Genomic DNA, 72,089 nt, shown 5'->3' with positions numbered 1-72,089 from the left:
GAATAATTAATATTGATGTTAGTTTTCGAGCCAGTCTACCCGTTCTTACTATTTGGGAAAATTCAGAAATTAGTATTGTATCGATCAATTGAAATTTGGTATGCCGTTCAAAAGCTACCTAGTTGTAAATGATGACTGAATTGAGTTTCGACATTTTCTGTTAGCATATATTGTACCCTTTGCTGGTACAGTACATTGCACAATACTGAAGGTCAGTGGATCGGACCAGAAGCACAAAGTTAATAAATGTCATGCTTAGACAATTCTATATCATGCCATGTTTCCAACTTAATTCATCCCGTTTCTAAATGTTTATGAAACTCAGCGGGATTAACTACGGTGTCCTATCGCATGATATGGAATTTTTCTAAGCATAGCTTTTTTAACATTGCGTCTTGTGAAATCGGCCTCCTGTGCAAGTATCGAGTCGACCCATGGAATCGGTTCTCACTGATTACTTACTTGTTCATCACTCATTGTTTAACCAGTAATGACAAGTTAACATTACCCATGATGTTATCCTATTTATCGATAGAACTGTCTACGTATAAAGCGAATTTGTTACCAAATATGCGTTTGCGACGTCATTACTCTTTCTATAAAAACATCATTAGCATGAATATCTCCATTTAAGAGTGATTTAGTGTCATCGCTCATTTGCAAAATGCGATGATTGATTTCTCGATACTATCATTATTGGAACAAAACGATCCATTAATCCAAGATGTAAATGGAGTAAACTGGATTTTGTGTTCTTTTGATTCCAAGTCCCAGTTGCTAATCGAGTAGTCTGTATAGGCTAATTGGATGAAGGAAGTTCATTGTTGTAGCGATGGTATTTGATATCATATCAGTGTTGAATTTTTTTTATTATCAGTAGGCTGATACCCCTGGTATGAGTTCTAATTGATGTCTAAATTGTCTTGATCCACTATCGAGATCCATCATTGCACTATTGAAAGTGTGGAAATTGAATGATACTACTGCATGATCACGCATTAAGGAATTCATCCGACTTCAACTAGGGTTTGCAAGCCATCAGAATTTTAACTTTGTCCTTGATGAATCTTCAACAATGGGGGCCAATTTGGCCTCCATTGCAGTAGAAGGCCAAGTTGATCGCCGGTGTACTGTACTGTACTACATACTGTAGGCTAGACGACGATGCAAGCTATACCATAGCATACAAAAGGCTGTGTACCACTGAGTGACTAGCGTATGCTTCTTAGGCCCACTGGGGCCGCCAATTACGGTACAAATTTCCGCTTACTAACTGATTTTGACACGTGCAACTGAGAAGAGATGTAACGTTGTCCAATCTTCTTACATCCAGATTATTGTTGTCTACTGTATCGCCATTGACTGCAATTGGTCAACAAGTTGTTCAAGTTTGTCAAGCATGGAATTATTATTATTGAGATTTATATTTAGCGTGGAAGCTATTGTTTTAATCTCTTTGTCTTGATTGTCGATGAATGAGGGTCGCACTACTAACTTGTTAAAGTGACAAAGGAAAACAATCATAACCATCACAGCATTCGCTACACAATTGGTTAGCCAATAATGAAGCAGAATGGCTAGAAAGTTTCTAGGAAGTCTAGTGTACACACAGCACTAATGGATGATCACTTTCAGTCCCTATTTCTATCTGATTGCCTTGAAAAGTTATGGAGACGTGTTGATTAAAAGGGCAACGATTATAAGGGATATTTTATCTATTTGACTCATTTGTAGTACAGATTGAGTGAATTTTTCGTCATTTTGCATATTTGTTCTTTCCACCACATCGCCAACGTTTCTGTCCTTTTAAATGTTTCCAATGTTTTCAAATGTCATGATGAATGGAATGTGCACTTGCGCAGTTCAGTTCACGTGACGTTTCCCACAGTCATTTGAGAACAGCCGGATTGGAAGAGATGGTACTGTACAGTACTGTGCTGTACTGGGCTGTACTATACCAGATTGAAAAGCGTGTTTATTTACATACAAAAGTCAACATTTTATGTTGAAATTCACACACCGTAGAGTCTCCACTCTACAGTGTACAGTACAGTACAGCAGTCGTCACGTACTGTACACTGTACAGTATCCATCGTACCACGGATATAAATAGGTCAACGTATCCTACGCAGCCGTGCACTTGAGCAGGGTCACGCACACCAACAGTCAAACAACAGTAGAGTCAGATTGAAAGAGACGTGGAACGAGACTGAAATCAGTCATTACCTCCATTTCGGTACAGTACCATAGTGTACTGTACTGGTCAGTCGATCAAGACGAGTCGAAAAGCTGTATCGTCCAGTTTATCTCCAACTGCATACTGGAAACATGACGACTTGATACTGTAAGTACTCTACTGTCACAATTGCTGCTATTCTCCCATACAGTACACTGTCCTCCTGTTCGATCGCTTTGATGACACACTGGATCAAGATTGTGTGTCATTAATTTCTTTGGACAGTGTAAGTTCCCAAAGACTTTTCTCTCGCCATTTTTTCGTTTTTTCACAGTGTAATTGCAGTGGATTTTTCAATGGTGTTTTTCCTCTTTCTCTTCTCTCTTTACTACGTGTTGTCGTGTTATCATTTTTAGCCCTTTGATTGGTATTTTTTTTTGAAATTTTGGTATCCCTATCTTGACTTGTTTCAAAGACAAGTTGCCTTTTCCACTGGACTTGCATCAATGAATTTTCAATGCATTCTTTCAATCGTACTAATGTTATTTGAGTACAACATAGCAATGGAGTTGAAAAAATGAAAAGGATGAGTGAGAGAAAGAGGTGAAAAAAAAAAATTGTACATGTTATTGCCGTCAAGTGTTGCAAGCTTATTGAAGAGTCGTTTTTAGCCAGTCAGTTGAATAGACGCTGATTTGAACATGATGTTACTGTTGCCAATCATGATCCGGTTATGATTGTTATTTTGATTCACTGCTTGAGTTGATTATCTTGCCCACTGGACAATTTATATATAGTAGAAGACGACTGATTAAAGTAGGAGATTGTAGCAGATCGTGTCTTGCCAAGATGAAAATATCACTCAGTAAGACAAAGTGATAATCTCACTAGTCAACGAGTTGCAAAGCGTGAGAATGAAATCAACGTATTGTAGACGACAACATTTTCTATTTTTCAACTTTTTACTGTCACTTTGTAGACCCATTTTCATAGGTAATACAATACTAATCGTATATTCATTGACCATCGATGCCTATTTTCTTGACTTTGAATACCATTCTATTCATCATATATTGTATTAGGGCATTTATTCTTCCTCTGTTGATCTCAATCGTTTTGTCCATTTTATCGTTTGCTTTTACTATTTGCTTAACGTATTCAATGTTGTCTCAATCTCATCAAATTATCCTAGGTTGACGCCGTAGACAACATTGCATTGAGTGGATACAGAATCACTTTGCTAACCAATTTGCCATTCAACTTGATCGTTTATCTCTCTTGGATTCTACTGTAAAATTGTAGTAGCCTACTGCGATCACTATTCAGAAAGAAAAAATAAAAAAAGAAATCAAAGTTCCAAATTCAATTTCAAGTCGACAATAAATAGGTAAACAGTACAAATACTAGAGACGATCCAACTGCTCTACAGGACGATAACATGAAAGTACTGTATCATTTTTAGACTATCATCAGCATCATTATTTTTTTTTTATCCATTCTACGAATTTGGATACCGATAGACATCGATGTACCTAGTATACCGACTTGATGATGATAGGATCAAGCGGTATTGCCTTGATCGTTATGCATCGATGTCGATCGGCAATGATTGCAGTTTTGCTTTCGCGACTTTCACTGTTAGTAAACAACTGACACAGTATTAATTAGAATTTGATTGTCTGATCGAGCAGCGGTGTTATCGGGATTGAGTTCAGTTTTGTTTAATAAGAATCAAGTCAAGCCAAGAAAAAGTAGCTCCTAATTTTATTATATTATTTTATTTTTTTTTGAAACGGGGGGCAAGAGGGAAAAACAACGGTATGAGAATATATACAGTTGGTCATTGTTGAAGGAGAAAAGAGTTGGAGAGAGAACACTAGCAGTGAAAGATAGACAGTAGATAGTAATAGTGGAGTTATTGGAAAAGAACATTTCATCATTTGAAATAGCTGATTGTTTGTTTGGCAGTTATCGAGATTCCAGTCAGGTACAGTACGGTATAGGACAGTAGGATAGAGTACAACATTGCTCCACTTGATCCAACGATTTTCGGTATCCTGGACATTTTCTCTCTTACCTTGATATTACCTATTGTTATTATTATTATTATTATTATTATTACTAAGCTAAGTAATCGTTGAGATCGCGATTGCGATACAAAACTTTCTACTTGCAAGACTTCACTAAATCTGGATTCAATTCATGATTAACTAGGTTACAAACCTTTGTAGCGTAATGGCTGATGCTATGAAGCAAGAGCCTTCTTCGCCTGTGAATGGAATTGTTAACGAGACGACATGTATAGTCAAGACCGCCGAGAATACTATTCAAGAAAATACCTGCAAATCCAATCATGCTATCAATGGTTTTCGTATTAACAAACCGAGCGCAAGTAATGGCAAACTAGCTTGCCGTAGGGAAGATAGGGGCGAAGACGTCGATCATGTTCAATCCCATTTTAGGAATGAGAGAAAATTAACGGAAAGGAAAGGAGAAGATCGTCCATCCAAAAAGAATAGTAATGCCAAAGTTAATTCTTTAACCTATACTTCTGATGACGACGTTTATTACAAACCGGGAGGTAAGCAAAAAAAGTGTTTGCTAATCTCTTTTCATCGTGACTTCCCCTTCAAAGAGTAATGAACTATTAATAATCTTTTTTTTTTCCCCCTATTTTTGCCATTCACCAATCTTACGATCAATTTCATTTCTTTACTTAATTTTCTTTTTTTTTGTCCATATTTGTATCAATCAATTTCTGATTGAAAGTATGCGTATAATTTCTGCGGGTAGAAAGTCAATCAAGTATCTGTGATCAATCTTTCAATTGTATTACGTCAACAAGATTTCATTCTGAATAATCTTGTTTTATCTCCTTGCTTGTCGTCAAAAACCTTCCTTCCACTGACTTCTAGCCTACTTTTCCTTGCCGGTAGTACAAGATTGATTGCACTTTTGAGTATTTTGGATAATTATCCGCTGTAAATTATTTTTTTTTTTCACCTCTTATCATCTTTTCTCATTCAATTGAATTATCCTGACGTTACAGGGTAGAAAAATTGATGATAGAAAGTCTAGTATCTAGTCTACTATCCTGACTTCAATGATAGTCATTTACATTAATGTATTTTTTACACTTGGTGATCGGACTATCGTAGGCAATTATTATTGACTAGTAAACAGCAGGATGGAACGGCTAAGATACGTCTGTCGTTAATAAACGATCGCAGTGAGAATCTTAACAATCTGGATTTGGATAGAATGAGATCACAGCTTGTGGCCGTATTGGAAGTGCTTGCTAGTGGTAGCAATTATGTGTAATTAATACCTTTAGTCGATCTACTCTACGGTACTTTGTTTTCACATCTGTTGAAAAAGAGACTTTCTCAACGTACTGCTGTCTATTTAACTGTAAAGTTTTGAATTTTACCTATCGATTGGTAAAAGACTTGCCCCGACGTACATATTACTGTACTGTCCTGTCAACTACGAATTTCTGCATTTCATTCTTCGTCCATTCTACATTTGTGCAATGCCGTGTACCATAATGGATTAGTAATCATGATATCTATAGAGTTGATATCAGTTAACTTACTCAATGTACTGCAGTGCACATTATTTGTAACAATAATTTTGTACGATGTATCAAAGGATTAAATTCTCACTTTAAGGTACTTACAGTATACCAAATCAATATCGTCGGATTCACGACATTTTCAACTGTACATGATGATAAAATTGCGCTTGTGTAGTCACACGTATGCAATATTTTAGAATTATCAATCGCATAGTGTGTTGGTACGCTTTCGTACTTAGATGATTATAGAGCAAGAAAGAATTGAATTTTGGGAGGATAAAACGGCCTACAGTATATAGTCTTATGAGTATGGACGTAATCGAACGTTGATCTCGATCTTCATACTAACATAATATTGCATAGGAATTTAGTTTTGGTAATGTTAACAACGGAAATAATGGCCATATTGGTTGGCTACGTGATCTTAGATGAAATGAACTAAAAAAGTACGACTGGCAGTATTTACAGTTTTAAAAGTCTTAATATGAAGAGGCGCACATTTATTCAACACGAATGGATTAATTTGGCATTTAAGCCTAGACTTTTTTATATTAAGACTTACACATTGCAGTAATAAATTCGCTGCCTTTATGATATGGCATCTTTTCTCTAGTACTGCTTCCGATTGTCTTAGCATATTATGAAGCTGATAACTGGACGATAATTGATAATTTGATAAATGCAAAAAATATTTTTTCTCTTTCTGCAATAGCCTATATTCACAGTTGACTTGATTTTGTAATTTTTTGTCATGCTTTTTCTTTAAAATCGGGAATTTCAAGTTACCTACTATGCAATAGATCGTCAGTTATTGTTTACCAGACGTACCACTGTAAAGGTTTACTTTACGACGCACGGATAATTATGTGCACTACCGCATAACTATGAGTGCGGCCTTAACCCAAATTAACTACAATGACTAAACCGAACGCAATCAGTTTTGATTGTGCAAGGATAAAGCAAATTACCATTGGACTCCCTTTACTTTACATGAGTAAATACAGCCTTGGTAACGTTCAGGATACTACAGTCTAGGATGTTATGGGGTAGTTGAATTAAATTGAATTAATTAACAGATTGGTCTGTCCTACCGTAGATGATTGCAAATGGGTTAAAATTAGAGTCCGTGTGCAATGTAGAACACTTGAGATCGTAGTTTTAAACGCTTTTTGAACCATGATTATTTCCCCCCCCCCTTTACTTCCCATTAGGTTGTTTTATCCATTCGTATGCAATTGCTATTAATCTTATTCTACTTTGAATTAATTAAAGGTGATCATTCGATCCTAAAGTATGTTTATTGGTTGCTTGTGCTGTAACCGATGTTATATTATGCAGCGTAGGAATGATTGTCCCTACAGTATTGATTTTTACAAACAGTTTACATAACAGTTTTATCAATCATGTACTGTAGTGTATACTGTATAGTCCATATGCTAGACTTGATCCTAATTTTAATGAAGTGTATAATATCTAGGAATATATACTTTAGTACTTAGATTGGCTACGTGTTTAACTTTGGCCACTGCCAATGGAATATGACTTTAAAGTTGAATTTAACTGGACTTTGCAGTTTTATTCTATTCTATGCAGTCTCGAGTATTGTCGTATCTCTAGTGTACTTGGGTTATAATTTTTTCCATTAAATAGTTTGCTGGTGAATTTTGAAATAAATAATTCTATGACGTATGAGTGATGGAATCAAAAAGAAACAGTGAAAAGACGATCTGTCTGAAAGAGAATTTCCACAGCATTTTTGACACCCGTATACATGAACTCTATGCCATCGAGTTTGAACTTCTTTTTATGCTGCCTCATTTGACACTGACAATCACTCATACAGGAAACAGTTGATAAAGTTATTCTAAAATTGTCCTTATGCCAAAGCTATTACAGATGACTATATTAAGTTAATAGAAGAGAAATTCTTCTCTCTACATAACACACAAGTTCAATTTGTCATAACAGGAATAATAGTGTTATGAGACCATTTTACAATGATCATCTAGTAAATATATAAATGTGTTAAGATTTTAGTGTGAATTTTTCAAGTCGCTGACTTGTACCAAAAGCGATTTTATCATCCTTTAAACGTTGAATGATCAAATAGGCTATCATTGGGATACACGTAATCCCTCTCTACGCTACTGATTTATTGTACTGTATTTTATAGCAAAAGTTGTAATTTTGACTGGTTAATATTTATAACGAGCTAGAGGTACACTAGGGCAAACTTGTCAGCTTGACTGCTTTTACTTTCGCCGCCTTTCTTTAATGTCCTTAAATGACATCATCTACTGGCAACATTCTTCCGATAATCTTGATTAATAGACAGGTTATCTGTCTTTGTCACTATCTTGACGAAAATCGCCTACCCAAATACAATCCTATTGTAATCTTAATTATCAGACAGTGGAATAACCTTTAATTAAAAAATAGTAATATTACCGTCAAGTTGTAGAGTCTTTTATTAACTTTTCCGAAATATTATGCAAAACTTGAATGACTGATATGTTTTAAAAAGTATCTTAATCCAAAGTCGATCCCCAATTTACAACACACTGTAGTTCTATCATACGATACTTTCAATATAGGATTCAATAATATCATCGACTGGTATAGATCGTGTATTTTTTTCCATCATTTAGCATTATTGTTGATTTGGACTATGACTGTTGTTGGATGTTTGGGGTCAAATTTAAAAGCATTACTGTCTTAATTTCGAAAGCAATTGAATGCGGACGTTAGTTTTATCATACGGGAGAGTATGAGTTAGATAAGAAAGTGAAATAATAGAATTCATGAGTGTACGCTCTACGGTCCAGTAGAATCGATGAAATGTTATTAACTATTTCTAGGCTAAATGATGAGTTTAGTCTTTCTACTGTAGAATAAAATGTAAATAAAATATATAAAACTTGGTTGATGTTAACTATGATAATGTTTGCCAGTTGTTCAATGGCGTCAGATTTTGGCATCGAATCTGGTACATTGCTGTAGGATATGACTAAGTTTTTATCGTAATTTATGACGGAGATAGCTATTGTACAAGTGTAGGCTACAATTAATGTACAAGTTAATGAACTATGGTATATCATTAATCGACAAATGGTACTGTAAGATACGACGATCTGACGATACTTTAGCTTCCTTTTACGAATCAAAAAAACAGGACGTCCATTTCTTTTTTAATGATACTGTTTTAAATAAAATTACTATGCCTATGCTGATCTACTCTGGTATACGACAATGCCGTGCAGTCAAAAAAGTACTTAGTCGTATCTTATTCACAGACCAGTAGTGTAATAAGCTGATTAAAAATGGAACTCGTCGTCACCAGTGGAAGAAGTATAAACTGATCGTGTCAAATTGACAACATTAGCGCTTAAGGCTTTATATTCTTTTCAGTTTTTACGCCTGTTTCTTTATTTTCCTATGGGATATTACGCATGATGGTATTATTACTGTAAAATCTTAATTGCCTTTTCTGTTGTAATGTGCCGTAGAATCATATTGACTATTGCAATCGCATGCTCTCTTTGATGTTAAATGATTAGAAAAAAAAAATTGTCAAAATTCACCTGCCGTTCTCTTTAATTACCATATGCGCTAGATATTGAATTGTTAATACTCCAAGTGAATAATTATAACTATTTCGAACTTAACTCATTCCCTTAGACTACAACATAACAATTTTGATGATATAACATTCGACTACAGTATATTCCAGTGCAGACTTCTTGCAAAGAGCTTACTTTATTGAAGTACTTGGAATGGTACTGATTGCCTTTTGTTCGTGATGTTATAGGGAAGCATTGTTTAATCTCGGGCTTTTGACATAGAATTACAGAAGTTGATGAAGGATTTCTAATAAAATTGCATTATAATATTGAGAATGTTATTGATTACGTAATCAATTCACAAAGAACATTTAAAATGTATTTTAGAATTTATAAAATGGTCATTATCCAACTATTGACTATAAACAACTTTATTGAGGAAAGTCAATTGGAGTCGGTAATAACGTATTAAACTGTGATATCATGAAGATTAGTGTAATTTTCCAATGTCTTAAGTGCTGTCCATCGGCAATCTAGATCGTGGGTTACGATTTTTTCCAGATTGTTACTTTATGAGTAGATTTTACCATTTATGATGTTGTGCAATCTTGATTCAACTTATTCCATATTGTCCGAGCGCATAATAATACTGTCACTGTTTCATTGAGTTATATTGAAGGGTTTAATGAACAATTTCCTAAAAAACGTAATTCTGTTGTTAATTTCTTCTTTTGGAGGGGGGACATACTGTATAATTGATGACATAATCTTACTGTATTTCCTTGCTTCAATTCAACATGAATGATATTGTGAAATCAAACTTTTCTTCGAGCGTAAAGGAAAAGTGATTATCATAATAGACGGACGTCCTGCAGTTGAGCAGATTTTGTGTAAATTTGGTTCAATCTTTGTACCTACATCCAGTTACAATCATGAATTATATTATTGATTGCTAAATGAAATCAGTTACTATCTTACATGTACAATGGACGTTTCAAATTACTGCACCGTAAACTCTTGATACATTTTTTTCCGTTTGTATGCTTAATATAAGAAACATTGTGTAGTTCGTTGTAGTGCTTTGATACAGCTATAGTATGGTATATGAAGTATATCTACTGTACTTGCATTAGTAGTGAAAAGAGTTATCCTACCTTATTTTAAATCGCTTTAATATTAAAATATTAAGCTTTGTAATTCTTAGATCACGTCATCATCTCGATAATATTGGTACTGTGCAGTATTGGATCAATTATAGAGATAATTTTCAGTATTAACCAACTGAATATTTTGATTGAATATTTTGCAATTTTACAAGTTGATTTACATCAGTGGTTTTATGATTGAACGGGGGGGGGGTTATCTTTTAAAACTGTTCATATTCTACGCTGTTTATATTTACCTTATACTTTTCTAGTAGAATTCGCTTGACTGAGTTTTACCTTGATATTTAAAATTTTTATCATTCTGATCTCAAAATGATTAAATCGCCTAGATAAATGGTAATGCAAGAGGTTTTCAAAAACGAAATAGTCATGTATTCTTAATTGTATTTTCCATTTACAGATTGTGCTTACATCGAAAATCAACGCGTCGATCAGCCTTATTACATTTGTAGTATTAAAGAATTTCATATGGTATGTTGTAAAATATTTGGAATTTAACTTATTGCAATTAAATAATAACAATATTAATTATAATAAGAATTATTTTAGATTCGGTAATAACCCATACTGTACATTTAGGACGACTTAAGTTGTTTCTGTTAAAAATTAAGCAGATATTGGTACAATATATAAAAATTATAATAGTGAATTATGTTAGAGTTATTATTAATTGTTATGCTGTGCAGTACAAGTAATGTTACTTCTGTTAAAATGATGATGACAAATATCTTTATAAGCGCTGCTATAGTATCACCAATATTGATGCTTTTTGCTTGATTTATTAGTTCATACATACTAATGCCTATAACATTGTACCTGTAATTCAGTAGCGCGAATTGAGGCCTGTTTGCAATTGATTTCTCTTACATTGAAAAAACTATCATACTAAACGATATGAATATTACCGTCCGAGATAGTAGTTGTAATAAAGCGATTTGAGTGACAGTAGTCTTCAGTCAAGATTAATACCAAGATAAGAGTTGGAATACTTTGTCATATATTGTATTGTCATCGTAAAGTCTTATCGATAACGGAGATGGATTATCGTTGCATCATAGGACGATTAATAATGACTTCTTTCCTTTTTCTATTTTCCGTTTACTGTTTATGCTATTAATACTGTCTTTAGTCGTCTTAGACAAGGCGAAGTTAAACTCAATCAACGTTACTGTTGATACATAAACTATCAATACAATTAATTGAAAGTCAGGAGTTATTTCTGTTTTATTAGAAATATTTAATTTTCTTGATAGTAACTGATATTCTTAAAATGGAATAACAAGCAAATTGCGATTTAGTTTTTCTAATTATTGTATTATAATTTTTTACTATTGGATATACTTTTTTCTGTTAGCTACAATTTTTAGTACAGTACTATAAAGACTTAGATCGATAATTGATAGCCTTACGTGGTTAATAATCAAAGTTGTAAAGTTTTATATCAATTTTATGATATTAAATTATTGTGCCATTGTCTTACTTTATAGACAAAGCAATGCTTACAAGTAACAGTTCAATGGTACTACCGCTCTTCGGAAGTCCCCCACTCAGTTTATCACACGTTAAGGCAAGATCGTGATGCAGATAATGGAGGAACAGATGGTCTCCATCGTGTTCTAAATGAACTTTCTGTTAAGCAAAGGGAATTATTTTCTTCAAATACCAAGGATATGTTCCCTGCCTCGGCGTTAAGGTTGGTTGCAAGAGTTGATTAACACATTGCTATCATTGCATATCGAAATTTTAAATTCATACTTCGTATCTTTCCATTGCTATTGTAGAGGAAAATGTGATGTAGAACAAATGCCAGATGTAAATAGTCTTCGTGACATGGTATCCAAGCCAGATACATTTTTCTATATATATGGTTATAATCCAGAAACTAGGTTAGTAAATTTTATAGATAATTTATCGAATTTAATTTCCATGACTATTCCTAGTCGCATTGTTTGATAATATTGTGATATCTGGTTGATAGACGTTTAGCCAATACACAAGGGGAAATTCGTATAGGACCAAGCCATCAGGTAATTATAATCGTATTGATTGTTTCATCCTCCATAGGAGAACTTTCATCTGCATACAACTTAGAGTTAATGTGATGCTGAAAATATTTTCGCTGATTGTTAATGTTGTATTTCGCGGTTTAGGTTGCATTGCCAGAGTTAAGACCTATATCTTCGATTGATTCTTATGATGATAACACCTATGAGACTAAGGTTCGTTACTATTGAAGTACTATTTTATAAAGATTTTATTTAGCTATGAGTAATAGGAATATACACTGTTTGTTTATTTAGGTTTGGGCACCACCAGATGAAGAAGAAGATATCGATAGCTACCTAGAGGCTGCAAAGTAAATTTTGCAATAATACGTTCTTCATTGTTTGATTATACGATTTAACTGTATTTGTTATGTTTATGATAAATAGAAGCTTAGTTACTGGTTATGCAGGTTTAGCGCAGGGTAAAACCGAGGATAGCGATTATCTGGTAGGTTGTGCTTATTATCTGTTAGTTAATTAGTTGAATATACTGTATATTTTATATTACAGTAGTATTGTTATTAATGTTGCAAATATTCTACAATTTAATAGATATCGGACTGTGTCGTGCAATATAACGCATTAATGAAGGTAAGATTAATTATTTCCGTTCTGTATTATGTTACCGCAATATTTAAGTAATTAGACCATGGCAGTAATCAAGTATTGACTTATAAAAATAGCTCTATGAAAATCATTTCGATACTGACTCAGCTATGAAGAGTCTAACTGAAAGACCGCTCCCGAAATCTTTTCTTAAAGTTTGGAATGATGATGATACGGTAAATGCAATTAGAGTAAATTTTTATGATCGGCTTTTACTGTTTCAATAAATATCTTGTACTACATTATTAACCGTATGCATTCACTTTTGTTGTAAATTGGATAAATCTAGAAACGCTTCGTCAAAGGATTAAGACTATACGGCAAAAATTTTCATCGAATACGTAAAGAGCTGTTTTCTGAGAAAGACACGGTACGAGTTAACCGCAACTACGTAGTCTACCTAAAGATTGCAACGTATCCTATTGCAATTTGGACATTAAAGACCATTGTTCGATTGTATACATTTGTACTAACAAATCATCGGTTTGTTTATTCACTGTCATTCTACTTGATAATAGGGTGATTTGATAGAATTTTACTATCACTGGAAGAAAACAAAGGGCGCAACTAATGCCAAAGCCTATCGAAAACATCGTCGTAATATTAGACGTCAGCGAGCGCCGCGCGCTACAAAGATTAGAAATAATAAATCTGAACTTCGTAAGTGAAATAAATAATTTACTTCGCTTAGAATAACTTTTTCAACAATTTATTATGAATTGTTATTACTAAGGTGGTTTAAATTGATGTTTAGCTTTTATAATAATAATTATAGCTGATCTTGGTTCTGCTAGTGAAGATGGTTTGACTGGTGAAGAAGGCGATAGAGATCGTCGCTTGTATTGTTGTCGACATTGTTATTCTACTACATCACGCAGTTGGCACCATTCCGGTGTTGATAAGCAGTTACTTTGTGATGATTGTAGAATATACTTTAAAAAGTATGGAGAAATGAAATCAATTCCTGATTCTGTTGAGCCGCCGGCTCAATTACTAAAATTATACGAAAGAGAAAAGGAAAAAGAAAAAGAAAAAAGAAAGAAGGATGAGGTAACAATCAAGTGATCATTTAATATTGAAAGCGTCTCGCAAAGTTAATTTTTCGTTATATTACAACGTTTTAAAATGCCTCTAAACCCTTTCTACAGATGGAAGTAAAACGCAGAAGGCCGCGAAAAGTTGATAATGGGAATAATCGGCATAGTAGTCGCTTCACGCGTAATAGATCTTCACCAAGCAATAGTGATTCATCATCAGTTGATAATGGTGTACATCGCCAAGATGTTACTGGATCTAATGCTATTGCATGTAGCCCTTCCAGTAGTAATGGATCGCTCGTCGAACAAAAACCGAAGAGAAGAGGAAGAGTTCCAACTAAGACTACGAGCACCAAACGTGCTGCTAATAAGTCGATTGATAACAGACGACGTAAACGATCGAAAAAGAAGGTGCAAAGCCAGGTTAGTTCAAGAACTGCTTGGAATCTAAAAATAGATGTATTTAAGATAATTTAGAGTCATTTCTTGATTATTCTGCGCTGTATAGAAATCTGTTAGTAGCGATAGCGATACTGACGATAACTCAAGCACAAGCAGTACGAATACTACTGAAGAACCTATTAACGGAAACGCGCAAAGAACAAATAGAAACAGTAGTAAAGATCAAGAAAGCATTCATGTTAGTACATCAGCGCGATTTGTTAAGCGTCTTCATCATATGAAAGGAACAATAGGATCAGCTCGCACAGATTTATCTTTCACGCCATTGAAACAAATGGAAATAAAGGGGACAAGTGCAACATCGACACCGACTACATCAACCACTACGACTAGTGCAATAGCTGTAAAGCAAGATAAGAAGTCTAGGCCTGAAATGGTGAGCGTAATATTACAATTTAGCTAACTGTATTACTACAATAATGATGATTATTATTGATGACTCAGTTTATGAATAAAAAATACATTAAAAATTGAAGTTAACAGCTGATGTTTTATTGTTTAATTGCTGCTATTAGGAGAAAAGCGATGAAAAAAGAGTACCTGTATCTGAGGGATCGACTCCAACAAAATCTGCCTTCAAGCCGCAAGATGTTTCGGCTGATCGTGAAGAAAGTAATACCGTTCGCAATGCCATTCAGGAAAGAAATTTACCATCAGTACATAATGTTGCTGCTAATCGATTTACGCAGTACGGTAATGTAAATCCAACTAACAATTATTATATGCATGGTCATAATATGGCGGCGAATACTTTGCCATCATTGCCAAATATTCATAATGGAAATGGCTTACTTCAATTTCAAAATCCGCTAATGGCAAGCAATGAATGCCATTCCGGAATGCTCCACGGTAATCCTCTTCAACATCAGCATCATCATGTTGATCCGTCATCTCTAGCGATGCACCCTATTCATCAATATGGCATGCCCGCATTACATAGTCAACTTGGCCCAACTGGTATTCACCCGATTGAGAATAATTTCATGTCTCCGTTACTAAATGGTTCTTATATTCCACCTGAAGTATTATCAAATTTAGCAATGGGTAATATACCATCGAATGCTTTTAGTATGAACCCTGAATTGCAACGTATGATGCAATTTTACAGCCAAGAAGGTTTGCGTCAAACCTTATCACGCAACATGATTGACCAAGTGGCATACGAGTGGACACGATCAGGTAATGCTGCAGCGGCAGCAGCTTCGGCAGCGGCGTCAGGTCAACCACCAGTTCCGGCATGGTTTACCGCACCACCAATGCTATTTAATGATCATCATCAAGGTGTATTTCCACCAGGTGGATTTTAGTGTGATGTCTGATGTAGTTTTATTAATTGTCAATTATCAGAGGTTGCCATTGTATGAATATTATGAAAAAAATTAATGGATTTTTTTTAGGATACTGTAAAAGATTGTAAAACTCACATATTATACTGATTTCACATTGTAGATGTCAATACGAAATTGTAGTTATCTGGAGATTAACATTTGCTTACGCTATAAGTAATAGAATTAACTATATGATACATTTTAATAGAACCCATTATTCTTTTGACATTTTTCTGATGTGTAAAGGACCTTCCTAAATTACATGAATTGCCTTAATGATGACGATGACGTATTCACATTTCACCATATTCGTGATCCTTCCATCAGATTTGTGATACATTTTGAGATACGAACAAATTTTTTCTTGGACGTAAATTTATAGTACTGTATTCTTCTTATACTTCAATTGTATCGTGCAAAGAAGTAAACCGACCAATTATATGTGATATTAGTAAAACCAGTGATTGGCCTCTCGTATCGAGGTCATGCGAATTGTCATAAACCATTTAACTAATTGATAGTCTAGTATATTATCATTTTTTTCACCGCCGTTACTAAGTACGGTGTATTACGCTATTCCGATACAGGAAATTTATCATAATGTTGTAGATGAGGAATACGCTCTAATTCATATTGTTTATTCATGTCAAAATTCTATTATTGTTGTGTTACATGGCTAACAAACTAGATCTACTTTGTAAATTAGTTGGGAATTAACGATTTTAACCTATTAATATACAAATCTGTAAAGTGGACTACACATGTGCGATTGAATCATCTATAGCGAATATTTACTATTGGTACTATTGGCAATTTGGTCAATCTGTACTAATGAAACATCATTCTCCAATTGTTAAGATAGAACATTATGACTGAAACGCACTAAAAATACAAAACTATTTAGCTCAAGCATCAACAATTTGTTCACCGTTTATATTACATGACTCAGTTATGAGGCTGTCAATTAATCGCCTATTTAGCGCTATACGATTATTATAATTTGATAAGTTATCTGGAATACCAACATTTTCGGCTATAACATGTTCTATTTGTGATATAAGTCTGTTCTTTCCATCTATTAAAACATACGAGATATTGTATAAGAATTTGCCTGTGACTATGCTAATACATTTCGTTTTTTCTTTCTGTTATTAATAGTTATCGTCGCTATTCAACTTTAATGTACAGTTTTGGGTAATGTGGTCATATATGTTAAAAGGAATAAGCCAATAAAAATAGATATCGCTATCGATTGGTTAGAATTCATTTGTCAATACTGCTAGACAACGTCATATTTTTATTACGATATCTGCAGTCTTTTATTTCACTTAATAGCTAGTATTTTATTTATAGACCTATACTATATAATACAGCTACCGATAGTTCAGCTAGATATAACTCATAAAGGTTGTTCCTGAATTATTACTTACAGCATGTTAGCCTTACGGTGATATTCATGGTCGAGTAGTTTTATTCATATAACCAATTATTGCGCAGAAAACCGAAATCGTGCTTTATCATAGCCATAGACACTCAATCGATTATCTGGATATCACTGCAGTCGTTTATGACTAACTTATTAATTTTGATAGCCCAAGTTGAGGTCGAAGAGCTACGATATCTTTTAAAAAGCTGTTAAAATAACCTCATAGTACAGATTATAATTATTGGTGGGTGAAGTAAAATATTCCGTTTAGAAAGTAATTCTATCGGTTTTTCGGTATTCCTTTCAAATTATACCCCTGAACCGGCCGGAAAGTATCTCTTAATCTGTTAATTGCTCTCATGATTTCACTCTAGCAGCTATTCAAACACGAGGTATGGCGTACTTAGTGCAATTATTTCAATTCGTAAAGTTTAGATTGAGTCATTATGTGCTATAGACTACTAAAAGAAACCTAACATGCTATACAATAATTACATGACCGTTATCGGTTTAAGTTTTATATATCAGGTTCATGATAAGTAATACCATAGTAGTTTGGCCTTGTTTTTCAAATTACATGATCTAAGGCAACCTTAGCAATTAGTTGAAAGAAATCAATTCACTCATAGCAGCTGAGTCTGATTATGCACTTGTGCTTATCTTGAAATGCGATCTAGGCGATCTTGAACTAGATTTTGATCAATAACTGACACTATTTTCGAGTTTAAGGGATAGAATTGAAATTAGATAAGACTTTACGAACATATTCATGAATTATAAGTGTAGCAGATGTCTATAACTTATAATCATTCATTTTAACTAGCTGTGTGTCCGCTTATGGTTGCTGCAATCGATTGATTCAATCATAGTGGATACTATAGATAAGGCTAGCGATTTACTCAAATGAACTATCATTCCTAAGTTATTTAACTACCTTAGGGTAACGGCAATTTATTTGAACGTTTATAATAGATCTATTCAAGGACGCCAACGCTACGATTCATGATGTCGGCAAATAATAAAGTACTAGATTAAAGCTATATTATAAAATCTAAACAATAGAAAAGAATTCGTAAACTAGATGATAAATAACTAAACAATAAGATCAATAATTATTAATTGATAACTAATTCTTTTTAGATTCTAATGTCATTTGTTTATGTAAACAAAATGTAAAATCAAAATAAAACAATGGCATAAACTATTTCCTGCACTGATCAACCTGTCAGCGAGAACAGTTGCTAACTAGTACATTTCTGGATAGCCGTACAAAATAAAACGATCATCAGGATAAGAACTAATATCGATATTTTTACAAGCCCACTTTGATGATGTCCTGAGTATTATCATCGTTAAGTTTTAATTGTATCTAGCAGATTAGTATTAAGCTTGGGATATTTTGGGTAGTTAGATCATCATGGAAGATGAAATGATGTAAAAATAGATTATTACTTAGCTATGAAACATGTACGATGTTAAATTGATTAAATTATTTATTTAAATTGTGGTGGTCGATTTCTGATAAATCTTGATATATTGAAACTTCTAGTACTTTCATTATCCAGTCTAGATTGTGTTTAGAAAATTTTAATCGAATGGACTCCAAGAAGCTTTGTAAAATGAACAATTAAAAAAATTTATCCTAGAGTTTCATATCAGAGAGAATTATAGAAAATGATAACGTAGTGGGCCAAAATAGTTACTTCGTAGTATCTAAATTGTATCAATGGGATGCTACTAAAATTTCAATTTTTTATTTTATTGTAGTGTCGAATCGCATCTAGGGGGAATGCATAAAGCTATTATATCTCCTAAATAATATCTTCGCAGTGAATAAATTACATCGATAAGTTTGCAGTATATTTTGATAAACTATTTCATCTTCAAATTCAATCGTATCGAAGAAAAATCTAAAAATTAGTATATCAGAATGCCTAAATAGTACTTTCGTAGTGTGTAGTTAGATCAATTAGATTGAATTACCAGTTAAGAGGCTATTTCGCCCTAGTGTTAAATTACGTTGAAGGAAATTTTATAAAGCTATGGCATTGTACCGCCTGGATGGCTTTATTATCGTATCTGAATAATTTCAAATTAAATTTTGATAAACTTTGATGCACTGTCTAGTTAAATAATTATCTTATCGTATAAATAAAAGATATTAAAGTTAGATTTGGCCTCAAGTCCTTGCTATGATATTACGAGGTTTATCATCATTTGCTGCAAATCGCCACAAACTGGTTTTTAGTGACCTTAATTTCTAATTGAATGGTATCTTTATAAAGTTAGGATCATTTTGCACGAAATTTTTCTAAGCATTAACGTTATATTCTGTTGAATTGCTTTTTCGTTAACATTTAAATAATGTTGTAAGAAACATGTGCCTAGACAGCCAACATTGGCAAATTGAGTAATATCGTAGTTAATTTAGATTTTATTGAACAAATTTTCGCCTCATCCTTATTAAATATCGTTTTATAATAAACTGTAACATCACAATTTTGTTATGTAACGATCAAACTAAAATTAGATGCCCTCCATACTATTAGCAAGAATTGTTTGAAGTGATTTCGAACATGTGATGATTATTCATCAAATCAACTATTTTCAGCCAGTGATTGCCTATCAATTATAAATAATGCCTTTACGAACACGTACTGTATATAATTTATTTCAAATAAAAGATATAAAAGAAATAATTGAATTGAATAGGTTGCTAGTCAAAAAAGTTATTCATTATTATAGACGATCGTATTTTTATTTATTTATTTACAATGTCTCAATCCATATATCCTTATTCAACTCTATTGGCGATTGCCTTTCATGAATTTAATTGCAAAATTGGATTCTATTCTTTATGTTGTATTACCGTCTTCCTTATTCATCTCCCTAAATTTCGATATTTGTATTGGACTTGATGCATCTAAAGCATGTTTAAGAAATTAATTCTTGGAGTGAAGATCAGTTTAAAATTTGAATCACGCTATTGATAATAATACATACAATCGTATTTACTATCAAAGTTTAAAACATAACGTATTAATCATTTTATATTACCTTCGACAAACGATGAAAGCATAAGATTAAATTGATGGTATATTCTACGAGAAGAATGGTCATGATTTTTTTAAAATCTCTCGTCTACTAATCAAGATAAAACTTTGCAAGTTAGTTTCTGTGCTGATCATTAATAGGAAATGGATGGCGCAATAAAACAAAGTAAGCTTCTATTTTCATTTAAGTCAATTTCTTCTCGAATTAATAATTCACGATACATAATGTTAACGCTACTTTAAAGTCTATTTGAAAGTAAGACAGAGTATCCATTAATCTTTATCGACACTCTATCAGCATCCTACTATAATTATAGAGACATTAATCTTTATCGACACTCTATCAGAAGCTTACTATAATTATAGAGATGCATTTAAACGTTCGTCATAGCTACTAGGTATGCATAAGGCCAAACTTGTATTTCTTTGCTTATCTTTACTTTTCTAAGCTGATTATGAAGACGATAGCGATATAATTATTGCGAATAATTTTATTCGATGAAAGGTTTTAGTAACAATAATTAATTTTGGGATCATTCATCATTAAAGTTATCCTCGGTTTACATGCAAGATGGTGTGACATTATTAGATAAATAAATAAGGATAAAGAAGGGTGCTATTTTATTTACTTAGAATAGAAATAGCGTGCTTCGTTTATGTCAATTCCTTTAGGAGGTGTCTAACTGAGCTTGATCATCTGTTTAATGATTTTGAAAGAGAATGTTCGGATTATTAGTTCCTTCAACGTTGAAACCAATCAACTACGGCGTAATCCTATTTTATTGTAGATAGTAAAATTATATCGACTACTCTATGCATCTAGTATAGCATTTCTGCTACTTATGTGTAGGAAGGATATTAAATTCTACCTACAGTATGCTGTCAGCATTAAGTTTAAGAAGATCTGTAGCCAATTGAGTAAAGATTATGCCCGATCAAACTGTCTTTTAAATATATTAAGTCTACTATACTGGATCAACTACTCCTACTCAGAAGTCGTTAGCTTGATATAACGAGTCGTAATCGATATATGAATGTTTTGTTGCTCGGTATGTAATTTAAAATTTGCTTAGATGCTATAAAGTGCTTCAAAAGTTGTAACAAGAACTTGGGTTTTGGTTTCTTGTTCATTTCGCTTGCATTAGTTCGTTTTTTAAGGATTACCTGTAATATTCAGCTCTATTGATATACACATAAGTAACCCTCAGAATCTAACCTACAAACATGATCTATTTTGGGACTGCACTACATTACTATCAAGCGATTTATGAGCTTCTTTGTATCCTAATTTTAAGTTTTGTTTCTGCTCTAATTACTTCTTAATGAGCGATAAAATAATAGTAAAGTTATCTTGACAATAATTGACTATAATGAAATTACGATTTATTAGTGTAGATTTAGTCTAATTATCGTTCATATAATCATTACTACTATAAAGTAACTCGTTACATTGAAAGGAAAAATTGTCTGAGAACTAATTTACGCTTAAAGCGTGAAAAAACTCTCTTGCAAAGCAACTATAAATTGACCAGTCCAAGAGGATTTATTCAAAGCATTAATTTATGATATCATGATAGAACATTAAAAGGTATGTAGATTGTTCATAAAGAAATCAGACACGACATAAAGTTAGCAGGTACTCTAACCTGCTAATGCAAAAAAAGTACTGGTTAATCCTGAAAATTATCCAGGTTATGTTGTCATGTTTAGAATCGAATTAAATAACCAGAGATTGCAAGTTTTCGATGGTGTAGTAAAGTACATATTATCATCGTTTCAGAGAATATGGTACTATTAAAAGCCTAGTGAAATCTCAAAATGATATTTTTGACCTTATTAGGCTCTAAATTAAAGTTAAAATTTTTTTTAGGCAGAATACGAAAAGCCCAAGAAAGTGAGCTTCAGCTTTTCTAAATCTGTAAATTTTAACAGCTTACGATCATCGACCACAATGATTAAGATAATATATTTTTAATAGTTAAATGAAATTTACATTAAAATAGTTTCGGTAACTTAGATTAATATGGAGCATTCAATAAATTTAATAGCCTAATTCGAGCTAAAAGCAGTCACACTGTTACTTATACATTATCTTAAATCATTTTAAATGATAGTCATAAACGTAAAATCAGATAGGGTTTGATTCTATCGTTATTTTTTTCGACATAGTAAATCTCTATGTTAAATTAATGCAGTGTACAAACATTCGCAGGTAATTTAAGATTCCTAACCTTGATTAGATATGTACCATACGGTATAATTCAATGCCTCGAAATAAAGAGTTAGTAATTTGATTCAAATAGTTTCGTGGTGCAGAAGTAATAAAAGAAGACAACATGTCATGTAGACAGAGCTATACCCTTGCAGCGAATTAAATAGATTATCTTCATAGTATTGTTTAATTTTAAGGAAGCTGCTTTGGTTTTTAAATGTAGAGGATTAGTACATCTATTTAATAAGAATAGTTACGTTTCTTAATAAAAGTAACAAATGTACAAATAGCTTTTAAGAGCTCACACTTATAGCAATTTTTTAATCTTTGATAGGAATCGATTATCGATTCAGCTTAAAAAGGGGACGTAGAAAGAAATGGAGTAAAACCCATATGATATAAAACGTTTTAAATGGAATTTGCTACTATTATATTACTAAATACACAAAGAAACATAATTCTCATAGGAAACACAAAACTTTTTATAGAATTGGGTAGGGGATTGTTACAACTTCCAAATTTTGTAACAAGTACTAGATCTGCACTCAGCAAGGAGACCCAGTAATTAAGTTGAAGAACTAACTTTATTATTAAAATAAAGAGTTTATGTACTTTCTTTATTGTGACCTTTGATCTACTAACGTAGATCACAAGATCATCACTAACAGAAAGGTTTCCCTAGTTTAGACATTACAAAATAGACTATCATGCCAAGTATGGCAACATGAGAATACATATATAGATAACCTAAATATAGTACCATAACTACATCTATATACGCATGACGTGATAACATCGTGATATTTAACCATATATAGAAAGAAGGTAACATACTAATTATGTAACTATTACAGAACGTGACAGGGATTTTATGATTTGAATCTATAATATCTACCTTTAATACTTATACCGAATTCCTTCTAAACTCGTTCAAGATACACATACTGCAGTCGATTTTGCAAATTACGTTAGTTATAAGCTATGCATAGTTAATTACATTGATGCATTAATACAGAATACATAACACTTTCATAGAATCGAGTGGAGGGTTTTATGATATGAACCTATAATAACGTCTATAGCTATACACTATATATGATTCCTTCTAAATTCGTTCAAGATACACGTACTACTATCCACGGAAGTTTTTGTAAATTACTTTATTTCCGAGTTGTACACAGTAAATTATAGTGATCTATTATTCCATTGCTTATTTATCCATGCGACATCATTTGTATGGTTAGAGTTATGTAATATTAGGCAAGTGTATCAGAATTTGTAGATTTTATGGCATTGGTAGGGTAGATTATTCAACTCCTGAATGGCTGTAAACTTGCTAGCCTGAACAACTATGTAAATCGAATATTTTCATCATTAAATTAGCGAGACTTCCTTGACATATCACAAATTCACATTGACTCATTAAAATGGTTGCAAATAGTAATATATTTTTGGGTTGCTTCCTTATTCAATAGCTAGTGCTAGAAACATACCTAGTTGTACTTTTCACAGCTTCATATAAGTGACATAAAGCTAAAATTTAATTCCTAAATGTAGATTACATGTGATTAAAGATATTATCTTTAATTAACGCGTTACGATCGAAAATGTGAGAAAAACAAATGATATCATAATTTCCAGTTATGACAGGTAAAATGTACAAGAAGACGTTTTTATCGTTTACTTTGATTTACAAGCATGCTAATATCTTGAGTATAGGAGGAAATACATGGACATTATGGTACATATTTACCGAATTTATTTAAATTTAGTTTATAAACCTACAGTGGTAGAATCTAAAGTGCCAGTACCCAAGAATATATATCTAGAAGTTTAGTCTACACCGAGTATCATGACTAGCTTACGTGAACCTCTTTTGTAAACTGCAACAAAACCGATTTTATCTTCAGTTAGTTTGGCCCTCACTATATCATGAGGTATCTGAATAGAGTTAAGATATAGTTAACTTTGTATTAGAGAGATTATGGTATAAGTAACTCGTATATATAGTCCAATTGTAATATGTTCGCACGTAGTATAATGATCACTTTTTACACAATATTGAACGCTGATATGCTGATAATAATTGCTTCCTGCTTGATAATACTATACGTAGAGAGAAAGATATAATCAACCTTGTTATAGGAAGATCATGATATAAATAAAATGCATTTGTAGCCCAATTGCAACATGTTAACTCGTACGTACAATATTGATCAATTTTCACGCCAATTTCATGGCCGGAACATTGATTTTAATTGCTTTCTGCTTGACAAAAATATACATATAGATACGGTCAATCTTGCCATAGTAAGATCATGGTATGAGTATTTCGCATATAAAGTCTAATTATAATATGCTCGCCTGTAGCATATTGATCAATTTCTCCGCCAACTTGATAGGCTTTACACTGATTTTAATTTCTTTCTACTTAATAATTAATACACAGGAAGATATAGTCAACTTATTATAGGAACATTAAGGGATAAGCAACTCGAATACATAGTCTAGTTACCACACATATGCTCCCATATAGCATATTGATCAATTTTACGCTACTTGACGGCAGATACACTGATTTTAATTACTTTCTGCTTGATAATTAATATACAGAGGGATATTGTCAACTTGTTATAGGAACATTATAGTATAAGCAACTCCTATACATAGTTCAATTACAACGCGTATGCTAGCATGTGATATATTGATCAATTTTTTCGCAACTAGACGGCTAATGTACAGATTCTAATTGCTTTCAACCTGATAATTAACATACAGAGTAAATTGTGATGATGGTCTAACCGCAATTTCTATTAACTTTAAAATCCGAAACGATAGACGGCTGCTTCATAAAGCAAAACCCCTATGATATTAAGTTAGCCCATGTGTTATAGACTTAAAAACTGAAGGACGTAAAAGAATACTTATGTTAAACAACGTTTCATCATAAGATTAATCTTATTAAGGTGTATGGTAACTTATTTATTTTGGCAACAGAATATTTTATTTTATGTTAAAATAAGGGTGAAATTTAAATTCTAATAAGTCCATCACCGGCTCTGTGTAGAAGACATTAAGCTATTGTGACATGATTCATGAATTTAGATGTCGCGATTGTGGTTAAAATTATTTGCTTAATGACCATTACAGATAGCATGATACTTTCGTGAGTTAGGAGTAGTTATCATTAACTATAGTTATGATATTTGCTTAACTAAAGCATCTAAATTACCTAAATGAAGATCTACTATTATTAATTATTAGTGAATCCCTTATTACGAACTTAAAAATACCATCTGATAGTTGCAAACATGAATCAACCTGGATCAAAGGAAAAGTTTAATTTTTCAAATAGCTTACGTGACAGTATTTTCTAGGATAAAAAATATGGTTAATTCTACAAATGAGGCTATTTAACCATATACGCTCTTAACTAAGGTCAAAACAGAGCATAATAAATGAAATAAATTTTACCCCACAGCGGGTGTTCAGTCTCTTTATTCTTTTTAATAAACAGATGTCTGTGGATAGTTGTTAAGTCAATGATCTATTTGCATTCTGTCATTTTATGGAATCAATAGCTAGTTTAGCTGTTATTTATATATTACTCTTACTAAATCCATAACTTTAGCTATTGTTATCTGTCTTTTTCTCCGATATCTTGTGATTGTGAATTGCAAGTCGAACAGAGAAAATATTCTTAATTAATTGTATATGAATCGGGAGGCATTGAATCTATTCAGTACCTAGTCTCAATATCAATTTCTCATCACTTATGCCTAATCTATGTTAATACTGAAGAGAGAAATGTTAAAAGTTCGGTTTATTCGGTACTAAAAGCGTAAATATATCAAAAGCGATAGAAATAAAAGATTACAAGCAAAACTTTAAGTCTTTTCTAAATAAGCGAAAGTCAATTCCCATCAGTGTAGGCATTTGTTTGATTAACCATCAGATTTAATTTATTATTTTTTCTGTCAGAGATATCATAATTTACATTCCAAATTACAATTTCATTGCAGTGAATATTTCCTAATAAGCAAAACAAGATTCATTTAAGGCATAAAATTGTATAAGTTAATCTCAATAAAATTATATGTTATGAATCGAGGCCATTAGATATCGCAAAAGTTTTTATGTCCCACTGATACGTATGTATTTGTTTATTTATCCTACTTGGAAAGCAAATTATATTTGTTTCTTCCTCATTGCAAAACTTATTACGAAATTTAAAATTATTTCATGTTCCTTTTTCGATTAGAAATTATAATTCTACGATTGTAGTTGAGATAGTTGCCATATTGCGGTCAAATATGGATTGCTGTGTAAATACGCATATTTCATAAAATATATGTTACACATAGCATAGTAGAACGAGATCAATGCCCCTACGGTTTTAGTCTAGACCATATCTAAAGCATTTTATTAATTGGTAGGCGTCGATTAATTCTAGAAAGTGCTTGGGGATACGCTAGTACAAATTATGGGCGTAATTATTCGTGAATTTATAACTACGTTTAGAAAAACAAATTAAGAAATAAATTGCAACTTCATGTTATGATAAATTTATATTAGAAAAAAATGTCAGATCATTCATAGATGATCAAAGCTATTGTTCTTAACATCCAATATTATTAATTTAGTCTCAGCAGGATTAGCGGAAGATTGAATATGATGATATTGACTTAAAGTCAGCTCTAAAATTATATTTAGGAATGTTTTCAAAAGATATTAACTTTTGTTACGTGTCTGTGTGTATTTTTATTGCAGTCCCTAGAATAGAAGAAGCGACAATCGAACATAACGAATTTGATCAACAATTGGATAAATTAAAAGACTTCCTACTGAGTGATTTAGCTGATGAACACTTGAGTCAGACTTCAGAAAGTAAACGACAATGGCTTCTACGACAATTAGAAGGCTTTAAATCACAATCAAACTGTCAGCAGGATAAAACAGATGTTCCAGACAATATTAATCATACTAGTCAATATAACCCACTAGTAAAGGATGCATTACAGGGTGATGTGGTAATACGCTGTGGATCTGCAGGACAATCCGATTATGAAACAAATTGTAAACAGGTTAGTTTTAATATGCACATAAAGTAAGTTGAAATATTGTAACAAGGATATACCTATAAAGGTTGTTATTAAGTTGGGCATCGTTCTATTTGATTTCAAAGTTATGCATAATTTATTCAACGAGGATATTGACTCAATTAGATAGTAGTGATACTATGTTATTATCTTTTTGCAATCAATTATAAATGTGTTACTGGCAATTCGGGGGATAAAATTTAAGGTGCAACAATTTCGACGATCATCATTGATATCCATTCATGCTTACTTAAAGTAAGATAAGATAAGATAAAATCCAACACTGACAGTAAAAGGTATTGATTCATTTAAGAAAGATATTATCTAAACCTCATTAGAATCATACAGACAATAAAGTGATGATGATGACCGTTCTATAAATAATATTTTAAAGGTATAAATAACATAACAAGCACCTGGTCAATGTAAGATGTTCAACGTCATAAGTAATGGAAAATGAGTGAGAAAAAGGTATCATTGATTATGTTATATATATCATGATTAAGTGAAATAGAGCCTTTTATTAATTTACTTTACAATGAGTACTGTAACTAATAGGCTAAATATTATATAATAATGAGGTAATGTTCTGTTGAACATTATTTTAATTGGTTGTAAAAGTAATCATGATAAAAAAGCCAATAGGATAATGTTTTCCGAGCAGATGGTAATAAAATGAGCGATGGAATGACATGCGATAGCATATAAATGATTGATGGACGGATAGACTACATATGGTTAGGAATATTAATCTTAGAAAATCAAATATATTGACGATAAAATAATGAATTGATATACATAGGCAATACAGGTAGGTTATATTAATCACTTTTGGATTCACATTTTCGAGTTTAAATATACTAATATCACAGAAAATTAACTATCTAAAATAATTGCAATTTATACTACGTCAATAATGAACGATAAGAGAAAATCGTTGAAAGTTTAATTTAACTCTTTGCAAGCATTGTACCGGCTACTAGACCAATAGTTCATTAGAGGAATAACAAAATATGAGGAAACAAAACCTCATAAATCAATAAATAAAAGATTTCAATTTTATTTTAAATGAAGATAAAGAAATATCAATTTGCCCTTAGACAAAGGTTTATGATTGTTGAGAAAAAAGACAAGTTAAAATGATCGCTTCAAGATAGATTCTGTTTAATTATACGCAGACCCTTTTCTGACTCATATTTATGTATTTTGTGACTTGGTATGATGTAAATAATCACGTATGTTTACTTTCTTATTATGCAAATAATTTAGTCAGTATGATCTCATCGATTTACTAGCAGATGCACAAAGTAGATAATTTGGATATTGAAGACATGAAATATCTTTTTAAGACACCATAATTCAATACAAAATATTGCCATTATACTTTAAACTTTATTTTGAATATGTTTCTTTTGTAATAACCAATTAATTTGGAAATCGCAGATAGATGTCGCGAATGATGTCATTAATAACTTCAGATCCAATAAGAATAGTTTCTTGTCATCTGAAAGTTTTCCAATCATATTACTTTCGCGATAGTAAATTACTTCCGTTATGATATTTTATGGAATGCTAATCAAAGTTACACACCAAGTAGTCTTATAATTAAATTTAATTTCAAATGTGCTTTTAAAATAATTATGTAATTTAAAAATCTTCGAGGATATAAAATGATATCATTTATGACTCTAGATCCGACAGAAATAAGTTTTTGTAGACAAAAGTGTTATTCAGAAAGTGAATCGTATTACATCAATTTATCAAATACTAATTAAAGTTGGAAATCAAACATTGCTATACCAACCAGCATAATCTGTAATATTCTCTTTCCATAAATAAGAATTATTTTCATTGAGCTATTTATAAAGTTCAGACATTCATTTAACTTACAATTTCTAGATAGATATCAGGAATGGGTATTATGATCTATAAATTTAGAAGAAAAATATTTATTAAGGTAGACAATGAATTGAAAATTGTCTAATTAAATCAAGCTAGAGGTAATAGATTAATTATGAGCTTTGGTTCATAAGAATAGTAATTACATTGAAAAAGTTAGATCTTAATCATTAAATTTTCTATAAATGATGAAAGTAATTTCTAATTTCGGGAAAAAGACATATCGATGACGTAATGATCGTAATTAGTCATTAAGGGTTATGCATGCATGAAATTATTTATTAACGTAATAGATACAAACGTCATTTCTGCTGAAAAGTGGAGATGCTTACTGTTTAATCTCTTATTAAACTAAAAATTAGTTGTTAAAATCTGAGTGCGATTACGCACGATGCAGGCAAATCAAGCTTGAAAGACATACAATGATTTCTGAGCTTCTATGTACGGCAAATTAAATTTATGTTTTAATTAGAGAGGCTTTCGAGCCGGCTTTGTTAAGTTACTTCAGCTTTTTAGGTTTTGAAATCTCAGAATAATACTAGGAATGATGTCATTAAATCATCTTATGTAGGAGTTCAATGACAATTTGATAGTTGTGAATGAGAACTAAGCTTATACGTAAGTAACACAAATCACACTTCTGTTCTAAATTACGTGGAGAGGCATTCAAACTAGTTTATTAAATTTCTGCAATTCTTTGGCTAAGAAATCTTAGAATGATATTAAGGATGATGTCATTCAATCATCGAGTGTGAGAGTTCAATATCAGTTTGACAGTTGCAAATTAGAGCTGTAATCAATCTATTTTCCTTAAATTTCAAGGTTTTAAAATTACTGAAAAAGGGCCATAGATGATCTTTTCAATGCATAGTGAGCAAGAGTTTTATATCAAGTCTGAGTTCACCTCCGATATGAAGGATATTATCTGTTGGAAATTAGAAATGATTTATTCATTTTTTGGACTAAGGAATATTAAAATCGCTGAATAAAAAGATCCTAAATGATATTATTGCGATGTTACTATAAATTTGCTTTCCAATTGCATTTTAGAAATAAATTTAGTTCAATATTTAACTGTACTATGTGCAGTAAAGAATCAGTTTCAAATTTTCGTATAAAACTGTTTGGCTACTATAGGCGTGATGTAATCAATTTGTGGAACAATAAAAATGACGAATAAAATACTGATTGATATTCCTTAATTTTCTTGATGTAAAAAAATTAAAATTGATTCCTTAATTTTATTTATTATGGCAAAGGAGCGAATTTTAGCATAAAATAAGTATTCTTCCCCTCAATAAATCAGAAAATTTACTTTATAACCGGATATTAATTAGTATTACTCTTCCAGTAATTATTTGTGTACGGATATAATCGGTACTAGTCTACCTCGTATATCAAGCCGTGTAACATCAGCTATTATTTTTCATTTACTTGCTTGTAGAGATTCGTATGTAATATAAATAATATTCCAGTTAATCATAGCCTCATTATAAACAAGATTTTCATTGAAATAGGAGTATAATTTAAAACGGTTGCATCTGGCCATCCGATAATTAATCACGTCATCAATAATTCAGAATTATGCATTTACTAAATATGAAGTTCATGACTAATATTTGTGATTGTAATATCCATATCTGAAATGACTTGTTTACGTTTAGTATGTCAGTAATTTCGTAATCAACTAAGCATCCGTCACTTCAAATTTTATATCACCTTGTATCTTATATTCAGCAAAATTCTAATGTGAGCATAACACATTAGTGATTAAATGAGTTAGCATTATCAGCTGCTTTTACAAACCATTATTGAGGGATTTATTTGCTTTCTCTTGTTGGCCATTAAATATTTAAAGCGGATAATGTACAAAGACTTCTTGGGGAAGTTAATGCCTGAATGGATAATTAGAGTGAACTAATTAATAAATCCCTTCTCAAATATACTTCGCATTGATGGGATTTTACTAGAACTCTTATATTTATAAATCTAAGTTGAGAATACAGTGATTTAATTAACATGTCTCATTTCAGATGTGTATGAGATTAGAAGTATTTGTAGAAGCTACTAAAATTGTATATTGTATTGCTAGGCTGATAATGGAACGAATAAATTAAAATATACAATTTCAGATTTACGTTGCCCTAATGGCATTTGATGGAACCATTGAAATTATATCGGTTGAGAAAGCCTTAAATTAATTATTACGTCCCATTTTACGTATTCATAACATCAATAATATTGAATAGAATTATTAAAATTACGTATCTAATTGCTAGATTGAGAATGGAGAGAAGCAATTAATTTATCCAATATGAGATACTGTAAAGTAGATGATAAGGACTAGAAGTAAAATGATTTTAACTCAGTATTAGAACCACAATTGAAATAAGCAAGAAATTTCTTGCCGGTAAGGGACGCATTACAAATAAAAATAATCGCTACTTAGGATGAATTTACAACTTTATGGTTTAACGGGATATGAATCTAAATTACAGTCGTTTGAAAGTGATATCGGTATTGAAAATCTTTATCTCAAATTAATAATTAGAGTAATAATGGGCGAAAGATAGGACTATAAGTCTTACATTTAATCTTAAATAGGCAGAAATGCGGAACACTAAATGAAAAGTAGAGGGGGGGGGGAATTGATAATAAATTTAAACACTATGTCATATGTTATGCAAATATGGCCCTAAAATAGCCAGAAAATGATACTATAAAAATCGATGATTCCTAAAGGAAATTAAGTAGGAAATGATCGGAAGAATACACTGCATTACTTATTTTCCACCTCATACAGGCAAGAATTACAGGGCATTATATGGGAAGCAGGATAAATCAGATGATTCGTAATCTGGTTATTACTCTACAGTGCATGTCAAGTAAATCTAGATCTGTATAAGTTACAAAGTGATATTAGATATAAAAAGCTGATTTCTAATTAATGAAAGAATGGGCAAAAGAATACAATGCAAGGCTTAGTATTAGTCTATATGAAAGTAGAATACATAATAATATTTCATCAAAAATTCATAAAACGATAATGAAAAACATTAAACTGTTCTTACTTTGACTGACTCATGCTATTGCCTTAAATAAATTAAAAGGGTAACTTTATTATTATTATTGGTGTATACGAAGATGACAGCTGATCAAAAGAATAGTTGCAATTCTTATTTTTATCTCACATAGGAAAGAAATGCGGTATATTATATGGGAAGAAGAATAAATGAGATAATTCGTAATCTGCTTATTGCAATACAGTGCATATCAAGTAAATCTAAATCCAAATTAGTTATAACGTGATATAAGATATGAAAAGCTGATTTCTAACCAAGAAGAAAAATGAGCGAAAGAATATACTGCAAGTCTTGCTCTTAGTCTCAAATGTTTGAGGAAAATGGCGAATTTATGTAGAAGCAGAACACATAGTAATATTACGTCAAAAATTTTAATACAATCATGAAAAACTTTAAACTGTTGCTTGCTTTGACTGACTCATCCTATTGCCTTAAATATATTGGAAGAGGAACTTTATTATTATTATTGACGCATAAAATGATGACAAATGATCGACAGAATAGACTACAACTGTTATTTTCCATCTTATATATGTAAGAAATGCGGTACCATTACATGAATGAGATAATTTCGTAATCAGGGGTTACTAAGTAACTTTTGCATAGCTGTTGTTACATAATTTCAATATTAAGATAACCTATCTAAGTATTCGTTAATATTGATTTATCTATGACGTTTTATATATTTTAAATAGATAAAAGTACAATTTTATAACATTATCTGAGTACTGATAACTAACATTTACGTATATTGACTATAATTTGACTGATTTCAATAAGGTTTTGGGTTCAGTTTGTTTAAAGACTAGAGGTACTATTGTTCCTCCTGGCGATAAGAGATTGTCAGTATTTAAAGCCATACTATAGGTAAATGTCAAGGAGGACAAAACTGACAGCAGACTTGTGGTGCTTAGTTTCTGTGGCAGTTTAATTTTCTCTTATTACAATTTAGATTAATAATATTAGGCTATTGTACTATAGTGCACGTTAAGTAATTCTAAGTCTGATATTAGATATGAACGGCTGATTCCTAACTAACTAGAAGAATGGGCGAAAGAATTGACTGCTAATTATGATATTAGTCTCACAGGTGTAAGAAAAGCGGTTAATTTATATACTAGCAGAACACTTCTAAATATTACGTCAAAGATTCATAATACGATCATGAAATCATTGAATTCTTGCTTACTTAGACTGACTCATGCTATTGCCTTATACAAATTAGAAGGGGAACTTTATTATTATTATTATTGACGTATACGAAGATGACTAATACGGAAAATCAAATAGGCGGCACTGATACAAGCCTTTCACTTGATGATAGTTATTGTCACGTCCCTTCCTCAAAACAGTTAAATAGTAAGGTATACAATATTTTAAACTGTCATTGCAGTGATTACGATGAGATATATTGAAATTAATGAAAACAACCCTTCACGTCAAGCAGGTAACAAAAATTAACAGTCATCCAATTGTTGTTTTAAATATCAAACAGTCAATTAAGAATTGGTTAAGAGTTTATTGTCCTTATAAATAGACCATAAGGTACGGTAGTTTTGGAACAAATTTAGTTGTTTTAGTGTATATCCAGGATATAATTACGTTAGCTAAATACTGCATAAGCTGATGAGTATTGAGCAGATGGTTAATGTAAAGATCATCAATGAAACTCCGTCATTAAGAATAATAATTAATTTATAAAATCCCTCTGAGGTAGTGATGTAATGCCTCTTATTTGAAGAATTGGATTGTTTTTAATTTAAACATGAGATAGTAATAATTCAATTTACTGAACAAAACTCAGCAATAAAGTATTTGGTAAGGAAGAATAATGAACAAATTACTTCTGCAAAACACTTTGCTTACGTAAGATAATCTTGCGTAAATAGTTATACAGTACAATGATAATCGTGGAATACTTTTAATATGACATTTACGACTGGTACTTTCTGAAGTGACCTTTACTTCGAATTTATGTTATTAATGGAATTAAGATCACTAAATACAAAGCAATGCTACATAATGCAGCAAACAAAAATTTGTTATTGCGGAAATTATAGTATGTGACGTACTTTAGGTGGTCTTGATTCTCTATCATCATGGTCCTATTATTCCTTCGTGCAAATCTAGTGATTGGAACATAATATCCTATATTAGATTTATATTTGAAAAATAGCTAAAAAGATCGTCGAAACTAGTATGAATCCTCTCCTAAGTCCTAGTAGGTACAATCTGAGTTTTAGATAATATAAAACCAGAACAAGTACCGCGATATATATATATATAGGTTATATATATGAATTAAGGAAATCATAGCAAGTGATGCACTTCAGATGGTCTTGATTCTCTATCATCATGATCCTACTGTTCTTTTATGTTAGCTTAGTGATTGAATAATAATATTTCAAATAGTCTTTATATTTGAAAGATTATAAAAAAGATCATAGCTATTATTATCAACTATTTCGTAAGTTCCATCAGATACTATCTGAGTTTTAAAGAGTATAAAACTAGAATAAGCATTTTAGAAATTGATATATTAATTCCTAACATTTATTATCAAAGCTAATGATTAGCCTTTTCTACAGGTTTCATAACTCAATATCGTTATAAAAACTTGTTGAGTGTTGTCTACGTTCGCTTAAGTAATACTAATAGTAGCGAACAACATAGCTCCAATTTTATTTACTACGTCAAGATAATCCCATAAAACGCTATCATTTTCTGCCATTCTAAATGACATGGATGTATTTATGATAGTTTATTGAACTACTACATGAAATCAATATACAAAAATAATTCTAGACTGTTATATCATTCGTCTTTGATTGTTTACTTCAAGCTCACAAGTTCCCTCATTTGTAAGGGAAGAAAAACTGAAAAAAATCATTGATTATCCCATTTATTTTTGGACTGTAATGAGATGACAAATTACTTCTAGTAATTGTTTTTTTGGAGGGCAAAAGTAAATATCAATGGATGCTATTGGAATAATCCAATGGCTATAGAAATTGTTGTTGTTTACCATTTTAGGCCCCATTACGGAAAAAACATACTTAGCTTTTCTGATTGAAAAATAACAACAAGTAGCAATGCTCTTTTATCTTGATTTGTTATTTAATTTTTCCTCAACAATTACCATAATGACTATGGTTGAATACTATTGTAGCTAGTCATAGCGTATGCAGCTTACTTTTGATTTTACTGTTTGATTCGTATGGATATTTTTTTCGCAGTAGTATGCAGTAGTTCTCTCCCTTTAATAAAGGAGTAAAGTGGATAAAATAATTGTTATACTACAATACTGAACATTCATTTATCGGAGATGAGAGAAATACTTGTGTAATGGAATTAGAGATGGATGAAAATTATTTTCACTATAAAATAGAAGCAGAAAATATATCGACCATACTTTCAAGACAGTATCCATTAAAAGGCTTTCCTATTAATTCGAATTTTTAATTGGATTTGTTTATAAATTCTAGATACAAAATATAGTATTAACAGCTTTATCTTAGATACAGGCATTCTTTTGCCATAGTAATTAGAAAATAGGTACTATTATTTAGCTGATAAAAAGATGCAAATTACTCACTGATACGAATTAATATTGTTAATGGTATGACATTATTACTTTTATGAAAAATAAATACAGTCGGTTTAAAGCTCTAGGCTCAAGAAATTATTCAAGGTAGATTTCCCTATTTTACTTCATTTGGAAAGAAAATAAGAGAATACTCACTAAAGTATTACTAACGATTATTCCAGTTGGGGTCCCTGATGCTCGTTAATCTTGTTGACAGAATGATAATGTTACTTACAAGAAAAATAAATACAGTAGATTTGAACTTCTAGACTCAAGAGATTGTTATAATCCATGATAGGCCTTTCTATTTCATTCTATTTGAAAAAACAAGTAAATACTCGCCGACATATTACGAGCTGTTGTTCTAGTTGGTTCCCTGATGCCAGTTAGTCCAAAGAAATGGCCTTATTATTTATATTAAAAATAAATACATTACGTTTATACCTCTAAGCTTGAGAGATTATTCATAGTAGACCACTACTTTATTTGGTTTGAAAAGAAATGAGTGAATATTCACTAACATATTACTAACGGTTGTTCTAGTTAGTCCCTGATGCCAGTGAATCTTGTTGACAGAATGACATTGTTACTTATATGAAAAATAAATACAGTAGTTTGAACCTCTAGGCTCAAGAGATTATTTTAATCAATGGTAGTTCTCGCCATTTTATTTAGTTAGGAAAGAAATTAGTGAATACTCACTAAATACTGTCGTATCATCGCTTTTATAGATGGTGTATTGTATGTCCTATTTAACATTAAATATAAGCTATCGACTTGAGTGATTGCTTTAGAGCATCCTGTCTAGTTGCTGTTATTGCTAATGCATATTTTAATTCATTAGCTAAGTTGGCAGAAATGAAACGAAGGTAACCCATTATTAGCTGTTCATGAGGATACCATTCCCAATTGTCTTGTCGTCATGAAAGAGAATATTACCATCACTACGAAAAAAGTGATTACATTGAATTAAGTTATGGACTTTAGTAGCAGTCTTAATTTAAAAACATTGATATCGTTATTGCTTTCATCTAATCAAACAGAACTAAAGTAGAGCTTTTCTTTGATGTATAAAAGGATTTAGCGACATCATTGACGTACTATATCATTTGTTTATATGATTTACTTAATATACAACGATGAAGCCCATTTGATATTGTTACACAGCGATTCTATTTGCTTAGGCAGATGTTGATTGATAGATTGAAGGTTTACGTGTGTATTGTTTTAACAGTTAACTAAAAGGGTAATACAAAGCAATCCATTTCCTCAGCTAAGAATTCAATGAAGAGTCTTTTTCTATGGAAAAAGGTCAATACTGTCCTTAATAAAACTTAGGAATGCTAATTAACGTATGATCATATTATGAATTATTCAACAAATGGCATGATAAAGCTGGAATAAAAAAAAGGATAAAGAATAAACGAGTTCAGGATCACTTATTTCTATTGGCCTCATTTAAAATCAACACGAATAAACAAAACAAATTTGATTTTATATTTCTACTGGCAATTAAGCAATCAAACTATCGTAGACATCGAAAAAATATTTTTGTAAGCCAAGGCGTCAGAAAGTGTTATCGATCAGCTTTGATTTATTGGCGAAATTGGAGACAAATGATATTGATGTCAAGTAGCAATTACCTACTATGTGACGGTACGGTTTTTCTCCTTTTATTTCGTTTCTATAATTTTGAAATGTGTATAATATTAACATGATCAATAGCAAAGATGACTCATAACTTAAGTTACTAGCTAAATAACAGCATGTAAAATGCTGAAAAGATGATTTTGTCTGGTTTTATAGTTATGAGTTGTAAGTTTTAACGCATCATTGAGTGTCATTATAAATTAGATTTGATTTTGATAGCGGGCTATCGCATATTAAAATTATTCTGATTTAATCGACAATGTTTGAGACATTGTTATTAAATGATCATCATACTTATTCTTTTTGAATTTTCATTTTGCTCGGGTAGAACATCAATTTGATCTCGTTTTTAATTTTTCTTAATTAACAAGATTGTAAAAGCTCGATATTTTCGTCATAATTCCAGTAATGAAATTTTCATCAACATTTTAGATTACGAGTTACTTGAAAACTAAATATTGCCGTCATTTTGATATATTACATAACCTGTTAGTGTAGAGGCTACTATTTCTGATGTTTGGTATATTTGCGTTCAAATTTTCTGCCTTAAATAGGGCTATTATTTATCGTTACCCCTTCATTAGCATAGGTCAAATTGCAAGCAAAATTGTGGTCTTGACTTACTACGGCATATTACTGCAATATTGCTCTATTTTTATGATCGAATTGAGTTTTTAGGTAAAATTTTACTTAGCAAATTTTCTCATGCAACTCTTTCCTGTACGTCTATAAATATATCCCAAAGTCCATTAATAATATATTTAAGGTCTTTCTAGATGAACTTTTCTTTTGCTATCCAAATCTCACGTGGGATACATAATACAGTAATATGCCATTATTCACAAGAATATGTTAATAAGAAAGAGAATAGATGGCTGAAAAGTTATTTTATGAAGTTCATGCCATAAGATACCCCTTCACTTTGTGTTCACTCAATCATGATTTTCCTACAGTAGACACAACATAGTAAGTTCCCTCTTTAATATTGATCATAAACCTTATGATGAATGCTGACCAGTATGATGAATTCATTATATCATGCAATGGACGTTTTTCATCCTTCCAGGCTAATTATCAGGTACCGCAAGTCATAATTAGCGGCTAATTCGTAATCTTTATAACTTGATAATGTTTCATGTTGGTCTTGAATAAGGTAGACGAGAGCGTTTAAGTCTAAAGGTTTACTGACCAAACTACGAAAAGGTCAGCTTATAATTGATTATAGAATTATTTACTTGCAGCAAAGCTTTTCTACTAAATTTCCAGCATAGCAGTCTTGAATAAGATATGAACATTGAAATGAGAGTTTTACCGATTAGGCTATAGAGCTGATCAGTCAATTTAGTTAATAGACAGTGTGACATGACATGAAGGCGGATTCTACTAGTATGGTATGTCTAATTTTGCATCAGAAATAGCGCTACTAGGGCTAGTACGATAACTTTCAAGTCCGTTTACCAAGTCATAGATTAACCAATTTTTGCTAGATATAGCGGATAATAGTATTTAAAACGGTTCAATTGGCTATCATTTGGGATAAAAACTGCAAGACATATCTAACTACGAGGGTTTCATGCTTACCTAGAATAATTTAAAAGAATTCTAGATGCCTATAAAGACATGTGTGGTATAATTAATACCGTAAATGATCATGCTATTTTTTATTAAAAATTAAAATGTTACCTCTACAAAATTGTGTATCTTGACATTAAAGTTGTAACACCTAGAGATCGTTTTGCTAGTTGGCAAGAAATTGGTCTGGACGATTAAATATCGCCACTGCGTTAGTAAGAATGTTACTTACGATTAATAAGGACTTGACTTTACACCATTAAAATGAAGCAAAATATGCTTTTAACTACAATATTTAGCCGCTGATTATTAATGACATCATAATCGTTTTAGCACATCAGTATTGTAAGAACTTGAACTTTACTTACAATTGAGGAAGCAATCTATTGTGATCATTTCTGCATTAAAATTAATTAAAGTAATTAATTACCTTATAAATTCTAATCTCTGCCATCAATAAGATGCGAAATGTTTAATAACAGCTGCGCCTGTCTCATAAACTTAAAAAAACAACGCCTTATTTTGCTTTTGTGCAAGATAATGTTGCCTGACTATAATTATATTATTAATTTGTTTTTTCAAATATGATTTTTCCTATAGGTTCTTAATCGAAAACTATCTTCATCGTTAACTAATTTACATTCAATCTCTAGCCGTCCAGACTGCACTCATATTAATCATATCTATACTATTGAGCCAAAGTTTAAAAATTCAGATGCCAATACGAACAATGATTTCGATAGCGATGAACGTAAGATCGGCAAGGCAATGGCTAGTTTACGAGTAGAATCTAACGGACATACCTTGAATAATCATTTTGCTCAAAAGCTTACTAATAGCGACTCCAAAATGACTTTAACCGAAGACACAAAAGATCACAAAATGGATGGCCAACAGATATTACATTGCAACCCTATTACCACTAGTGAAGACGAATACTCACAAGATGAAAGCAATGGCGACCATGCTGAGGTAGAACCTGTAAAAGATCTCGATCAGGATAGTAGTCAAGCATTGAATAAAGAGGCAAATACAAGCACTAATCGTTTTATATCCAACAACATGAGTGGATATTTATATTTATGCCCAAATCAAGGTCAAGACGAAAATGATAGGCAAAATTATACTAAAAGATGGTGTGTAGTAGGACATCAATCATTTTATTTATATGAAACAGTTTATGATACAGCGCCGCCCGAGAATATCTACCGTTTAGACCATTGCCGATTAGTAACATGTAATGAAGTAAGAAGAATTAAAAATAATACTAAGCAAGCCACCGGGGAGAAGAAATTATATGTTTTCGAGTTAATGCATCCCAACGGCCGATTGGTCTTAGGCGCATCCAATAAAACCCAGCAGGACAGTTGGGTTAATGCCATTGAGAGCGAATTTAGTCAACTTAGCGCTGCATCTGAAGAGGATAATAATCAGCCAATAATAAATCAAAATGCCGGAGATGATACTACTGTAATTAAACCAAAACCGAGTAGAAATCATCGCAAGGTGAGAGTTGCTTATTTCATCATTTATCGCCTTAGTCAAATATTAAGATCTTCCATCAATACGAGCAGATCGCTAATAGGTTTTAGCCATGATATTACACTTTGCTTTATAAGTAATGAATATTTATAATCCTATTGACGACATTGAAAGGACATCTACTCTATAAACCTAAGCACGCTGGATAGCCACTTTGTCTAGCATTTTTGGATATTTTAATTCTCTGTACATTTTACTATTAATTAGAAAATAGCGTTAGATATTTTGCTTCCGTATGAGTAGATTTACGTTGTTTTACAAGTAATAAATGTTATATTTCTGCTGGTAATAATGAGATTAAAAGGGCAGCTACTCTATAAAACTTAGTACGTTGTTTAGCAATGTAATCGATATCATATTCCTCTCAGTAATAATAAAATTAAAAGGACAATTACTTTATAGGACTTAAGACGTTGTTTAGCTACATTGTCTAGCATTTTTGGATAATTTAATTCCCTGTCAATTTTTTTCATTAAAGAGAAAGTACTGTATTTCAGTTAGATAATCTTTCTCCTATTTAAATATATTAAATAAGGGCAAATTATTGTAGCAACAAAGGATAAATGTAAAACTAGTTCCTTGTTATATCTGCTCAATTTCAAATTAATTTGATTATTTATTCTTTCATGGTATCCTATGAGTATTTTAGCTGAATAGCGGGCCTAGGCTATTTATTATCAAGTAGTAGTCATGAAAACGAAAAGAACTACGATAGCAAATAATTATTATGATCTCAAGATTATCCTATTCCATAGTAAAGTATAGACAAGGCTCTAATAGACATAGCCTATAACCTATTTGCAAACTTTTATCTCTTAGAAGAATATCGTAGGTTGCTGGTATACTTTACACAATCGCTAGATAGTATATGACTTCGGTTTATGCTGGTATAAACTCAAATTTCTTTCCTTCTTAACTCAGATATAACCCGAATTGATCTCTTCCAATATATAGGGAAGGTCTTTCTTATATCAACGTCGTCCCTTAACTCTGACATTCGATCCGTCTGAATCAGTTGATGGTGAAAAGTCATCCATTATGAAGAATAGTCTTTCATCTCCACAAAATAACGTCAATGGAGAATCTAAATTGTTTCATCATCAAGCAGTGCAAGGCTCTTCTTGTTATGGCTTTTTAGAAAGAAAAAACGCAGTTGGTAAATGGACATCGTATTGGTTCACACTATCTTCAATGACTTTACATTGCTATAAGGAGCCGAATGATGCAGCTCCCTCTGATTCTCTACTTCTAAGGGGCTATGATGTGAGAGCTGTTGGTAGTAGAAATCATCGTTATATATTTTCGTTAAGTACGGGTCTCTTAAAAACATACTATTACAGCTGTACTTCACTGGAGACAAGAACCAGTTGGATATATGCATTATCGCAAGCAATTATGGAAGCAAGCGGTAAACCTAAAGCAAAAAAGCTAAGTATATTAAGGAAGAAAAAAAGAAACAACGATAATCAATCGATTTCAGACAATGCAACTAAGAATTCATCAGAAAAAGAAGTGGATAACACTGATAGCCAACATCATGATCGACAAAATGAAGCTCATGACGAAGCAATGCCGCAGCAGCTACCGCTAGATTCCTTAGCTGATGTAACAAAATTAGACCAAAACGATTACCATGCTTTAAAGCCGAATAATTCTGAAATCATATTGACCACAGCAAGTGATTCGACGTCGATACGAAAACAAAATTCAAACCCGAATAGTCCGCAATTAGTCGCCAAAGGCCTACAAGAATCACGTATGGACAAACAGCAATCAGCTAAAGAAAAGTTGGTTTCTCAGTTAAAAGCTCAAAAAGAAAGGTTAATTAATTCGCTGAATAACTCTGATATTCGTTTATTATCACCGTCGTCCAATGATGCTTCCCCTATTAAAGAATCTGAAACGGTGAGTTATTATTAAAAGCTAGAATAATATATTTTTTACGACTAGATAAAATCAATTGCACCTTTGCTGCACTAATTAACGGTTGTATTTTAATCTGAATTCAGGCTGAGGTTCTTAGCATCGATAACATAGAGAACGAATTTCTAGAGAAAGTCAGAAGTAAATCTAATACTTGGAGATTACCATCACCCGTCAGTGGGACTCCGGAAATTTCTGTTATCGAACAGTATAATGCAGCCATTGAAGATGAAAATCAACGTGCAGCTCGATTTGATACTCAATACAAGAAAAATCGAAATTCAATCATGTTAAAGCGTGATGAAGCAACAAAACATTTAAATAATATTAAGAAAATAATAAGTAATCAGCATCATCGCCATATTGGTAGTACAATTAGGAAGCGTACATATAGCCATTCCAAAGCAAACCATCAGCAAGAGTCGAATTGGTCTTCTAGTAGCCCAGTGCAACGAAAAAACAGCTTAGGTAGTCAAGACGTAGCCATAGGAGATTCTATGGAAGTTACCATGAAAAAATACGAAAAGATAAGCAATGAATTATTACAAATGGATAACGAAATTGATCGCCTAGATACGGCAATAAAAACTAATAGAAAGCAACAAGACACAAATGTCAATACACTTACTGTTAAAAGAGAGGCTATACTGGCTAAGATTAGGGCAAATACTAAATAATATCCTATCCATTTTCTTATTTCATGACACTATAGTAACACTTTACCTGATTCTAAACACTTAATTCAATATTCTTCATGTCTATCTGACTCATGTCTGCTACTTCATCAAGTAATATGATGTCGTGAGGCGGTTAACAGCATTTTTATCTATATGTTGCTATTGTATTTAAAATTAGAAGATATATTTACGGTTATACTATACATATTATAAGGATAATTTGTTAATGGTGTATTCACGGATAGGCCATATTATTAGCATAGGTTGTTAATAATTAATTTATGCATGCCGTACAATTTTTCAGTAGTATCCCTATTTATTACATTTAATAGCCAATTTAAAGTATATCAAGTACCGAATATAATATTATAGCCTAAAAGCAACATGTCTACGATAATGGTCATGAAAATGAGTATTTCTTAACAGTAAAAAGAAGCATTATAAAATTGAAAAAATTAGCGAAAAATGTACTTATGGAAGGCACTGCATTCAGAGAAAATATTGAAATATTCTACAAATAATCAGAGCATTCGGTGATTAATAAAGTATTATTTTATTTAAAACTATCTTCTATCATAGCACAGGGCCTGTGAACTATAAATTATGAATTCTCAGGTACTAATAGTTGTGTACTTAAAGAATTAAGATTGTCTGTCATTTACCTACTTTGAATAAACCGTAATTTATAGTAATGTCAGTCCACAAGTTTAGGCTATATTTTCTTGAATGTAGAGCATACTTATAATTTAAACGTTGAAAAAGGCTTAATTATAGCAAAATATAACTTTTACTTAGGATTTTACTACGTATTTACTACAAAGTTTGCACTTCCTGTTATAATTTTGAATTAATTATTAGTGTCTAAAAGCATTAATCGCCTATGTATCAAATATTCATTTCTAATGTTTGCACTAATTAGGTGTAGTGTTGTATATTCACATACACTGTAAGGGTTTTGTGAATAGCAATTTTTTGATATTGTAATACTGACTATTTAGAATAAGTTTACATAATAATATTAATCGAAATTTGGATAATAACTTAGCTTTTTGCCAACAAGAAATAAATTATAATTTCTAATAGGAATTCTTTGCAGCTATGTTGTAACTAAATTGAAACAGAAGTATAAATTTATGTCTATATAATTAATGGTAAATTCCACTCATACGCATCAGATAGTTTACATTTGAAATATCGCAAATGTTGCAGTAGAAACATTTGATATGTTACTACCATTGTCAAATTTATTTGTCTCAATCATTTATTTTGTATAGGCTTATCACTAGTAATAAGAACAAGTAAGGAGACGATGGTTATGTGCTCAAGAAATAATGCTAGTGTCTGTCTAAATAATGCTGTAGATAATCTTACGTTTTGGTACTAGCTACGAGTGCAAAATTGCAAAGTTCATTTCTACTAAAATCGTTGAAATTAAATTCAACAATCCAAATTTGATATGTACCCCGATATTCTAATTAAATGATAGCTCGAGGCTAGAATAACAATATTATATTATGGCAATAGATTACTAGTACTTTCGATACTAATTGATATTTAATTGAAAACATCTGCTTGATATAAAATAATATGTATAAACTAATGGATGTCATGATGTTATGCGTTTTACTAGGGTTATAGTTAATTTTACAATTGCCTTAACCCTCTATCCTGTTAATTGAATAAGTCTCGTATAAATTATTTAAAAGCTAATCTAATAATTTAATAGCATTATTCCGTTCGGGTAATGTCTAGCAGTGACAGTCTTATGCAATCTTTTTCGTTTAAATCTATCGTTCTTTACAAGTCATTAGCTGTGTTAGTTTTGCCTAATTAATCATCATGACAACCTTTTAGCCTTCTTGATCATCTCATACTATAGCATCACAACATATCCGTTCCCATGGATAATGACATGTAACATCTGAAGAGGCGTTTAAGTTGAAACCCATCGAATTATAAATAAATAATCCTCAATTCTGTATTTTACGTCGATATTACAGTAATATTCAGGTAATAATTTGGGTTAGCATTAATTATCAAGATGTAGATAAGGTTATTATTTTAATGTAATTGGCCTAAATTAGTTTCTTTATTTGTACTTGTGCATTATTTCATAAAATGGATGGTATTTAGGGCCTGCGAAAATTAAGATGACTATTCTCAGTAGATTGAAGAGCTTTAATAAGCTTTAATTTTGTGCCTAGTTGTCAATATATCAGTTTTGAATTAGTTGTGTCTTATTACTCATCTGTAACATCTAATTCTTCCAACTATATAAATTAGACAAATTGGTGATCTACATGTCTACACATTAATTTTGTAGCTTAATGAGGTCCTAATGGATATTATTGATAAAATAACCTTAAGACCTAAAGTAGTGTTAAATCTTGATCACTTTAAGCAAAACATTACGTATAAAACTTGAATAATAGTGGATCTTGTTGATAATATGGACTGTACAGTAATTCAATTTCATATTTTAGCCTCTAAAGATAATTATAGATTTATTTTTCATTCAAGTAGTGATACACAGAGGCAAGAGTCTTGGTAGCAACGGCTCTGTTTAGCTTATTTTTCTTACTCAAATGATGATGCCAACAATATAAACAAAATAGCGACAACAGGTAGGTTACTATATCATTGTTTGTTTATGGGGTATTCAAAATAATTTGAATAAACTATTGTTAATTTTTCGTGTGATCGAATGATACTAACGTGGCAAGATCTGATCGAACTAGTTTATGTTTGTCGCTGTACGTATATAAGATATTCTTCGTTGACTATTTATCATTCTATTTGAGATTTTAATTAACTATTATTATTAATGCAACATTTAATCTTTTATCTTCATTTCTATTGATACTAACAAAATATACGAAATTTTACCATACTGCAGTTATGTTATCGGTACTATAGCACTTGTTCCAAACAGAGATTTATTAATAGTGTAATCAAATTTCAGACATATGTTAATCGATTTTATATTTAGTCATTCAAATTATTGATTTTGCATCTTTTGGCCGCTTTGTTGTCTATAAAAATCACTAAATTGTTAACCTCAAACTTAATATTGTTAGTATCTTCTATATTAATTTTGGTTAAATTACTTAAATCTCTGAAATTCGTTTCATTCGATCACCAAAGTGATATACATTTTGGCCTATAATTTCGTTGAAATTCTTTCCTTCAGCATTTCATTTTATCTACAATATCAATTTTAATAATCAGATTTCAGAGATTTTTTTAATGATGTTTTATTTAATGATTCAGGGTTACTGGTTTCGTATCTCTATTCCACTTTATTGTCTATAAGGATCACCATATTGTTAACTTCAAGCTTAATGTCGGCGATAGCTTCTGGATTAATTTGGTGAAAGTATCAAAATTTGTGAAATCAACTTCATTCGATTACTACAGTGATATATAGTATACTGTACCTTGGTTTACATTACCTCTGAACTTGTTTCCAATAGCGGTTCCTTTTTCCTAAAAATATCAACTGGACCATTGCTCAATGCACAAATTGCATTTATAAGCCTTTCTTGTATCATCATCATCATCATTATCAGAACAGCTTAAAATCTAAAGTCTACCACTAATATATTCTACAATTTTCAATTATTTTAATATAGGGATTAAACCTTAAATGACAAAATACAAGGAAGGAAAAAGTTCTTAGCACCTAGCTTCTTTTCATTTCCTTTTCTTGTGTACTATATTCAATTATTTTGGAGAAAGAACAACAAATTTAACTGTAAAAATTGCTATTTCAGCTAAAAAGTAACTTTGCTCTTGAAATTTTGGACCATCAGTCCCATATATACGTTGTTCATAATTAGATATATCTTCGATCATTTCTTGGGTTTTTCTCTTTTACAATACCTTATTAGTTTAGTATATTAGAATAATCTTTGCCCAATATGCAGTGTCAATCTTATATTACTGTCCCTGAACCTAATCCACACTGGGTTAATTCAAGTGCTATTCATTCTTGGTTTGTCGCATTTCAATTTCATATTTACTTTTTTGCGACATGTTTTGGATGCGTTGGTATATACGCTCTCGCTTCGATCATAGCCTATGGTGAAAGTATATTTAAAAAGCGATTTTATTTGGCAATTAATTTCCTTTTGATCTTTTTTGCTTTAGTTAGAACGGTTTTTCTTCTCTATGATCCCTATGAATCTAGTAATGACTTACAACGTTTTGGCAATACTACTCAATTATTACCAGTGACAACTAGGGTTCTCCATGGCATAGGTTATCCTTGCTTAACTTCGGCATTTACCTTGATATTTTTAGCTATCATAAATTGTGTTAAAGTTAAAACTGTCTCCAAGAAACTGCAACATCCGGCTTTCATTGTATCTGTCATTACGCTCCACTTTGCTGTAAGTTAATGTTATAATCTTTACGATTAAGATAATTTCATTTTTCAACGCTCCCATATTAAAAACTGTCTGTGAAGATTCTTTTAGCTAAGACATAGAAAGAGTTTATAAAATTTTCTAGATTTATTTACAATACTGACATTACTGGTTTACCATTCTTATTGAAATAACTCCTTTTTTGATTTTGAAGTGGTAGAACTTAAAAAACTATATTTTTATCGGAATTGTAGTTTAAACCTAGGAACTTAATCGCCTGAGTAACTTTTCAATTAGTAAATAAATGTTAAATATTATATCTATTGGTATTACTATTTTACCACAATTTAATTCAAATTTGAAGTAAATTGAGTTTGAAATTGCTAACTTTTTTTCGGACTTTTAACTAAACACTGTCACACTTTTGTCTTCAAAATCCTTCCTATCCCAAATTAACATTTATGTACAAAATTTTACCTGAATGTTACAGCCTAAATTGAAAATTTATACTACAATCTAGGGAATTTAATGACTTTATTAATGTCCGCTAAAATATGACTTATATCATATTTTTGCTGAGATTGATCCAAAAAAGAGATTTCTCGTGACATTAAGATTCCTAGTCTTTTCGATTGATAATAGCAATATTATCTGACTCTATTACCTACGATCGGTCCCTGTTATCTGCGGCAATTTAATAAAATATTTAGTTTATCTCTATCACATTTCGTATGTATGGACTATAGTAGTCTGCAAAAATCCTCTAGAAATTATGGGTAGCGAGTAAGACGACATACGGATTCTGAGCTATTTTGCAGTCTCTAGGTTTGCGATTTAAATTTAATAATTTATCCAATGTTTTGATTTAATAATATTAAATAATATATTATCAATTAATCACCATACTTAGACATCCTATGAAGTTAATATAAAATGGTTTGTTAAAATGCCAACAGTGTAAAAATTTCGTTTAAGCTATCTAGCTGTATCGAGTTCAGTAATTATAGAAATTATCGGTTTAGCCTCTGTCTATACATACTTTGAAAAGAATAGATGCAGCTATTCCCAATTGATCAGAAGAGATATCTAATTATGAGTATCTCTTGCTTAAAGAATACTGACAGATTAGAAACGTCTTTCCTATATTTCGTTTGTTGATATGAAGATCAAGATTGATTTGACGATATCTTTAATTACATTTTTATATCTTTAATTTTCATAGTTTCCTTCATTGATGCTACGTATTCAGTCTTTATTTATCATTTTATTTCTGTCATTATAGCAAATCGGTGCAGAAAATATGGCAAACTTGAACTAATAATTACTGTTACGTTCAATTGATTTTCATATTTGGGATTATTACTGGTGATGTGTGTTCACTATTTTAGGGATAATTACTGTCGTGAGATTATGTTTTAATACATACTAGTACAAACTCACGTCGCTTTGCTGACGGTTTACGATAATGTACTTATTTGTTAATAATTAACAGATAGCATTACCATTCGACATTATTTATATCCCGGTAATAGCCAGGTACTAATATATTCACAGCTATGCTTGTAGAATACTACTTTTCAATAATGCATTGATGGATGAAATGCTATATTAAGATTAGTTCATGGTCCAAAGCACATTATGATAACTAATGGATGGTGATGGATATACCAAGTTAAGATTAGCAGGTACTGTAAGATATCGACAGTGCGGTACAATGTCCTTAGCACTGTGGTCTATTCTATACCAATCATTATAATCTGTCTAAGGATCGCTTGTGTATGCAAGCAAAGCTTGCTCTGTCGATAACAACCGTTATAAGAAAATGTAACTATCAAAATGGCTATGTAGAAAACTCTATAAAGATTCTATGTTTATACAATTTTCATCAGAATATTACATCAAATCAAAATTTAAAGGCCCAGTGGCCACCCTTAGCGATATAACGAATACTATTTTAATAATCAGTACTCTACAGAAATGACTACCTTCGAGCTATTCGTTTAGGTAAAAAGTTCTGTAAGAATCTTATACTGACCTATTGAAATGAACCCATAATCAGAGTCGTCGAACAGTAGTATAAATACCCCCGGGCTGCTCGTGGATTGGATTTACTATTGTTGTGTTTTTTTAACTTACCTTACAAATATAGAGTATTGATGTATTAATTGTAATGATATAAAAAGGAGATACGATAGAAGAAAGGGAGACTTCTGCCGATGTTAAATTTGAACAAATCTTTAAGTTGTTCGTTGGCAATTTGTTATTTGTGGTTACTCGTTGGTAACGTGAAAATAAAGGAGATTTTTTTAAGTTTAACTTAAATTTCGTAGGTTGATATGAAGTTCAAAATTAATTTGACAGTATTGTTAATTACATATTTATATCTTTAAATTTCATAGTTTCCTATATTAATGCTACGTATTCAGTCTTTATTTATCATTTTATTTCTGTCGTTATAACAAATCAATGCAGAAATATGGTAAAATTGAATTAATAATTACTATCCGTAGCAAGCAGCCTTACAATTTTTTCAGTTATTCATTTTATTTTCCTACTTGTACTACCGGTACTTTATTAATCAGTAAATTTATGCCATTGATGCTAATAAAATCAATCAACCAATCCAGGCTATTCCTTGAAACTAAGAGCCTTAATATGAATATTATATTAGATACGATTTACATTTATACTCAAATGAAGTAAAAACTATCTCTACAGTAAAATACGGTAGCTCATTCTATTATCATCAATGAGACCGAATTACTCAATAGCCAGTATGCTGCTTGAAGAATGCACAATGTCTTCTATTACATCTTTCAAACCTTCAATTTATCTATATTTATCTATATTATTATAAGCAAGGTTGATTTTATAGATCTGCGTCAAGTTTTCTTGCTGCACTAAGTATTGCAGCTTTAAAATATAACTTATTTGGTTGATTACAGTAGTTTAACTTATTATGTTAGTACATTCTAAGCCCGACTAGCTTATTTGGGTTAGCATTTAACCGTATTTGGTGACATAATTTGCTAAGAAATACGCCTATTACATTATTATGATTTTCCTGCACCTTAGTTATTCGCTAGCGGTTCTGTATGATTTTAATTTTTGAAAGTCATATTAATTTTACACTTTCGGTCGCCTATATTATCAGCATGCATGCATTACATTATAACCCAACCTTACGTATAGAAAAATTGATTGATTGCACTTGCGGTTTTGAATTCTTTGTCATAGGTAGTATAGTAGGTTGATCTTTTTTATGTTTTGTATCGTACTCATGAATCAAATTAATATCAAATTAATATTGTGAATCATAAATATTTGCCTGATGATATACAAGACAAAACTGTAGATCATTTTCTTGGTTTTATAACTTTTAATTAACATCCATTTTATGGTTTTGCCTCTTTTAGATTGTTATCTCAGCTGATACTGCAGTTGCCTTCTGTGGTGGGTACAAGGATTTACTCATTGTCTGTCAGAGCCTTTTCATTATTTGGGGTGCAATTATTTGCATATCGTATTTATTCTGTGGCTATCGTATTTTATCCTTTACTAAATGTAACAATAAAGTATTAATAGTGCAATCAGCAGCAGTCTCGATATCAATATCAACTACTACAGCGCTTAGTAAGGCAAGTTCCCGTTTTAAAAGGTTACGAAAGAAGTCTTCTGTAGCTCCTAAATCATCAGCAGTGTGCACAAGTGTTAAAAAAGTAATTAGAATCACTATGTATTCAGCTATATTAGGAATAAGTTGTATTATCTTGAATAGTTATTCGTTATTTGGCATTTATGGAGTTTTAGCACCACCTCATTTTCCAGCGCCTTGGCCTTGGCTCATGTATCAAAGTCTTTTTAGAGTGACAGAATTAGGTATGGCTCTTATTATGGTATACACTACTAATCGGCCTTTGAAAAAGAATGCTAGATCTAGTAAAAATGCAGCACTTCGCACTGGGGATCGAAGAGCATAAGGCCTACATGATTCACTCTCCGATCCAGAGATAATCTTCTTTTATTGCTCATTAGGACAGTAATATTAGATACAGCATTGTTTTAAATTGGTTTCTGTATTAATAATGAATTTATCTTCATAAAATTGACAGATTCTTTTACTTGGGATAAGATATTTAATTACTAACATTCTGACCGATTCTGTACTTCTGGAAATAATATTGAAGTAATGATGATTGCTGTTTTTATTCAATTTGCTCGATTTAGTGAGATTCGAGTCTATAAATATATATTACAGACTTTAATTTATAGATTTTCATTTTCTGCATGATATTTATGAAGAACTTACATTTTAAAAAGGTTCGATATAAACCAATCTTATCTGATATCATAACTTAATCAATTTAATTCCGAGAAATTCAAGTAATTTCAAAGATGTAAAGATTCCAGATTCATGATACTGTTTTCTTTCAATAAAAATAACTATAGTATTCTCAAAATGGTAATGAGTTATTCTACACTTTTACGATATATCTTGTATTTGATTTATTTATTGTCGAATGACATTAATTAATGCATGAGTTCTACTGGTATATGCTATATACTAGAAGCGAAAATTCCTATAATAATCTTTAATTTGCTAGTATACAGGTGCTAAACTAGAGTTATATTTGTAGAATAAATATTTAATTGTAGATAGAAAATTTCAGATTAAATTATGGGCTATAAGCAGCTTGCAGTTTTAATCGCAAGCTAAATTAAAACCTCCAATCAATATTCATAGTTATGCATATAAAATGACCAAGCATAAAAGACAGTACTGACTGCCGTCCTCATTTGAGAGAGCTCTTGATTAAAAATATTATCAAATAATGTATAGGGCAGTAGTAAAAATGATAAAAGCGAAATTGCTAAGGGTTAAGATTCTCCTTCAATGGTGACGAAGAATTTGGGCGAGAGGATGTGCTCACGGAAAATTTCGCTTACTTGATATACATATCTGATTAGTTATACCATGCCTACGTAATGAGCAATAGACTAACATTGCAACAGAAATTGAAATAATTTTTCGCTATTTTCAGTTATTCCCATCCTTAGAAGTATACAAAGGTCAATCTGAGATGCTGTCCATTTGAATAGCAACTGATAGAATCTCTCCTGACTAAAATTTGAATTGAAAACAAAAACTGTAGTAGGTGAAATTATTAGATATTTTATTTTAACAGTTTTAGATCATACTTCACTGTCACTGGGATTAGCTGATAGGTTTCTCAGTTCAGACAATTCGAAACATCGACTAAGCCATCTTCTATAGCCTTTAATAATTAAGAAATGTGCAATTATATTTAGCAGTACCATGGATATTACTTATATTCTTGCCTTACTGAACATCTTTCAAGTTTATAATATTTTATGTACTTAGGCAAAAAATATCATCTCTGAGCTTTTATGTTGTTGAATTTGAATGGGATTCAACTTCTTTCTTCCATTTAAATTATAGACTAAGTAGTGATTTTAATTTCGAATGTTTCATACCATGTAAATTAGCGTATAATAAAAAATAGATTGAGATATTATTAGGCGTTTAAATATCTCTGGAAAAAGTTAATGATAAATTAGACATAATTGAACTGTAATTATATTAACCATCCGAGCTATTATCCTATTTTTTCGGCATAAGATTTTTCTTAAATACCAGAAACAGGGTAAGTACTTTAGCTTCAAACCAGACCTCGTAAAATGAATGTCTCGAAATTGTTTAAGTTAAAGTTCAATTTTGCACTATTCATTTAATTGTGAAATTAGCATGGCCATGAATATTACCGGCAATTAATTCATTCTAAGATTGACCTATTTCATACACTTACTTATTCCTATGGGAGGAAGATGAAGTAATGTTGAGGTTTTTGTCAATGATAATTGGCATATAATGATCGTAACGGTATTTATCTGTAACAGTAGTTACTCGTTAGAATACCTATTATATGGATTTACTCCAGCTATTTGATGTTGAGTAAAGACTTGATCATCTTCCTATTCATCAATAATTCATTGTAAGTCTTTTGCGGTAAATAGATAAGTGCCTCATAACTAAATTTGCAGAGCAATTGCTAATTAGGTAATCTTCTGTGCACTACCAACTTTATCGCAGATAATTTACAGATTACATAATTGTTACGATTCATACTGCACGCTTCAAATCTTGTAAATTAACTTTCAATAATTATACGAATGCAGTAAATAGTTGTACCTTTTATTTCTTGTTCTTAACAACAATTAGATAATTTGAGTATTCTACAGTATAATTAGTAAAATCGAGGCGATGTCAACGCACCTATAGTGTGATAATTGAAGAACTTTAAAAATAAACTTTCTTGTCGGATACCGCATCTAGTTGACATTAACGACTTAATTGTATGATAGCATAATTGATGTTACATTGACCTTTGACGGGTATAATTTCAGATTCTGTAATTATGAAAGTAACAAACTATGACTTACTTAAGTAATAATAATTTATCGCAAATAATAAGAGATTATCCTAACACGAACAAAATCTTTAAAAAGGAATGGTTTAGATTTGCTGTCAGCCTATTATATTATTTTGAATAAAATCATGATTTAGTTCAGTGCTAAATTCCAACTACTGTAATTATTATATCATGTCATATAACGTGATTGTCTAGTTCAGCAAATTTAAGCAGTTAATAAATTTCGATATATATTCATTTTTAAGTCATTGTTTATAAAGAAAAAAATAAATTTATTTTTGATGGATATCGAAAAATATAGGAGACAGGATGTCGGCCAGATAGATTTATACCTGACTATCACAAACCAGCTTCGTGACAAGGATAACGTAAAACAAATCTCTAAATCTCTATAGTCTCCCGGATTCAGTATCCCTACTCACAAGAATTTAGACGCCTTTGATTCTACGTTAAAACAACTATACAATTGAGAACTGCTTTATTCAACTATCTGACGGGTTTATATACCCTTCTACAGCAGCTAACATTCACAAGTCATCTTATAAAAATACTTGAGTGAGAACATCTACTAACTAGTTTTTCACAGTCGGACTACAATATGTCCATTCACAGAATCATTTCAGCACACATTACAGCACAGCAATAAATTTACTGTAACACATTTGTAATTAGAGTAATTCCTATTGTAAGTAACTAGTTGTAATATAATATCACTATATTATATTAACCAAATTTAGATATCTATTTCTTCACGGTAGTTCGCACCGTGACACTGACGAATACCTATGTCAACTCTAATTGCTTGGTGATAGACTAATAAAACTCTAACCTTCGAAATTTAATATAAGATTCCTACATACAAGTTATTGATTAAATTTTATTAGATTTTATATCAATTTTATGATGTTTGATTTTATATATGTAAAAATTAAAGTTATAATTCTTGATGCAGTAACATCATCCGTTTAAAATAGCATCGTCTGTTGTAGGGTTAATTGAACTTTATTCAATGGTATATCGCTTTGCCTATGAAAATAAACTATAGTAGGCTAATAAGAATTCTAGGAGCAAAACTATAATCAAATCGAATAGAAGAAAGTTCTTCGTTCACAAACGTACTTGTGGATAGCACACTCATATATAAGACTGACTACACATTTTAAGTTTTGCAACGTTGAAGATAGAATCGTCATAATTTTTCCCATAAAGAGTTTTGATCAAGTATTCTTGTAGTTAAAATTATACTCCATAAGTAATTATAATACACAAGCTCGTCAATGAAGAGAATGACAAAGGGCGAGATCATGATTACATGTTCATGAAATATTACTAATATCTGTGAATATGAGTGTAACTTCCTAATGGTTCTTTCCCATAAATCATTGAAATTGGTCTAGTCAGTTCCAATTAGTTATATAAGCCAATTGTTTATTAAAAAACAGCCAAATGGTAAAATTATAATATGATAACATTTTGAATAGATAATAATAATTATCTATATTAATTGACATTTGATGGAAAACATCTGCTAAATAATAGGATAGTGAATATAGACTAATAGAAGTTGAGGTCTCATGCATTCTATTCAAATAATTTATTTGAGTTAACGCTAATTTTGTAATTGTTTCGATTCAATATCAAGCTAATTGAATGAATTGGAAAAGTTTAGAATAAATAATACTACTATTAATCTAATATTACAGCACCATTCTGTTAGAGCAATAGTTAGCCGTAATATTACGTATGTCTTCCGCTCTAATTCACTATTCCTTACAAAAACTAGCATACAGTATCTTGGTATTAATATTGATGATCATAACAACTTTTCAATCTTATTGATTATCTCACTCTATAATATCATAATATAACAGTACTTATCAATAAAAGCAGTAACATCTGGTCAGACATGATAGTAACCCATCGATACATAAATAAATAATTCTCAACTTTATATCTTCGGGTCGTAATCAATATTGATGATGAAAAATGAGCTTAAGCTCCGGAAAAATATTAAATTTTAACCTGTTTCATACCAATTATTATCAGAAACAGCTTGACCTACAGTAGAGTTTTGTCCTACGAAATCTTACTTTCATATTAGCCCCTGATGGCAGTCGTAGATATATTTTAATCAAGCAGTAGATATAGTATATAGGGAGGGGTACTAGTGTCAAGGCCTCCATTGATTTTATTTTCCTAGATGATGATGACAATATATATCTACAAAATAGTAACAATAGAAGAGTTATTATGCCAACCTTTTTTTATTTACGATAGCATTGAATATAATTCAGCATAAATAATTGTTGATTTTTAATGTGGTCGATAGCTGTCATCGACCGCAAGGCCTAGTCGAACTGATTTAAGTTTGTAGCTGTATGTGATATTCGTCTTCATTAATATTTTATTATTTTATTCAAGGATTTAATAAATTATTTTTTGTCATTATTTTTATCGATATCAACAAAAAATAGCATTTAATAATATAGTAATATCATTGATTCTATAGCACTTGTTCCGGCACAGGAATTATTAATAATCATATTTCAGAAAACTTAAAAGATTTTATATTAAGCTTTGCAATTTTTGACTACATGTCTCCATCCCACTTTATTTGCTATAAAAGTCAGCACATTGTTAGCCTTTGGTTTATTATTGCCAGCGTCTTTTAGATTAATATTGGTTAAACTGATAAAAATTTGTGTAATTGATTTATTACTTCGGTGCAGTGATTTATATACTAGCCTCGGTTAGAGCTGAATTTATCTCCATAAACATTTCTTCTTTACCATTATCATTTTATTATTTCTCTCTTTGCGTTTGCAAGATTTTCCATGCATAGTTACAGCAGTGAAATAATTTAAAATTTTATTCTTACGAATACTTTCTTAAACATTTAATTACTTCTTAGTCGGTGAAGTAAACTTCAAATTACAAATACAAGGAGATAAAATATTTCTAGATATCTTATTCCTTTTTCACTTATTGTACTTATTTTTGAAGTAAGAACGACAAAATTTTTAAGCCTTAAATTTGCTATTACGCACTAGTAAGTAATAATACTTTCGAAAATCCTTTGATCATCGGTTTTGTTCATTTATTCCTAATTGGATATATCTGGATCATTTCCCCCGTTCTTTTCACTGTCTTGCTTTGTTAGTTTAGTCGATAAAAATAAATTTGTACAATAAATATGCCATGTCAAGTAGATGCTGCTGTACCTGAACCTAATCCACACTGGGTTAATTCAAGTGCTACACATTCTTGGTTTATCGTATTTCAATTTCATATTTACTTTTTTGCGACATGTTTTGGATGTATTGGTATATATGCTCTCGTTTCAATAGTAGATCATGGTAGAAGAGTCTTTAAAAAGCGTTTTTTTTTGGCAATAAATTTCCTTTTGATCTTTTTTGCTGTAGTAAGAACGGCTTTTCTCATCTATGATCCCTATGAGTCGGGCAATGGTTTGCAACGTTTTGGCAATGATACTCATTTGTTGCCGGTGACAACTAGAGTTCTTCATGGCTTAGGTTATCCTTGCTTAACTTCTGCGTTTACCTTAATATTCTTAGCTATCATAAATTGCGTTAAAGTCAAAGCTGTCTCTAAGAAAGTACAACATCCAGCTCTCATTATATCTATCATAACGCTTCATTTTGCTGTAAGTTTATGTCATGATCTAATCGTTAATCTAGTTTTATTTCCTATGCTCCTTAAAAGGTTTTCATGGCCAAAATTTCATTTTAGCCAGATCTTAAAGAATTTATCACATTTTCTAAATTTCCAATGCTTAAATGATTACCATTAATTTACTGTCACTATTACGATAATTGTATTTTTGATTTTGAAGCAGCTAGACTTGAAAATTATTTACTTAAATTAGATTTTAGGCTAAATTATGTAACGCCCGAGTAGTATCCTATAGTTTTCTTCTACAACGCTTTTCCTACATACTAGCGCCTGAGATAAAATTTATATAACGATCTAGCAATATGATGTTAATAACCTTGTTAATATCTATTACAGATATACTAATAAATTATCTGTCTTGTACAATAGCACTAATTTCATGGCATAAAAATAGCGTTACCAATTTTACAGAGCACGACTAAGGGCTTGGGTTGAAATTAAATCAAATATTATCGTATGTTCTTAAATTGAAAATATCAAATGATATATTTCCAATTAGGCAACGGGCATAGCCTTTAATTTTAATGAAATTGTCTGTTAGAAAGTATGTATTATAGTGAAAAATTTGCTTATTCACATAACTGTAACATTATATGGTAAATATTAGTTTAGTGGCTAGCCGTCTTTTCTAAAAATGATGGAATCTATATGGTTTAGTCATCCCTAGTTAATCGGTGTTACTTTTCGCTTGTTGATTCGCTATTTAAAGTAGAATTTGACACTGTTTTTAATTATTACATCAGTAATTATGAGCTACCCTTACTACTATCCTTCTTCTCTCATCAGTATTTCAATCATGCCATCGCAGCAAATTGGTGCAAAAATAGCAGTGGATTAGTTTCATAATTGATAGCAAACGGTCTTATATTGTTTTTTGATGTCCCTATCATTTTCTATGTGAATTAATTTTTAATAGTGAATTCCAGTTGATGAATGACTATAAATCAATCATTTCTATTTATTGAAAACAGAAGGCATAATATAAAAATCAGATCCTTTTATATTCAAATTAAAAATACTACTTCTGTAAAAAAGTAAATCTTTCAGTTTGCAGAACGAATCTCTAATATGGTAGTCAATGTACTACTTGAAGAACACAAAGTATCTTTTATTGGGCCTTGTAAAGCCTTGTTGCATTCAATTACAAGCTTCCTGTACTTAAAATATTTATTAACGCTTTCATATGATTTTATTGATAATATATAGAATATCTTGTTAATTTTGAACCATCTGTAGCTTATATTACATAATTATCAGTAGATGTGTTTTACGTCCGATCTGATGATAGAGAAGAATGTGATGATACTTGAAGGCTTAAGTTTTTGCAGTGGGCAGCATATTAGATTGATCTTCCTATACTTTAGGCTATAGATTTCGTGGATATATTTAATGCCAAATAGCTATTGTAAATCGTAAATAAATTTCTGAAAGTATACAAAACAAAATTATAGATCAATTTCATAATTTTATGATTTTTAATAGCTGCCGTGCTTGACCTTTCCTATTTTAGATTGTTATCTCAGCTGATACAACAGTTGCCTTCTGTGGCGGATATAAAGATTTACTGATAGTCTGTCAAAGTTTCTTCATTATTTGGGGTGCAGTTATTTGTGTATCGTACCTAATCTGTGGCTATCGTATTTTATCCTTTACTAAATGCAGCCATAAAGTACTAGCAGTGCAATCGGCAACAGTATCAACATCAACATCATCCACTACTGCCGGTATTATGCCAAATTCTTCCTATGTTAGACTACGAAAGAAGTCTTCTATAGCTCCTAAATCAACAGCAGTGTGTACAAGTGTAAAAAAAATAACTAGAATCACGATGTATTCTGCGATATTAGGTATGTGTTGTGTTATCATGAATATTTATTCACTATTTGGCATATATGGCGTTTTAGCACCACCACATTTTCCAGCACCTTGGCCTTGGCTCATGTATCAAAGTCTTTTTAGAATAGTAGAATTAGGTATGGCTGTTGTTATGGCATATACTACTAATCGACCATCAAAAAATGGTACTCTATCTAGTAAAACTACTGCAATTCGCACAGCGGATTGGAAAGTATAGGGTCGGTATGATATACAGTCCTACCTTGTCAGATTTAATCCTTTCTATTGCTCATCAGCACAATATAATTAGGTGCAGTCATATTTTAAGTTGGTTTCAAATGTTAATAGTAAATTTTATAATAATAAAAAAATCTCTTATCTTTAAATAGATTTAAAATCAGCAATAGTCTAACCGATTCTGTATAGCTTCAAATAGTATTGAAGTAATGAAGGATACTGTTTTTATATAATATAGATGTTTTAGTGAAATTCGAGTCTGTAAAAACAAATTCCTGGCTTTAGTTCGTGCACCAGGTGTTTCTTTTCTGTCAAATATTTATGAAATTCTTACAGTTCATTATGCTTTGAGACAGAAAAAACTAATCTAGGCTGTTGCCATTGCTTAATTGAGGTGGTTTTACGAAATTTAAATACTATAATAGATATTAAAGATTCTCAATTTATTAAACAATCATTTTATGTAATGTGATAATGCTAACAATACTTTACAAGTAGTGGAGGATATCTCGATTTTTGTGTCCCATTTTTACTTTCTTTATCACTAAATAACATCTATCAATGTATGATCTAATCATGCTATTCAATAGAAGCGAAGATGCAAGAGGAACTGTAAAAAAATTTTGTTATAGTATCTAATTGGCTTCTAATATCTGTAACAGAATAATCTATAATGCTATACATATTCTAGTTTGTTGAGATGTTTACATGGTCATCGTTGTAATAAGTTTCTATCATTACTAAAATTATTACTGATTATAATTTTGGGGGGTTTAAAATTTGAATTTATCCTTAAAAATATGTAGCGTGCTGCATTGTACCGAGTTATCTGTACGATATATGGCCAAATAATTACGCATACTATAATAATCCTTTTAATAGCTGTCCTGTTTATTGCACATACATAAACACTTAATGTTTATCTATGTAATTTATTTATTTTCTTGCAGCTCTTATATTTTCCTGTTGCTAAAATTAAACTGTATCGAATGCCTCAATAGTCTTAAAATAAGCGTAGCATAGTTTATAAATTATTGTCTAAATTATAAATTTTGTTAAATTCACTCATATAAATTAATTACTAATATTTTTATGACGCAATCTTCCCGAATGAAGTGGAGTATGATCTGTGTTGATAAATTTCAGCATCTTAATATCTTCTATATTCACGTTGGCAATGTAAAATAAATATTACGATTAGGTCATTTTGAAGCATGATTAACTAAAGTAGAGTAGATGTATATTCGGTAGAATTTGTTTCAAAAATTTGATGGTTTTTGTTATTTAAGTATAGAAACTGATTACGGACGTTTAGTACTTTACGATAGCAATTTCTAGTCTTTAAATTAACCAAATGCCGACAATGATTAATTTCTATTTCTAGCTTTAAAGTGTGGTTGGGCTATTTAATTGCTACAGTATTAATTTCAAAGATTTGGTTTATAAGCCGTAATGATTATGAAGAAGATATTGTAAAGTTGTATCTCAGTAAGCAAACGAAAACTTTTTTAAAATATGAGAACAAAACTGAAGGAATTTCAGTACTTTAATCTATTTAACGTTCACCTTAATATTACCTTTAGTAAGTCCATACTTTACATAAAGCTCCTTATCTTAAACTGTAATAAAGCCGATTTTTACCTAGAACTAGTTAGGCACAGTTTTATTAGTGAGATCGAGTCAAGATATAGTCAATCATGCTACATGATGAGACCATTCTTAAGCAGAGTGAGTAATTGCAATTTTTTTAACGAATCATATTTTTACTTTCATCTGGAAACGATATCGAGAACTAACTTCGTAATATTATTCATTTCTATATACTTGTAGACAGCAATTTTCAAGTTCAGTAACTAGCAAATCATTTTATGGGATTAATTTCAAACACTTGATCAAAACTGATCTTGAATACTTTAATGCTAACTATAGCATGCTTTCTATATCGTTTAGCTAATAGAGTGAAGTCGATGCATATCCGGGATTGACCGTAACAGTTATATTATTGATCAATCCTATTAACAACTCCGTTCGACCATTATTCCATAATCGATATCGACTAGCAACTAGCAAAACTAAAAATATAACATTGATACCACTTCCTTCAATATTTGTACAGTGTATTCTTTTTCATTATTTTGATTTATCCAGTGTAAAAGTAATTTTGAAAAATTCTTATTGCTCAGCATCCGTTCAACTTGGAAAGAGTGTAGCTTGAATAATTTCAATCTTTATATTAATATTTCATTTGTGCTGTTAAATCGTAATGCAATATTATATTAAAAGCACTTTTGACCGGCCTTACTTCTCTTATAGTTTACTTTTGTTTCTAACTATGTTAAGAAGTCTAGCCACCATCATTATAAAGGCATTTGCCAAACAAATAAATGTTCTTATTTGAAGGTTAATACTAAACTATAATTGCTACGATGGAGCACTGTACATAAGAGCAATTTAATGGCGAACGCAGTAAGCTATTCGATGACGGAACTTTTACTTCAAAGCAATTTTGTTTCTAAATCAGGGTATAAATTTTAAATCTGGTTTAGTGTAGTTACTTTTAGTAGATAAAAGATTAAATCGTTGTCTTCTATCAGCATGCAAATGAAGGATTTATAGTATATTAATAAGATTTATTGAAAAAGTAACTAGGTTGCAATAATTACCGTATATCTCTTAGATAACGTTCACTATTAAAAATAGGCACAGGACAATTCATTCCACTTGGTAAAAATTTATCACTGACTGCTTTTCATGTAGTTAGGATGAAAGATCAGCAGTCATGACAATACTTGCAATACAGCTGATGCGTATAAAATACGCATATTAATATTTTTAACTTTAATATTTAGTTGAGGCGATAATGTTACTTTTCGGTAAAGTGAGGCTAGTGGCCACTTTTCCTTAACATCGATCACCTAACTCATCAAAGTAAATTTAATAATGCAAGATCTTGCCACTGAAACTATGCCTTAGAGGCACTCAATCCATCAGCTGCAGTTTTAAATGAAGACCGGGAACTTTTAGGGCGTTTCTTTTTGGATCCGTTGGTAGTATACGCCATGACCACAGCCATAGATAGCTCAAAAAATCGAAACATCGTTTGATAAATCAACCATAGCCATGGATCTGGGAAATGCGGAGGTGCTAAGACCCCATAGATTCCAAAGAGAGAATAACAGTTCAGTATAACGCATATTAATCCCAATAATGCTGTTAATATGGTTATTCTTAAAGTTTTATGGACAGTTTTTGGTATAGATTTAGGGAAAGATGTTGATGTAATGATTGCCTTGGATACTTTACCGCTAATCGACTTTTTTTGCAGACTTTGTTCCTGGATATTGAAATAAGTACTACTTGCCGAGAGTGTCACTAAGGTTTTACTATTTCTGCTTGTAAATGCTAATATACGATATCCACACACTAAATAAGCTGTACAAAGGATAACTCCCCAAATGATGAAAAAGCTTTGACATACAACCAGTAACATTTTAGCGTTACCACAGAGCGCAGTAGTTATATCCGCTACCAGTACAATCTATGAATAAATGAAGGAATTGTTTTGTTAGTAATTCAGACTACTGCTGTACCCCCAATGGTTTTATCGCGATTTTACTTGGTGATAATTTATAGTTTTCTTATGATTGTATCTGTTTAAAGTGTAAGTTATACTAAACTAAAGCGTCCAATAGTTATTCCTAAAATGGGGCGTTGCACTTATAATCGGATATGTTATTCCTAGTAATAAAATCACAATGCCGTTCAACATATCGGCTATTAAATAGTATCGAGTTTGAAGTACACACGATTATGCAGAAGTTATAAAGTAGGCTTTGATTCTAACTCAGAAAATGTGATTATTTATTGTCTTGTTGCCATTTTCTATAATTGCAGAATGCAGTAGATGCTACTGGCCAATTTATTCTCGAAAAATGAAGTATGGTAGATCAAGTTAGCCTAATCACTAAAATGTACTGATTGATATTTTCTTTTGTTGTTTGTGTAATAAAATAAAGTGGAGTAGTGCTGTAGTGATTTTAGTTAATTACAGTAGTCATTTGTAAGAAAAATACAGTGATAGAGCAGTATATAGAGTGGAACTGCATGTCTTAATAAATTAAGTATCAATTACATTAGCTAAAAGGATGATAAGGTTCACATAAATTACATAATTGGGTTAAGAACCCATACATTACAGGTATTAAAATAGGGTGCAGAAACTTGCACTAGAAGGGTAGTTCTTATTAATAACAGCCCGTGAAGCAGATTGCTATGTTGAAGAATATTTAAGATATGGTAAAAATACTTTTCAGTATCATATTGTGTCATAACCTTGATCTTAATAAACTCTGTCGAATTGAATTTCTTAGTATAATATTGTTTGTATTTTCTTACCGTAAAGTGAATTACTACGATTGCTATGATAACCACGGGACGATGTATTTTAGGAGAAACCACTTTGACTCTAACACAGTTAAAAATAGCCAAAAAAATGAGTGAAAAAGCTGATGTTAAACACGGATACCCCAATCCAAATAGCAGACGTGATCCTATCGGTAGCATGTAGGTCTCATTACCATAACGATGAAGAGCATTAGCAGATTCGTATGGATCAATTATTAAAAAGCATGTTCGAACTATACCAAGAAATAATAGCATGCCATTAATGGCAAAGTAGAAATGCTTTTTAAATAAAACTTTGCCGTATGTCAGCAGACAAATGCCAGCGTAAACAGTCAAGATGAGGAAACAGGCGGCAAAAAAATAGTTATGGATTTGGAAAGCCGTCGACCAAGCTGTTATCAAACTTGAATTGACCCAATGTGGATTCGGTTCGGGGACCTCTGTTTCAGTTTCACACGCCATCTCAAAACGGAGGTATTAAGATACTAGTGTCTAAAAGTTTTTCTATTTAATGTTATAGTTTAAGATGGAACAGATTCACTTAAATTTTACTATTGGAAGAAAATAGTTTTTATCATTTGTGGCAGGGACTAAATGAGAAAGAAAATGTGCAGGCTGGTGCTTACATAAAGTGTAAATGATGGTCAAAATTGCTAGAAAGAGTTTATGCTAGTGAATATTTCTGGCGTACATCCTCTAACATCCAAACGTTGTACCTATATACGATGGATTAACGAACAATTCGATCTCCAACTGAGAATTAGCCTTCTGTCTAAAGTATGAACTGACTACGGTTACAAATGACGAATTCAATGATACAAAAGGGATATAGAAAACATTACTAGTCAATATAATTCTAAAAGTTTTCACATCCGAAGGTAGCTTAAAAGGACATGAGCTGAACTATAGTATTGCACTAATATGGTATTAAATGCTATAATTTTAACGCATAGTTTATTATAGGCAGTAAAGCATGCTTTTACAGCTGATTAATTTACGCAGTTTATTTTATTTTGAAATTAATATTACATTTTATATGATAACGAAGGAATTCAACTTCTTTAATCATAGTTATATATTGGGCAATGTTTTACGATAAGCCGCTGTAGAACTGTATTTTACGTGAAATTACACTTTCTTTTGATCTTTATTGACTTTGTTGGCAGTGATCGTTGCTAAGTAATTAAGTATTTTATGTTATATGCGTGAAAGCAATGTGGCTTGTTCGATTGAAATGTAGAAATATACATCGTACAGTCAATATATTTCTATCCAGTCTATTTCCAAAATGAAAAGCTGCTACAAGATGAACAACTACAACTTACATCGGTAGTGCAGGATAGTAACTTTGCAGTCTGCATCTCTTGAACAAATTTACCGGCTAGCGCACTGACGTATCTTTCCAATTTCTAATAGAAACTACTCTCCTTTCTTCATTTATTGACTGTCAAAAAAATATTAAATTGAATGAATTTGCTGATCTTTCAACTAGCGGTACTGTACCTATTATTTCTGACCAGGCTTACCGCACTAATTTTGGCTAGCCGTTTCCTGTAAAAGGAATGATTACTACTGGAAATATTACGGCAAAAATAACAGCCCATTCATATCACTACTTCTCACTTTTTACTATATGACAACGGATTGTTCATATAAAGCTGTAATACTCTCACTGCTGCTACGGGATTTATATTTTTGGGAATTACATAGCCTTACGCTGCTTATTTTTCAGCTACATATGATCGCTTAATTTCTATTGATAAACAGTGAGATGTACTCGTATGTTATGAAATCGCTCCATAATGATGATAATTATGAGAAAGTTTAGAGGCTATCAGTCATGGCTTAAAATATATGATACTGTACGTAAGGTATTTGAGCCTTCTCATCCTAATTTACCGTTCGCTAAATTTTTATTTTCTTAATTAATCTATTACAGAAATATATTAATAAATCATATACACATGATCTCACCAGTAAGTTAAGAAGGGTATATGTGCAACATGAAATACTTTAGTACTCATCAAAAACAGGATATAAATTAATAACATTAATTCTTTGCCAAGTGATGATCGGTCATTTATACGAAACTTGAAGACAAACCATAAACACATAATCTCACCAGTTAATAAATATATTGTAACATATACAATATAAAATATATTAGTAATAGCATTAGAATTATTTCTTTAGACTTCTAGAAGTAATGATTGCTGGCTTATAAAATTGGAGATTGCTGGTATATTACCTATAAAGGGGATAAATTGTCTTGGGAATAGTTACCTAGCAACCAAAACTTGGCTATTTAGAAGATGAGATGGTCTATAGTGTTGTTCGCTTTAGTGCTGATCACTTGGAGAGTGAAATACATGCATATTAGCTAATGTTAATTATTAATTCAGTAAAGTTTTTTGCTACCAGTAATTTCAAGAATTCATTATATAAAGTTAATGACCTTGAATAGCAATGATATATCCCGTTTGAATTATCAGATAGAGTTTAAAAGCAACAAGTAAGCGTATTAGCACAGTATTGTAGATGTAATAGTAAATGTTTTACAATTTAGTGAGGAATGTGGACATATCCGTTTGCTTTGATACAGAAAGTGACTAGTATGATCGTAGTAAAGTTGGACTTAGATGGAATAAATATCTTACTCGCAGGACTCGTATATTGAGAAGTTAAGAGTTAAGAATACGCGTTTGTTAAATTCCTTCAATTTTAAGCTAAGATTCTCCTATAGTGCACACTACATTAGCTCAGATTTGTAAACATATACTGTACTCATTCTATTCTAGCATATTATTATTGTGGTAGTTATTGTATACTGCTTAACCTTAAAAAGTGGTAGGTTACATCATTTTCATTTTAGATTGTAATTTAATCCACTACAAATACCATATTATCCGCAATTTTTGCAGTGGAAGATTATATTTTGCTCTGCTAAAAATTTGTATGGATGTTCTCTCCGGAAAAGGTATATATACAATACTGACATAGCATTCAAATTCAACTTTTTATAATTGAGTTTGGTACGAGGAATGAAATCATATTTAGGAGATTTTAACTAGTAGAAGTTTAGTGACTCTTCTAGTAGTAGTTGCTCGATTTTAATTTTATATAGCTTGCCGTAAACTGTTCTTTTTCAGATATTTCAGTACATGTACCAATTGAATTAATTAAATATATTTTCATCTTTAGCATCATTAACGCATATGATTTTATGCATAGTTATCGTAAATTTAATGAGTAGGTAAATCTGTCTTTACTTCTTTCTAGAAGATCATTATTAAGAATCTGATTTCCCTTGTTGATATTAAAATACTTCTCTGTTAAGCCAACAAAAGTGACAACAGCTTACTCGCTAGTATAGTTTCCTAATTCTTTAAAGAAATTATATTTAGAGTACCGTTACTTTACCAGGTCTTTAATAAAATGCTTTTGAGACGAAACTATAAACTTTATGCTTTACTGCTTGAAAGGATTTTGTTAGCTGCATATGAAATAAAAATTTTTAAATAGAGAGCCATATAATGGCTTTATTCCAAGAGATATCGATGATTGTATTCGATAGAGACTTGAACTAACTGTCGATCTATCAGATAAAACAGATGCTATGAATTCTACACTCTAATATTGTAGACGATGACATAATTTTTTGAATTTGATTATCGGCTTTGGTCTAAGTATACAAAACTACTGATCTGACTTAAAAGATCGATATCTAGAAAATTTTTTTGAAAGTAAGATAACCTAGAATTATGGAAATTTGCTTTCACTCTGTAGAAACTTATTAAATTTTTCTGTCCAGGAAAATAGCAATACTTGAGTATCAATGGCTGGTTAAAATTTAATATTCTCTTATTAGATACTGATTAAAATTTATATTGTAAATCCGCACTAATTTTACCTCAATTGGACGTTGTTTACACTCTCTGTTACTAACAATTTTAACGCAAACGTATTTAAGAATTTACTGTAATAATAGCAAGGATCGTCAATAATTCCATAAATACAGGTATAAAATTTAAAAATTGTTCAAATATGAATTCATAAGATGATAAAGTAAATCATCTTTGTAAAAAAGTGTACGTACAACTTTGTATTATTATTCTATCGTTGCTTGTTCGTATTCCAGTCTAAATATCAAGCGCTAAATACTACTTAATTGGTAAGTTATAGTTTATATTGAGATAATTTACAGGCAAATGTTTAAGTTCAGATTATTTTTAGTTTAGTAATAAAACCATATGGTTCTACTATATAAGGTCATCTAGCAGTTAGGAAATTATTCAGTCTTGCCCCAGCATTTCTTTTTTTCATGTGGAGGAAATCCTAGGGCTATAGCGAAATACGATATAGTATACTTTTACTATTTCGCCCTTTATTACTTCATATTTGGAAATTCATGATTTTTTTTGTAGCTTAGGCCTCTTACTACGTTAGATATGAATTGAAAAGTTTACTATACGGTCAATTGTTACATAACTTATCTCATTTGATGGAATAGAAGATCCATATCGCTGTCTGCGAATATGAAATAAATCATTTTCTGCCCTGACTATAGCACATTATTTAGTTCTACTACAGCTCTAATCGACTCATATTAAAGTATATTATTCAGAACCCTTCGTACAATATTAAATCATCTACGATATTAAAATTATTATCGAAATTTTTCTATTGTGCTGGCAGAAACTTCACTAATTACATTTGAAATTTTACTTAAATAGCAAATAAGCAAAGCGATTAATTTAAATAAGAAATATTCTATCAAGCTTAAATTTATTATCAATTATTGATCGCAATTCAATGCGTTAACTTAGATACTGAGCTGCTATATCATTATTACCCATTGTTTGGTTGATTTATATTGCATAATGGTACAGCCCGGTACCAATTGAACGAAAGATAGAGCTAGCACTTACTAAGATAATATCGTTCTAAAGACGTATATTGGAGTTTACATCATTTCCACGTTGATCTATAGTTTTGATTCATCCATATAATCATTAAATCAAAAGATGCTTATTATATAATTACACGGAATTATGAGAAATCAGGGCAAGGAAGGTATACGTATTGGAACAATAAATGATATAGAAACTAGTTTAACACATGTCAGTATGTTTGAGTCACAATAGCATCATAATAGTGTCTACATACATTTATTTCCTTAGATATACTTAATAAGCTAATTTTATTTTAGGTAATATCTTAAAAGCGCAGATGTTTTGCACCCCACAAGATTAGCGATTGATTTGATAAAAGGTGATATACATAATAGTTTACATTGAAATTGATCGAAAATAAACCACTACTATCTTTTATGCATGCTATACAAGTGTATAGAATAAGAAAAAGACTTATGGCTTATTTGATATTAAACTAGCAACAAAAGATACTACTCTTTGCCATAGAGATATTTTACTGACATAACGTAAAATAATGCCAGGCTTTGAAATTAGTTTCAGAAATTTCCGTATTTCAATTTTACTTTAATATTAATAATAATACATGAGAAAGCGATGATTTCAGCTAATTGCAGGAGTGCAGTAGGTGCCTAAAAGATGAGATGGCGCATTTGTACTGTTTCTAGTATAAAATTTTGGGTTACGCAGGCGAACTAACAGTAATAAGAGGAGACTATAATAACTAGGTCATTACAAAGAAGAATATGAACAATTATGGTAATATAGTTCCAAATAAAGTGATGACGTAAGCGGATTAACCTATGATATTTTTATACATTAAGTTAATATAAAGTGCAAGATGTTTGTAGCCTGACTATTAATGATTATTTTATAACTAGAGATCCTAATGACACTAGATTGACATGCGTTATTTTGTAATACTAAAATCTTTGTTCTATAATAGTAACTGGTGACAACGGGATTATTTGAGTCGCATTCTTGCTTTTTAAATAAATAAAGAATTACCTCAGACTGTTTTATGGCATATGAATATATTTGAGAGAGATTCTAACAAGCAAATACCAAATAAGCCCGTAGCAAAAAAATTAATCTGCTTAATAAAACTGTTAACTTTCAAAGTAACTGCACAGATAAATAAATGCTATCGTCTAAATTACCGTAACTATCAGGAAAGGGATTAAGTAATCACGTTTATAATAAAAATTAATCCTTGAATTGAATGCTATGGAATTGTGCTGCTAAGATTTTAATTTGAAATGAAACAATTATCATGATAAATTTTAACCAGGACTGATTTAAATAAAGTAAAATATAGAGCTAGGTTTTATGGTACTGATTATTGGACACGAACATTATACATAATTGGACATCAATGCTATAATAAATTTTTCTATACTGCAAATAAGTATTCCAATTGATAGTGCAAACTGGCTTCGCTACACAGAACTTTTTACTTGTTTACTCTTATTAGAGTAATATTCATAAGTTAAATTCGTACGCAGAAACATTATAATTTATTTTTTAATTCCACTTTTTGTTGATATTCTTGGATAAGCATTGTCCCAGTTCATCCCACAATAATGGAGATGATTGTGATTTCCATTGGTAAATATACCAGACCTAAAATATAGACCTCTTGCATTAGTCCAATGCATTTACGATATACAAGTGCTTCCATATTTATTTTAGCATCGAAATATTATCTCTTTACAGTTAAAAGCTAGATACTAAACTAATTAAAGTACCCTTACTCAATTTGATAACAAACATCTTTTGCCATTTTGCAAATAGGAGATGTTCAATTTGAGAGATTTCGTTAATACAGTGTGATCAGCTAGTCTAAAGTAGAAGAATGCTATCAAAGTTCTAAAATTAAAAAAATTTCTTTCCTTAAATTCTAAGGTATTGTTACGATACTAGTCATCGTATTTTGTAAATATGTTTCTTAGTCTCTAAAATTGTTTATTACTTGAAATATTAATTGAAAATCTTTTGTGGCGACCGTATATAAGCCTACAGAAAATATATCGCCCAGTTGATACTTCTCTAGTGTACGACAAGGTACTATACTTTCGTTGTATGAATAGAAGTAAAAACTCATAAAACTAATCTTACAACAAGCCGCTTATTATACTTGTGAGGAAGTTGTTATTCTTACTTACAGTATCTCTCCGTAGTTAGTTGGAGTGACTAAGTAGCTTGTAAGTTAGTTGATCACTCACATTAGAAGAGAGTAGACAGTGAAATTATTCTTGTGAGTGAAAGGTATCTGCTTTATTTAATCCTTTATAAATTGGAAACTTTGTTGGAATGAATAAATAGAATTTCGATTTAAATACATGTAAAACTCTGACCTACTTACACAATTGATCATTTATTTTATGGCACTATGCTACCTACAATTACAAGGTATAGCAATTTTTGATGTTCAGCGGTTGAATGTTATAGTATGAAAAATACCATATTCGTATTTTATACGATAAAAAT

At 31.1% G+C, this 72,089-nt stretch overlaps 5 protein-coding genes across 5 annotated transcripts; 4 read left to right on the top strand and 1 right to left on the bottom strand.

Moving 5' to 3' along the window:
* Positions 1–4,411: 4,411 nt before the first annotated feature.
* On the top strand, positions 4,412–6,185 carry TRIADDRAFT_57655 (uncharacterized protein; the record flags this gene model as incomplete). Its single annotated transcript, XM_002113803.1, has 3 exons — positions 4,412–4,757; positions 5,786–5,847; positions 6,117–6,185. The coding sequence occupies 3 exons, from the start codon at positions 4,412–4,414 to the stop codon at positions 6,183–6,185; spliced, it is 477 nt and encodes a 158-aa protein (XP_002113839.1).
* Positions 6,186–8,711: 2,526 nt separating this feature from the next.
* On the top strand, positions 8,712–15,936 carry TRIADDRAFT_57654 (uncharacterized protein; the record flags this gene model as incomplete). Its single annotated transcript, XM_002113802.1, has 15 exons — positions 8,712–8,739; positions 10,880–10,950; positions 11,967–12,172; positions 12,261–12,365; positions 12,458–12,506; positions 12,630–12,698; positions 12,780–12,835; positions 12,912–12,972; positions 13,077–13,115; positions 13,420–13,500; positions 13,649–13,790; positions 13,906–14,180; positions 14,279–14,590; positions 14,676–15,005; positions 15,145–15,936. 15 exons carry the CDS (start codon positions 8,712–8,714, stop codon positions 15,934–15,936), a joined length of 2,616 nt encoding a protein of 871 aa, XP_002113838.1.
* Positions 15,937–38,836: 22,900 nt separating this feature from the next.
* TRIADDRAFT_57652 (uncharacterized protein) lies at positions 38,837–43,679 on the top strand (the record flags this gene model as incomplete). The annotated part of the gene is made up of 4 exons (XM_002113801.1): positions 38,837–38,931; positions 40,191–41,043; positions 42,034–42,984; positions 43,089–43,679. The coding sequence occupies 4 exons, from the start codon at positions 38,837–38,839 to the stop codon at positions 43,677–43,679; spliced, it is 2,490 nt and encodes an 829-aa protein (XP_002113837.1).
* A 14,012-nt stretch (positions 43,680–57,691) lies between these two features.
* TRIADDRAFT_57651 (uncharacterized protein) lies at positions 57,692–60,265 on the top strand (the record flags this gene model as incomplete). Its single annotated transcript, XM_002113800.1, has 2 exons — positions 57,692–58,162; positions 59,702–60,265. The coding sequence occupies 2 exons, from the start codon at positions 57,692–57,694 to the stop codon at positions 60,263–60,265; spliced, it is 1,035 nt and encodes a 344-aa protein (XP_002113836.1).
* A 2,961-nt stretch (positions 60,266–63,226) lies between these two features.
* On the bottom strand, positions 63,227–65,130 carry TRIADDRAFT_57650 (uncharacterized protein; the record flags this gene model as incomplete). The annotated part of the gene is made up of 2 exons (XM_002113420.1): positions 63,227–63,802; positions 64,660–65,130. The coding sequence occupies 2 exons, from the start codon at positions 65,128–65,130 to the stop codon at positions 63,227–63,229; spliced, it is 1,047 nt and encodes a 348-aa protein (XP_002113456.1).
* Between the last annotated feature and the right edge of the window lie 6,959 nt (positions 65,131–72,089).

This window comes from Trichoplax adhaerens, genomic scaffold, assembly GCF_000150275.1.
Source record: "Trichoplax adhaerens TRIADscaffold_6 genomic scaffold, whole genome shotgun sequence".
NCBI lineage: Eukaryota > Metazoa > Placozoa > Uniplacotomia > Trichoplacea > Trichoplacidae > Trichoplax > Trichoplax adhaerens.
This window is presented reverse-complemented; position numbering and strand designations above follow the sequence as displayed.